We start from the raw sequence: 72,089 nt of genomic DNA on the forward strand, positions 1-72,089 counted from the left end.
GAGAGATCTGGATGGTTCATAGTTTAGCAGGAGGTCAGAAATGTATTTTGGGCCTAAACCATTCAAAGCTTTATAAACCAGCAGCAGTATTTTGAAATCTATTCTTTGACACACAGGAAGCCAGTGTAAAGACTTCAGAGCAGGAGTGATGTGATCCACTTTCTTAGTGTTAGTGAGGACTCGAGCAGCGGCGTTCTGAATCAGCTGCAGCTTTCTAATGGATGTTTTAGTGAGACCTTTGAAGACACCATTGCAGTAGTCGAGTCTACTGAAGATTAAAGCATGGACAAGTGTTTCCAAATCCTGCTGTGACATTAGTCTTTTAATCCTTATGTTCTTTAGGTGATAATAGGCTGATTTAGTAACTGTTTTAATGTGACTGTTGAAACTCAGGTCAGAGTCCATGACTACACCTAGATTTATGGCTTTATCTGTTGTTTTGAACATTGCAGACTGAAGCTCAGCGCTAACTTTTATACGTTCCACCTTGGCTCCAAAGACCATTACCTCAGTTTTATCTTTGTTTAATTGGAGACAGTTCTGACACATCCAGTCATTTATTTGTTCAATGCCCTTACTCAGTGTTTGAATTGGAGCATAGTCTCCTGGTGAAATTGTTATGTACATTTGTGTGTCATCCGCATAGCTATGGTAACTGATTTTGTTGTTTTTCATTATCTGAGCCAGTGGTATGCTGCCAACCCTGCGTATCGCCTTAGTTTGGTCTTTGCACTCCAGGAAGGAATCGGTGCCAACCCTCTGTATCTCCTTCGTGTGTTCAGCGATCTCCAGGAGGGTGGGCGAGGGTGAAAGGGTGAACGGAGAGTAGAGAGAGCTGTGGGGTGAAGGAAGAGTATCCTCAGAGGTGATAGGGGGGTGAAGGGCGGTGGAGACTCCTCCATTTGTCTCCCATAATCAAGACATTCCTCAGGCGGGTGCAGTGATAGATTTTCAAGGTTTTCTGAGCGATGTGTTGTGTCTTTCTCTTGTTTTGATTCCTCTTGCCGCTTGTCCTTGGCAGAGGTAACAGATTGATGACGTAGGCAGTTGAATACGTTAGAGATAAACAATTTCACTCCTGATTTGTTCAGACAAACTCCATTTGCCTTAAAAAGATGTCTGCGGTCCCAGAAGAAGTTAAAGTTGTCAATATAATTGACTGAATGGTCAGTACAGACAGTTGAAAGCCAGGTGTTCAGTGCAAACAATCTGCTGAATCTCTCCACTTCTCTTTTGACTGGCGGTAGAGGGCCACTGATGAACACCTCTGCATTTAGAGAGCTGACAGTTCCAACAGACATTTGGAAACAGACGTTTCTAAAGGAGAAACACTAGACTAGAGGCTATTGAAAGAGCTGCTAATCTGGGTATATCCTTCATGTAAAATAGGATTGTACATACGCACACCTTGATAAAGCGGAAATTGATCAGGAGAGGACTCAATGTCAATTTAGTTTAAAAAGATGACATTTTAAGGGTGGATTATGCATTGTTATGCTAAAATAGTGTGTGAATAGATAATCTCAGCTGATTGCTAACAAGTATCATGCATGCTTTTTGTGAAATGGCTAGACGGACAGGAGGGATAAGGTAGCGTGGGAAAGGGACTCCGTTATCTTTTAAAGAAATATAATAAATATAGGTGGCAGCCAAACAAATGCATTTTAGTAAGTATAAAGGCCTCTTGAATATTATATTTTGTCTCACTCAAGAGGCCCTATTGTTGAGTGTGGTCTATTTGTTCCCAGCATTATTGAACTGGTTTAGCATCGTGCTGCCATGGGACAAAACTTGCATTAGAGACTTCAAAGGCAGGAAAACAACCAAACACTTTTTTAAAATCACCCAATATTTATTTCTATTTATTACGGTTAACAATATGGCATAAACTATATTATTCTATAATTCACATCTTATTGGCACACCAACAAAATGTACATCCAAAATAATTCACACAAAAGGCAAACTAGCTCACCGTTACAGTGCACACGTGCTCGAGAGGAGCTCACGACTCTGCGTTACTCGGGACCTTTTGGATACGTTTGGGGATTCACAGAAAGGCAGTTCATCATCAGACCTTCCCTAACCCTTTTAATATCACATCTTCACTTCCTCTTTTGTGCTTTAAAGTAGAAATACTTGAGAGTGGTGGCAGGGAACTCATGTAGATATTCAAATCACAATAAATAGGCAAATGTAGTGACAAGATAGGCACGTGGTGGAACTTTACTCAGCAAAGGTAGGCTAGTCCTCAAAACATATAAGCACACGGAGTAGTATTGGCTACATAAAAAGGGCACAATAAATAATGTTAACAACAATTGCATAAAATAGCTGTCCATATTTACAGCAGTCACAACATTCCTGTGTCTAAAAAGGCTTCGTGTAGTGCGTCGTGTAAAACTGAGGAATGTCTCAGAGTCGTGCCAAAAGCAGAGCTTGGTTTACAGTACAGGGGAAAAAATCATTTTCACTCAGTGCTGGTGGAGTTGAGGTGTGCAGATTAGGATCCAGCGTATCGTGTTGCATTTTGGCCCGTGGACAACTGGGATGTATTGAATTCTCTCTTTGTGATATTCACTGAACTCCCCCACCAGATTCTTATGGACTAGAGAAATTACATAAAATGAAACTTTGGGGTTTTCCATCTTTATTCAGTTGTCTTAATGATAAAGGGGTCATTGAGGGTGTAGTGGGCTCGCTGGTTGGGTGGGACTCAACTTCTAAATAACCTCCCTGTTGTTCCTGATGGCACAACACAGGACCATGCTGAAGATCATCCCTATGACCTGGAATCAGACACATTGTTGGACATGTTAAAACAATGAGACAATGAGCTTTGTGTAAAGTTGGACAATACAGTATAGCCATCAAATCGTCGTTGAGGGAACATTTATAGAAGTGATTGTAAACTGGGATCATGATTGATGAAGTTTGAATTCAATGATTTGTAAGTCTCACCATTACTCCTGCTATCCCAATCCCTATGTAGCCAATAGTGTGCAGCTTTTCATCGAAGAAGTCTGATATTGCAGTGAGACAATCCTAAAAAATAGAAAAACACATATATGTTGTTAATAACAGTTACTGCACACAACCCCGCTGTGGATAAATGTACATCTGTGATCCGTGACCGCTGATGGTTCGATTATGGTTTGATCTCAAATCAGTGCTACTGTGCCCCCCTGTGGGTCTAAAGTGTCATAGCAGGCAGCCGGGTCACCTGGGTGTTCTCCTCGGCCTCTGCACACAGTGTGGTGGACATGTCTGATGTGGAGCCTCCACAACAGTTCAGCTGTGAATGAAAAGATGAAAGATAAAATGGTGATGCTGGTTCACTGTGACTCAGCCATAAGAAGAGGAGAGGTCTTACTCACAGTTTGGTGGTAAATGACTGCGATGGCTGTGTCATTCGGATTGGAGACGTCAGCAATGGAGCTGCTGTAAAACTTTTGGACTTCCTCAACAATCTAAAGAAATTATCAGTTATTACATTTGAAAAATACATTACAATCTGATTTATAACGTTTCATTTCAGTGTTGTACCTGTTTCTGGTTTATGAATCCAAACACACCAGCGGCAATCTCTGCTCCGAAGATGATCAGAAGGCAAGCGAAGAACTGGAGAGCAGGAGAAAGGCTCATTAATGTCCTATACTAGAGGTATCTTTATACAAGGAGTCTGTATCACTTAATCTGATCATTTTATAGATCAATCGTTTCCCTGTGATTTCCTAGATGCTTTTAAGAAAATACAAATGTTAATAGCAGACACATTTTCTATTGTTTGCCCCTAATGTGCACTAATTTAAAAACTCTTGCTTACCCTCGCAAAAATAATTAGGATTAATTAACACCAATTATCGTGCCAATTAAAGCCTATTTCACCTATAATTGGAATCAAATTACACATAGTTCTTTCCAGGGAACTGCATATAAATAACCAGGACATTTAGTTATTAAACCTGTAGAAGTAAAACATTTGAGGGATTGATTCACATTGATTACATGTTTAAAGTACAAGAATAGGAACACTTTAAAGCACCCAAACTCACCGATGCAAGGAGACACTGCGACTCGCGTACAGCCCCAAAGCAACCGAAGAACCCGACGATCATCATCAGGCCTCCTGCACCGAGAAGGATGTACACGGCTGAGGGGAGAACAAGTAGATGGATGAGTACTTTAAATCGTTTTTATCTGTAGACATAAATCAGGAGTAACAATCCACTAGAATGACAATCAGAATCAGGTTTATTACCAGGTAGGTTGACACGTACGAGGAATTTGACTTGGTGTCGTGGTGCATACATAAAAGTAAAACAAAAATAAAAAACAAAGAGAACTATTTAAAGAAAACTTTAATAGCATAAACAATAATAAAACTTATAGTAAAAATAAAGTAAAAATATATATATAATACAAATAACAATTAAAGAAATTATTTAAAAAAACAATTTTTTAATCCAGTAATGTTCAGGATAGAGGAATATATGTTCTCAATGAATACAATCTTATCCCAGTGTCTGTAGCATGACTGCAATTCACAGTTGAAACTGCAGTTGGCAGCATGAAGCAAGTCTTTGCTGTAACATGAGTAATAAAAGGACTGTTTGACTTGCAGCAGAAAAGTGTAGGTGGAAACTCTTAGAGAAGCCAGAAAGCGCTGAACCACCTCCCACAGTTCAGTGTGATTACGAGCCCACTCCTTCAGTCCAGATACTTGTGAATATTAAAGCCTTGAATCGAGATGCAAAAGGAATCTCTGACACGACCAGAACTAAAATAGTATTTCTTTGTCATGTTTCCTCCTCTGGGGGAATCGTAAATGAGAGATGAGTGCATTTAATCTGTCGGATTAGAGTTGGTGTCCTAATCATTGTTTCTAAAAATGAACTCAAAAAGAAAAATAATTTTGGTTTGAAGATAAGAGCTGTCCAATAACTGAAAGCTCAGTTTGAAAATAAATACCATCTGCCGTCCCTTTGAGTGTGTTGAGCAAGACGCTGGACTCTGTGCTGCTTCAGACGAGCTGCAAATAGCTGAAATCCTCCATCTCTGTCTCAGAGGTGCAGCTACACTCTCTGCAGTATCACCATTAGAGTTAGAATTAAAGCTGATAGAGTCTACTGAGAAACAAGGCTTCTGGTTTCAGACCTTTGATGCTGTTATTTCCAATGATTCAGACATTGTGGGGTACAGCAGCACACAGATGCCATCTGTCTGGTCGAAAATCTAATTTTTAAACTACATCCCCCAGGCGTCCCCGCTCCCCTCGAGCCTGGATGTCATCACCCCCCCCCCCGGTCTGCTCCTCAGCTCCCAGCCCTCACTACGTAGCCCTCACACTGTAACTATACACCGACTCTGTCCCCGGGGTCCACGCTAAGGGTCTTCTCCGTGACATAGACGGCAACCATTGCAGCAATTTAATTAATCCACATGGGGGGGGGATTGCAAGCTGTTGTTTTCCTGTGGTTGAACAAAAGGGGAGGTGAAGATGAGGTGGATAGCTGAAGGGGGCAGGAAACGAGGGAAAGGCTGCTTCAAAGTGGAGGGTTATAATGGGCCAAGCTTCTACTGTATATACAGAGTGTACACAGAGCTGCTGCCTTAAACACTTCTCTGGTAGAGAAACCAGCAGAAAGTGGCCCTCCTTGTTAAGGCTAGTAGCATGTAGCGATACATATTAGTGTAGACATCTCAGTCTCTTTCTGATAAATGCACATAATGGCTGTTTACATGCAGGCGCAGGGAGCAACAAGGTGACAGCATGGAAAAGGATTCAGCCACAGGGAATGCTTCCACTTTCCCTCGTTAGGTCCCTCTGTTCAGTCTCAGTGCTGGAGGTGCATGAAGGCAGCATTCTGCTCATGGTCATATTTATGTTGTTGCTAAGGCTCCTCTGTTAGACGCCCTATGCAGGATGAATTGGAAATGTAGATAAATAGATATCTCTGCTGTCTAACATTAGAACAAGGGCAGTTCAACACAGAAAGGAAGGTATTCCTTTATTTAATATATTATATAAATGCAGTTTGCCCCACTTTTAGTGTGTATTATACTGTACTGGATTAATATTATTGATGTAGTGATGAGCGAGCAGATGAATGTAACTTTAGTTTAGTGAAAATGTAAGTATTTCCTGCTGAAAGTACCGATTATGGGCAACGCACCGATTAAAAATGTGTGCACGCTCTGTGATATTTGCATGTCAAATTAAACCAAACTGAACGAAAATGATCTCGCCGCAGTAGTTTGCATAAACTGATGAACAACTGTGAGAACTCAAGTGAGTATCTCTCAAATAATATCTTGCATGACTGCATCTTTGTCCAGTTTATATTGGGTGTTACATATTTACAGTGATATTTTTAAGGCTGTATTGGACTTCACTTTTTCCCCTTTTACATTCAACAAGAAACTTTGTTTGTGTTTTATTCCTCACAAAGTTGCCCTGAATGGTGCAGCATCATGATCCTAAAGGAGGTATCCTCTTGTCACCTGCCCCACCCAACCTGCTCCTCCTCTCCTGAGGGAGGCAGCCCCATGAGAGCAGAGCGCTGAGGAAGTGAAGTCACCATTTTAGGGCATGATCCAAACGGGTGTTACAAGAATAGGCTTCATTCTAATCGTCCGCTCCTACGCAGAGCGACAGAGAAAGAGAGAAGCCCATTGTGTGCACTACCACACACTGAAGGGTGTTTGTCCACCCTTTATGTTTTAATGTTTTAGTGTTTATTTGTTAGCTCAATCAAAAGTAACCTGAGTGCAAAGCGCTGTTCATGAATCAGTTTGAGGCTCAGGTCCATTTGTCGCTGCCTGAGCATCTCTGATTGATCATGTTGTATTCCCCCAGTGGGAGGAAAATCGAATTATTATTTGTAAAACATGAGCAATTCTCTCCATAACCTATAAAACAGAGCACTACTGCTAATGGTGTATGTCAATAACGGTTTGACATGTGCTCACTTCCTCTCAGCACCGTAATATGTGAGTGAGTACACACTTTGCAGAGCGGTGTGGCACATCCGATGATCTGGGCCTACACCACTCAGAACAGTGCGTTGGGTCGTGGGGAGGAAGTGTTGAAACATCACCATGCATTAAAGGTCTGTTAAGCGCTCATTACCGCTCAACAACCCCTGCGGCCCCTGAAAGGCTCTCCAGTTAAAATGGTGGAGGAGAATCCCAGAGGGATGTTTGTGAAACGATTTTTACAGCGCACCATAAAACTTTATGTCTTCAAGCGTGAAATCTGGCTCTGCCCTTTGTTCTCTGAAGCTTGTTCTTGTTCACCTGAATAGGGTTTATTTTATGCCTGAAAATGTGTCTTAATATGTAAGAAATGCTATCTTTGAGCATCTTTTACCATCTTACATTTGATACTTTTTATATTGAGAAGTCAAACAATGTTCAATAGCTTGAAAAGGAAATTAATCAGCAACATAGCGTTTACATTTTTCAAAATAAATCTCTAAATTCGAGCTACATTGTGGATTTTATTAACCGCAATGTAGCTCGAATTTGAAGATTTATTTTGAAGAATAGATTTCCAATTCCTCATAACATTACTTAGCTTCAGTAGCTGCAGGCCAAACTTGCATTGTTGCATTGTTGACATAAGAACTTGAACTATTAAATGACTTCACTTAAAATCAAGAAAAAATGAAATACACTAAAATAAATAAACAACTTAAATATGTTATTCTGTTATCTTGCCCCATGTTGCAGTAGATGTAGGGTGTGTTTGGAGGACGTACCTATGAAGAAGGTGTCAGGGGCTCCGTCCCCCGTCAGCAGCTTCACTGTGTTGGGGTCAAACCTGAGCCAGAGTCCCACCGCCAGCACCAGCAGGCCCGACAGCTGAGGAGCCACAGTCAGGTCACAATTACTCACTGTGGCAGGACATTAAAGAACACTATTTGAAATGTGGTCTCTGGAGGATTGAAATGATGTCTCTGGTTTGATGTTTCCGAGAAATCCTTTCACAGTTAAATGTTGAGGCCCCTCTAGTTTGTATCTTTGGCTCTTCTGTTGATTAATATTCTGAATGTGCTGCTCTCATCTTTGTCTCCCCAGTTAAGTGGCTACTGGTGCCCACTGTCCCCTTTTTCCTCCTGTTTATCCCGAACAAACTGCTGCCAAAAATGTGAATGCATCAGCTCTTTAGAGACTACAAGTGTAAGACCTGTCTGGACTCTCAAACAGACCATAGGCTGTAAAACCAGGAACAACGTTTCCTCTGCTTAATGGCATGTAGTACAAATTAAGATAGGACATCAGGAGTGATGTTTTTCTCGACACTGAGACGTCATCACTGCTCCCTGGGTGAGTTTGACCAGAAATACACCATGGATTGAAGCAGGTCTCACCCTCAGAAAGTGAATCCTTCTGACCTTAGACACAAAGAACATTTAGGTGTAAACTGCCCATGTTTAACATTGATACATATGAAGGGTTTTAATACTAAATATACTTTTGTGAATACATTTCTTGAATCATATGAATAACATGAGAGCAGCAGATGGGGTGTATTAGTGATTATTTCCTATTATAAGTTTTTATTTAGAGCAAAACAGTTGAGTTTTACAACATTTTACACAATAACTCCTGAACACATACTTTTAATAAATAACAACCCTTAATGTTTCTTGATCTTCATTTTACAGATCAGATATCTGATAATACATGTAAATGTGATCATCGCAACCATTTTACTTTGAACCCTGATTCCTAAAGATAATATTCTAGGAGGAAAACACATGAACTAGGCAAGAGTCAAAATGCTCGAAGAAGGAAGACAGCAGAGGGACAATCATAATATCAGATCTTAACATCATAGCATCAATGGTCCACCTCCCATGGTGCATTGCAGCCGCCGGCTGTGCCAGCCTCACAGGGCCTGGTGGTGATGTAACTCACACTAGCATTGGCTGCTTGTTTGGCTTTGCACCCCAAAATGACAGCGCAGTACTGTACGCCTCTTTTGGCCCGGACCACAACGGCCCTGCTCTCAGTCCCCACACTGCGAGACAAAGAGGCCGCTGTGTGTCCGTGACACAAGAGATTGTCTTACAGAGATTTGTTAATGCAACGGTCAATATCCTATACACTGTATCGTTTAGCAGTCAAACTCAAGCATCTATCTACAACCACTGAGTCTGTCACGCATATTCACTAAGTCATTTTCTAGAACAAATTCCAAACATTGCCTAGTTCCAGCGCGTCACAGTGCTGCTTTTATTTGTTTTATGTGATAGTACATTTCATCTTTGAGTTTTGGACACTTTGTTCATGCAAAACTACCAATTTAAACAAATCACCTTTGGTATTCAAACTGTGATGTCATTTGCTTCAGACATTTTCTTGACCAAAAGAATAACAAAACAATTGTTAGTTGCAGCCGATTCATTTATCGGTTATCTCTATTCTAATCGACATATTTCAACCCATTGCCAACTAATCTCGTGCTGAATTTACACAAAGGATTCTTTGAACATAACACATGTAGGCAGATCATGCAATCTGAGGTGGGATCATATACAAATCATTCGGCATTGATGTTGAGACTGCAAATAACAAATATTTTCTAGATGAATCGTGTGGTCTAGAAAACATGTCCATCGCATTTTCTTGAAATCCAAGGTGATTTGTACAAATGTAATCGTTTTTGTATCAGTCCAAAGCTAAAATGATTCAGTTAAATGTAATATAAAACAGAGAAAAGGAATACATTTCAATATTTGACCGGCTAAAAACTGCATTTTCTGTCATACTAATTTAATTCACTTCAATGTGTCCACTAATGATTGCTGCTCCACTCTATTGGTTTGCAACCTGGGTTTGACGGGATGGACAATTCAGTGGCTGTCTACTTATTAAGAAATACAACAGACAACAAAGTCATAATCTTTTCTTTCAGTGTTTCACTATTTAGTGGAACAGGTTTCATAGCTACACATAGCTACACAACGAACAGTAGCTTTAACTGTGTGAGGGTTTCAAGCTAAAGTTTACCAAGCCTATATTCCCATCAGCTGCACAGTTCAAAAGAAGAACCGACACAATGTCAGAAGATAATTCAAAAGTGACTCCACAGCAGCCGGAGCCACAGGTAACCTTATCTGATCATAATGTTTCATAACAGACATAAACCTCCATGATGTTCCCAAATCAGATTAACCCTGTCTGTTAGAAACTCCCAGCACCAAGCCACTGTGCTGTGTGTGTGTGTGTGTGTGTGTGTGTGTGTGTGTGTGTGTGTTACAGTACAATACATACAACATAAAGCATGGGTATTAAAAGGGTTTGTACAGATTTAACCATTAATTATTATACATTGTAATAGATAGAGAGCACTTTAAGAGGTGTGATGGTTTATGTATGATGGATTTAGATAAGAAGATGATGGATGGCAATAATTAGGGAGCCAGTCAGAGAGGAGTTTGCACGGAGCAGGTGGATGAACTCCCCCAGGGTAAAACGAAACCAAGTTAATTAAAAAGATATATCTAACAAAAGCAATAGACAGACATATCCTGCAGTGTTGAACATGTAAACACGACTCTGAGCTAGCACTAACCGGTTTTCCACATGCAAACAAAGCTTAATAATTGTTTGTAATAAATCAAATAGAAATCGAATAGAAATAGAATAAAAATGGCCACAATGTGCAAAACATTCGGGTGATTTTAAAATAGCAATAACGTTGTTGTCACGCGAAGTGAGTCGGACTTACCCAGAAGATGAAGTTGAAGATGAACAGCAGATATTTCACGCATTTCATCCCTCCCTGTACTTTGCTCATGATGTCTCTTGATTTGTCGATATTCCCGATTTCTGATGGCTGTTATTGTACAGAGCCTCTTCCAGCTGGACATGAACCATGCAATGATGAGGAGCTGCACAGCGACACCATCCTAACAACAAAACATGCGCACAAAGCTGCACACGACGCTCGCGCCGCGCCTCCCTGCGCATGTGTGTGTGTGGTAGCCAAGGTGGGGTTCAGGGACGGGATGGGACCCCCGGGGGAATCTCCGGGTCCGGGAGGTCCCCCAACACATGAGGAACAGCCTCGTTTCAGAGTGTGATATCACTGCTTCACGTTTGACAACATTAGAAATAAAGGGCATTGTCTTTTCAAATGTGAGTTACAGATAAATAACTTTAACAAATAACAAATGCAACATTCTCTTGCACTATTTTATTTGTTTTATTTGTTTGATGTCCTATATATATATATATATTCATGTTGCACTGTTGGAGGAGCCTGTGACTTAAGTTTTTCATTGCCATATCAACACTGTATGTGCACATGCAAATAAAGCCTTGAATCTTGCCCTTCACATCACATATTTGTGTTTGTGTATAAATGAGTAAACATCACATTATAACAATCTATGTGGGCAGGAGATAGCAAACTGGTAAAGCAAACTGCCATCAGTTTGCAGATTTTATTTCTTTCTGCACTTTTTAGTCACAGAAAAATACATGTGAGCATTATGGGTTTCTCAGAACTACTGCAAGTCTGACTTAGTTTAACTAAAAGCAACAGTTTCACTTTGACTATCTCTGTGACCTTTACATTAGATGTTGGATTATAGTTTATCAGTGCTTTTAAACCTGCAGATCTTAGGCCTACTGTATTTTTCAAATGACATCACTGTTTATTATGGAAATATGGGAACATGTGTATATGCACCTTAGGGCCAGTAACCAGAGATAAGTCACTGACTGGCACATTTAACAAAAAATATATACCAGTTTAACAGCTGTATAAATAATTTCATTCTTATTGTTTAAAAAAACAACCAAAAACAGGATACTCTTTAATTATACTGTCGAGTGTCGAGTTTCAAAGTCTTGTAAGCAGGGCCGGACTGGGACAATAAGTCAGGCCGGGAATTATACACCCAGCTAGGCCACTACCAGTTTTTTGTGCCATTTTGCTGGATCTATTTGTCAATTGTTACAGCATTGCTGCCCATAGTGATAGCCCTCGAAATCTACCCAAAAATAAACATATGGACATGGGTTACTATTTTTAAAAATGTGCAAATCTATTTAGGAACCTATGTGAACATATTTTAAGTGGGGGTGTACCTCAAATCCTATAGGGGGGATTCTATATGCTCCCCCGGTAAGATTTTTTTTTTAAATGTTGGACTTAAATGCATCAATCTGGTGCATTTTGAGGGGGAAATAAAGAGACTACACCCATATAAAACATAACTGTATACATTTAAATAATCATAACATCATAAAAACATGGCCATAACCAATAACATATCATATCCAATATGAAAAAACATTGAAACTTGTTTATTTATTTGTTTTTGGTTCATTTATAGTTGTGAGTGTGTCTGTGCTCCTGAACCAGCCTCACCTGTCTCCCTCCTCTCCCTCCTGCTCCTCTTTGAGGCAGAAGCAAAGACTAGTTGAAGCATGCTTACAGAGCGGTCCCACTCCCCCATTTAGGACTATCTGACCACCTCTCACTGCTTCTCATCCCAGCTTACACCCCTCTCAGAAGTAACACCAAGCCGGTGGTCAAATATATCAGAACCTGGCCCGAGGGGGCACTCTCACAACTGCAAGACTGCTTCGAACACACAGCATGGGACATATTTGAACAGACAGACTTGGAGGAACACACAGAGGCTGTCTTATCCTACATCAAGTTCTGCACAGACATTGTAACTGTGGAAAAACGCATTCGGGTCTACCCTAACCAAAAACCATGGATGACAAGAGCGGTGCGGTCTCTCCTGAGTTCCCGTGACACAGCCTTCACGTCGGGGGATGCAGCCCAGTACAGCTTGGCAAGGGCGAATCTGAGGAGAGGCATCAAGGCTGCAAAGGAGGACTACAAGGGAAAAGTGGAGGAGAATCTCGCTCATAACAACACACGGTGTGTTTGGCAGGGCCTTCAACAGCTAACCAACTACAAGGGCAAAACATCTGGCACTACTAGAGCTGACGCCCACCTTGCAGAGGAACTAAACCACTTCTTTGCCCGCTTTGAGGCTAGCAGACCCCCCCACTTTTCTATTCTGCCTCTGTCCCTGCAAACTACCAGCTCCATACCACCTCTCACTCTCAAAGAACATCAGGTGAAGCAGACGCTGAAGTCTGTGAATCCTGGAAAAGCCGCAGGACCCGATGGAGTACTCGGAAAAGTACTCAAAGCTTGTGCTGACCAGCTTTCAGGGGTTCTGACCAGGATATTCAACCTGTCCCTGTCACAAGCTTGCATTCCATCCTGTCTGAAGACGGCTACCATCATTCCTGTCCCCAAAAAGACACCAGTCAGAGAGCTCAACGACTACAGGCCCATTGCCCTAACATCGGCGGTGATGAAATGTTTCGAAAGACTAATAGCCGACTACATCAAAGCCAGCCTCCCACCCTCCCTCGACCCTCATCAGTTCGCCTATAGAGCCAACAGATCCACGGATGATGCCATCGCCACGGTCCTTCACACAGCTGTGAGCCACCTAGAAGGCCCAGGCAACTATATTAGGATGCTGTTTGTCGATTTTAGCTCAGCTTTTAACACCATCATACCTGACATACTAGTGGAAAAACTGTCAAGCCTAGGTTTCCCCCCCATCTTATGCGCTTGGATTTATAATTTCCTTACAGACCGTCCTCAGACAGTGAAAATAGGCCCTTTTTGCTCCTCCACCCGCACCCTCAGCACTGGCTCCCCGCAGGGCTGCGTGCTGAGCCCTCTACTCTACGCTCTCTACACACACGACTGCTCTCCCATTCACCCCTCCAACTCCATTATCAAATTTGCAGATGACACCACTGTGGTCGGCCACATATATAAGGGAGATGACGAGTCGGCATACAGAGACGAGATCCTGAAGCTGTCTGTGTGGTGTTCATGAAATAATCTGTATCTGAACACAAGTAAAACAAAAGAAATCATCATAGACTTCAGAAAGCACCGTCCAGAACACGCCCCCCTTCACCTCAATGGAGAGAGAGTGGAGAGGGTCTCCACCTTTAAGTTCCTGGGGGTTCACATCTCGGAGAGCCTCAGCTGGACAGCACACACCACTGCAGCAGTTAAGAAGGCCCAGCAGCGACTACACTTCCTGAGGGTGCTTCGGAGAAACCGACTTAACAAGAAGCTGCTGGTGTCCTTCTACCGGGCGACTATCGATAGCGTGCTGTCATACTCCATCTCGGGGTGGTATGCAGGATGCTCAGCTGCGGACAAGAAAGCCCTGCAGAGAGTGATCAGGATGGCAGAGAAAACCATCGGCTGCCCCCTGCCCTCTCTGGAACACATCTCCACCTCCCGCTGCCGCAGCAGAGCTAACCAAAGAATAAAGGACAGCTCAGGTCACAGACTGTTCTCTCTCCTGCCTTCTGGGAGGAGATACAGGAGCTTCAAGTCACGGACAAACAGACTCAAAAACAGTTTCTACCCCTGGGCCGTCAGGCTGCTCAACCACCACACATAATAATAACTGTAACCATTCTCACACATACACACACTTTTAATGCACTTTATATACTATTTTTTTATGTCAATATTTTTAACTATTTATTCCCCCGTATGATTGTATGTCCTATTGCTGTTTTTTTTGGTGTTATGTATTTGTTTGTATATTTTTTTCACACCGGGACAGAGTTGCACTCTGCATCTCGTTATACTTTGTGTATAGTGACAATAAAAGGCTTTAACTTAACTTTAGTTTTAGCTCTCAACAAGTTTTAATAGTTTATCTTACCTTTTTTCACCTAGTTAACGTTTTTTTGAAATTATTATTCATGCATATTTTGCTAATCACTCCCCCCTCAAATGGAAATATGTGTTTACATAAATGGTGACCAAACCGTTTGAGACCCACTGAGATAACTTCGACTAAGTTAACTATCTAAACACTCGGAGAGTAATTTACCTCACCTGAGCTGTAGTTATCAGTCTCTCAGTCTGACAGGAGAGGACTCTCCTCCACCTTGTTGTTGAAAAAGCTCCTTATATCCGTTAGCGCAGCTAGCTAGCACCAGATGCTAACAACAACAATACACGTAACCGGCGCGTGCGCTTTATCTCACTCGCTCGCGCCACACACACACACTAACACACACCCTCCCGAGCTTGAATGACACACAGAGACCAATCGAGGGCATTAGTATGATCTGTATGAAATTGGTCATGTCGGCAGGCCACATCATGTAGACACAGACAGTCACCCTCTGTGAGGCAGAGTCAGACGCACATTTGCGCAGCGTTGCGTTCACAATACATACATCCAAAAAAAAATCCTTAGGCCAGCAGGCCACTTAGCAGGCCAGGCCATCGGGAAACCTCCCGGTCCTCCCGATGGCCAGTCCGGGCCTGCTTGTAAGCACGGTCAGGAAAAATGAATATATTTGAGCAGAATACAGGCAAGGAATTGCACAATATGTTTCATGTTGTAATTGTGATGGTGAGAGTGTCGTATACCTGTTTCTGTGTTAATATGCAAATTGTTGTTGTAATGAAGACAACATATGAAGCTGTTCTGTGTTTTCTCTTCCGGCCGGAGGGGGTCAGCTCGGGTTCCCTCGCTCTGACAGAACAGCTTCTCATGCTTGCCTTTGTTTGTTGCACTGATGTGGGAGGGAAACAGCGACCCCCTGTTCCCCTGCCAGAGAATCAGAGAGGATCATGAGACACACCACTGCCTACATCCTCTTTATTTATCAGGAGACAGCCACAATAATATCAAAAGACTGATTTAGTTAGATAGATAGATTAGATTAGATGACTTTATTGTCATTACAAAATGCAAGCACAGTGTAACGAAATTAAAGAGGGTCTAACCAGAGTGCAAAACAGTCAGTTATATAAACAATTATCAGAAGTACAAAATAAATGATACGAAAATAAAGGTAAATAGATGGGAAATGTATCAATAAGAATAAATACACAGATAATAATAAATACAGTGAATACAGTAGGCTACTGTATCTACAACAGTAATGTACAACGATAATTGCGCTTCAGCACAGCACACGACAACAACTAGGCAGTATGGGACAGTGTGGTGTTCATTGTCAGCAGTCAGACTGCTGAAGGGAAGAAGCTGTGCGTAGTCCTGTTGGTTCTACTCGGGAGGCTGCGGTAGCGTGTCCCAGAGAGGGTGCCGTAGGGGGATAAACAGTGTATGGTTGGGGTTGGAAGAGTGTCTGATGATCTTTCGTGCCCTTCGCAGGCACTGCTTTTCATAGACTGAGGCTATGGAGGGGAGTGATAGATAGATTGATAGATAGATAGGTGCAACGGTCATTCGGATGAACCACAAGACATCAGAGGTGACGAAGCAGAAATAAAAGGACAGGTCATGCGACTCAGTTAATACAAATAACAGGTTAAAAATCATGGTGATAGACTAGTATGAAACACAGGGCCTGTAAGTAAAGAATTAATTAAAAATGATTGGCAGTGTGTACCCACAACTGAAAACTAGGAACATAATATTTGCATCAGTAGGCCTACCACTCAAAATAGATCACTTAAAAATGACTAGAAAGACATGCTGAATTATCATGGGTTTACATTTTTAGTAACACCAAGGTCTCCATCTAGTGGTCAGACTGAGAAGCACACAATGTTTACTTTTTATTACGTCATTTATTTCATTTTCTGTTGTTGTGGTTGGAGTGATATATTTATTTACCTTGCAGTACAAAAAGTATTTAAAACGTGCCTTACTTTTACTAGCTGCAACAATAAAGTGATGAACACATGTAGGCACCTATAAGAAGAATCCAATCACATACAAGTACTATGACTTTAGCTACTTTTGGGTATTACAATGTTGGAAGTTTTTAAAGTCTCTTACTTACATTTTGGTGTCTGATCAGAAGTATTACATTTATGATTGTAATAACTGATCCATTGTTGTGAGGTTCATTAGACATATTAGACAAGTTCCACCCTTTGACCTCCAGAGGACAGTGTTGTATTGTTTTTGGAGCAGTTCTTTGAAGTAAACAATTCAGTAGACAAATTGTCTTGGAAGGTACAGTTGGAAGGTAAACATTATAAATTGTGAGACTTCTCTTAAAAGTGTAGTTTCCCATTGTTTCATATCCACTGTAGAATAAAGACCAGGGGAAAAACATAAAGCTAAGCCAAAACAGCAAATTAGTGGCTGTAAAATGAAACCACATGGGTTTTCAACTCATTTTTCTGTCAAGGCTAAAGACTACATTTTCTTTTTCGTTTAAAGGGATTGCTCTGTCCTCAGTCTCTGATGAACAATATATTTTATACATAAACAACAAACTTCAAGAAACACACAGTGCATGTATGTAAGTGTTTAATAAATAACAATAAACAACAACATTTTAACAAAAGTTCTTATAAGTTCTTATATCAGACCTGGGTCAAACTGTATTTCTAAACTGTGTGGGTTGCTTAAGTCCACTTATAGTGAGTGTGGTGTGCTATAGGAATATATAATGGGTGGAGAAAATAAAACACTGTAATCAGCATGATTGTGTTGATGTGCATAAACTGAGCTGCGGTATAAAACAGGTTTAAACCTGTGATGACTTTAAAGTAGTTTTATACAATCTATGGTAGTTTGTTAAACACCAATTCTGTGTCTTCATAAGCTGTAGTTTAAAATGCACCAGGGTCTAGTTCAACCAAATACTTTATATAAATGAAATACAGTGTATGCTTACTGTACGTAAAACCCAGTTTCAATGTCTTGTAGTCGTCACCTGTATGTCCCTAGAGGTCGTCGTATCAGGTTAGAAATAAATCTGCTGCAGAGGTGGAAAGCAGGTTAAAGGTCATGTGGAAGTAGAACATGATAAAGTACACTATAAGGTTACATTGCTATTTTAAATGTAGTTTTTCTGCAGTAGGTCATTATGGACATATCGACAGCTGCAACTCATTAAAAAAATATATTCACAATCTTAAATCATCTGTGGCTTCTTATATTATTAGTTTGGAGAAGTTAAGCTGTCATTCAGCTTAACACGTGTTTATCAAATTGCTAAAAATGAAAGGTAAAGTAAAAATCTATGCAGTGTGAGAAGGACTGTAGCTGGATGTGGTTGTTCTGAAAATAATCATACTATTTAAAAATGCTCTGAATTTAGGACAGGGCACACATTCTGATACTGTTTAATAACTGTACTAAATGTCAAATACAAAAGGAATACAGAATCGATGCAGCAGAACCAGAAATATTGTCTTTTTAATTCCATGCATCAAAAACCTGGTGACTAAATTACCCACAATGCTACATTCACAGCAGCCATTTTGCCATGTGGTTGCAGGGTGTACACAGGTGTAATTGATTAAGGTAATTAAGGTCCAGTTAATTCCAGCGAGCCACAATACCAGAGCCATAATGAGTGGTATTGATAACACCTGTGTTTATCTGCAGTGATGTGTCAAAATGTCTGCTGTGAAGAGGAACTGGCAGATATGAGGAGTGCGCTGTAGAAGTTTGGTAAGCTCACTTCTTTTAAACACACTGTAAAGTGTTTAGACCCAAAAAAGCGTTGTGACAATTAATGTCACAAAGGATTTATACACATTTTAACACATGTGGTGGTGTCTCCAGCAGCAAGGACAGTAGGATGCTAAGTGTCACAGCATCTTTGGTAATGTACCCACTACTAGCAGATACTATTTGACCCAGGGCTGTTGTATATACATGCAGTCCTGATACTTTGACATATACTAATAACTTACTTTGTTTAGAGGATGAGAAGTCTCTGGTGATGAGCATGTCTGTGTTTGTAATTGAGTGTGTTTGTGATGTGAATGGAAAGTCTTTACTGACGCCATGACTTACGGCTCAGCACACACACACAGGCCACGTTGATGCGTATGAGCCTCCAGGCCACCAGGTTCTTAAACGAGGTCAACGCTCGGACAAAAGTGTGTGAGTTGGTGCAGTAGGAGTTCCAGTGTTTGGCATCGATCCCCAAACAACCGGAGTTGCCGGAGCGCTCGCTGTGGCACGTTGTTTCAAAGAAGTACTGCTTCTTGTTCACATTGTTGATGTTCACGTCCGGCAGAACCGTCACCTCGTTGCCTGAGATGTCTGTGGCTTTGGTCTTGTTGCCCACCCAGTTGCTGATGCTATCGCACACTGAGTAGACTCCTCGGTGCTGAGGCTGCCCCGCTCTCCTGGGGGTCCTCCTGCCGCCCCCCTGGGACCCCGCCGGATCTGCATCAGGCGGCTGGTCGCTGAAGAGCACCCTGGGTGAGAGGTAGCGGCGCTTGGTGAAGAGCTTGGGGTCCACTGTGGAGATGGTGTTGGAGTTGTTGCCTGGACCCTGCTGCTGTGCTGCTCCTAAGATGGCGGCCACAGCCTGGGCGCTGAAGAGGAGGAACAGGACCAGCATAGACGACCTCATGAGAACACCACCTGTCAACAAGCACAGAGAACACTGTTACTGCAGAAGTATAGGTACTGGTGTGTTGTGTTTCTTAAACATTCATCAAAGTCAATCTTTCAGTTTGTGTGTACAGACTGAGAATACAATATATATATATATATATATATATACACAATCAACAAACACATTTATACATATGCACACATTAAGACATAAATAAAAGCACACAAATCAATATATACAAAATAACAGTCACTTCAATATCTTTGAGAAATGTACATTAGTGCAAGACTGTCCAGAGCAGCGTAAAAAGTGTCTGGTGCCAGATTTGTGTGTGTGGGGTGTTAAAGTCCATGGATTGATAACTGAACAGGTACAGAAGACCCAATGGCCTTCACCGTTAAAATGTCCCTCAAAGAGACGCACACCAACAATGACCACATAGAGACCACGGAGAGTCACAAAACAACTACGAAGAGTCAAAAACAAGTTAAAAGAAACACACATTTACTGATGATGGCGTCAACAGGAGTACAAAATGACTCAAAAGCAACTACCAAAAGAATCTCATCAACTATATTGTGTGCCTTGCTTATATGACAGGTGGTGGGGCGTCTTGCATGTCTGTGCCCAGGGTCCCAATGTCTGAAAGTCCGCCCATGCAACAGTGATCTGACAAAATACTCTTTCTGAGAAAATCATTTCCTTCTTACTAAGACTAACTTCTTGTTACTGGTTTATGTTTTTGACAAGTAGCTGTCTTGTATGTAGGCCAAGTGCAGAGCAGAAGATTTGAACGCTGGATTAAAGCTCCAAAGACTTGTGAGGCAGAGATGTCTGATGTGTGGATACTCCCCATTTTTCCTTCACAGTGTCAAGGCACAACATGTTGAGCAGTGAGATTGACCTAATAGGAGCAGCTCCTCTTTAAAGTGGAAAACACACCTTGCCTAATACTGGGTTTGACACTTATCGTCTCATAGCAACAGTTTTAACATAGTTTTTGCATGAGATTCACAATCATTTCTCTTCCTCAGGAGATAATCTCATGTTACAGTGGCAGTACACAAGGTTGAATGTTCTATTTCTAGTTTAATGCTCAATAGTGAACAAATCCACCTAATAACATCCACAGAGATCACATTGAACTCTGGTTATGTAGAAATATGGAGGGTGAAAGACATCTGCAACACTTTACAGTATGGTGTTTTTGTGCAGCAGCAGGCTAATGCATCACGTCACACACACTAAAGGGTTTTCTCTTTTTCACAGGAGATATGAAAAATGCTATTTCTCTTAAATCTATGGTTTATTGTATGGATATTTGTTTCTTGTGTTCTGTATTCAGCATATTATCCATGATTTTATGGATGAGTTTGACGCTTTCATATACCTTTTTTCACAATTTGCGCTCATAGACATCTACGATCTGAACAGACAGAGTTTAATGTAATCTTTAAGACTTAACGATTATCTCTGGGCAAGCAGGGAGAATATAGTGCAATTCTCCAGAAACGGTACTGAGTTTCCTTTTTAAGAACATGAAATGGATCTTGTCTATGCAAGTTACCCATGGAAATAGGTGTCACATTACCCACAGGAATCTGAGACAATGTTGTGACATCCCATCAGTTTCTGTTTCCATCACTGCGGCTCCTCAACACAACATCTGTCTGCTCTGGCCCGTCTAAATCCACAGGCTGCGTCGAACACAATGCAGCAGGCGTGTTAACACCTGCGATGCCGCAGCAGCAGGCTCGGTTGGGAAGCTTTATTATACGCTCCGTTTGCCTCAGGTGTCAGAGTGAGTGCTTGTGGATTAAAATGTTGGCACAACACATCAAAAGAAGAATCATAGTGCACCATGTGAGAGATGATTACACCAATAAATTGGGCAACATTTGGACAGACAAAAAATCCTTCGACTGCATTGATGATTAGTATAAAGATGTAAACAGACAACTCGTGCAGGGGAAACCGTTTACTTTTTTTTGACACTATGTACCAATTTTGATTTTTTTTATTTTTTTTTTAAAAGCAGGGAACATTCATCTATTGGAAAAAAAGCTAAAGGCTGATGAAAAGTGAGCACAGCATCTCGCAAGTCTTTGTTTTTTTGTTCATAGACTATTTCTTATATTTAACTATAGAGTTACATAGTTAATTTGATTATTATAAACAATACTCAATACATAAATTAAAATGTGTCATTTTATCATGGAGGCCAACTGGAGTTTTGAGTAAGCAAAAATGACTTTTTGTCAATGGAGCCCATTTTAAAAGCACATGATTGTGCACATGGCCTCAGATAAACCACTCTTATTTGTTTTGCTCTTTGTTTACCTGCCATACCACTAAGTATTAGTTACACCTGTGCCATCAACTACTGTATACCATCTTCCCCTGGTGTTCCTCTTTGTGTATACCATTATCTTTAACAGAGGAATACCCAGTGAAGATGATATAGTTGAACGCCCATATACTGTATATTAACCTGCTTAAAGTTGAGATGTTATACTTAAGACAGAGATATAAGTCAAATAAAACCATACATGTTCACATCAGTCACTTTGAGAGATCTACGGAGGTCTCTAAACTTGTTTTTCTTATTTTTACTCCGTTTCCTGCTTGTTTTAATTGCTGCCAACTTCCTATTTTATCCCTACCTTAATGTATTGTTTTTAATTGCTTCCCTGGAGATAAAAAAGAAATCACACAACCAGTTTGAAAAAAGGGTTAAACGTTCACAAGGATGTGTAAAATGATGATCCTTTTAAAGAATGAAATGTGAGATGAATATCTACTGCATTTACTAAAGAACAGTCTCAGAGTAGGAAACTTTTTTTTTTTGACCCACTTGATGAAGAGACTACGCAAACTGCGTAGTCTCTTCATCAAGTGGGTCAAAAAAAAAAAGTTGGATGTTGTGTTTGTGACACAAGCTGTTGCATCAACTGATATGGGGTTTCTTTTACGTTTTGTGTGCTTTGTGTTGCAGAGTACTATCCTGTACCTTCTCAGTGTCTCCACGTGAACTGTAGCACCTCGGCGGTCTCTAGAGGACGTGATCAGGGCTCGCTGTGTTCTGGGCTCCTGCATCAGGCCCGGCTGTGGCCCCCATCCAGCTCCACACCGCTCCGCACCCTGCTGAGAGACAAGCAGGGAAAGTGTCTCGCCCGGCTCATAAACCCACTGTAAACACATACTTTGTGAGGACCATACTGGAAACAAAGTTAATATGTTGTTCCCGCTCAACAGATCCTCACATACTGAACATACCGACATAAAAAAGACCTGCATAATGTAAAAAGTGGTAACATGCAACGGTGGAATGTACATTTACTCAAGTACTATTTTGACATACTTGTACTTTACTTAAGTTTTTCCATTTTATGCTACTATTTTTGTTTTACTCCACTAAATTATTTTATGTACATACAATACATTTGTATGTTATACATTTTTTTGTACAGTACTTTAACACTAATTTACCCAATGTTTAAAAAATATTTGGATAATGTGAAAAGAGCCATTCTGCATATTGACTTTTGATACTTTTAGATACATTTTGCTAATAATACTCTTTACTTTGACTTCTGTAACATTTACAATTCAGGACATTTACTTGTAATGTATTATTACTTTTACTGAAGCAAGGGATCTGAGTACTTTATTTAGGGTATTTTATATTACTGCTGTAATTTCTATCAGCAATCTCTAACCCATCCGTTTTTGAAAGGTTTGTTTAAACACGAGATGTATTGAGACATTTAATGAGCAAATATTTCTTAGGAAAAAAGAAGAATCCAGAGCATTGAGGAATTTTGTGTATGAAGCCTCATATACAAACCAGATGAGCTGTCAACACGGCATAACATCTTTTAAATATTGATATTGCGGTTTGTAGTCTGTTTTCCATCAAGCATGATTTCCTACATCCAGAGGGCTTTGATGAAGATGTTTGCAGTGATGAAACACAGACACCGTTCACTAAAGATAATCCATCACTGAAAACCAAAAGCATTAATTATGTTTTGTCATTTTGTTTTTATCTTTGTGTCACCGAGCCTAAGTGTGCTTGAGTTAAGTGTCAGCAGGCTGAGTGTGTTATGTTCAAACGTACTTAGTGTCAATCACCTGACACAAACAGAAACAAAAGACAGGAAAACATACTTGTATATTCTTTAAATTGAGGATAGCTTTGCAAGTAGCTACCTTTTAAGCATGGCTGAAGAAGTTAGAAAAACAGTTCGCTTGCAAAATGACAGGAATGTAAGCTATTCCTAAACAGCAGTAAAAGGCCTGTAAATATTGAAGTTTACTCTAACTAAAGAATGTATGCCAGCACAGGAAGTGTTCTCGCTTTACAGCACCACGACAACGGTGCTCTCTGGCTGTCATGGCGTTTTAATCTGTGACTTTTCAGTCCACGAGGGGCTGTTTAATGACTCTGAGTCTGTCTACTCTCTCAAATGGTGTAACTAATTGTCCCTCATAGTGCAAATCAATTAACTGCTGGACTACCCAACTGCTGTAGGTGTTAAATCTGACCTTCACAAGAAGCCTCCTCCCAGGTTCATTATCCACCACTAACCCTAATAAAGTATGTTTAAATGCACAAGACAGACATGGTGGTTAAAACTGAAAAAAAAAAAAAAAAAGAATACAACAGTTTCAGGTAAAAAAAGAAGTATGTTTCTCCAGAGGTTTTCAGTAGTCATGGAGATGCACTGACATGTGAGGTCAGAAGCACTGTAAGGTTGTCTATAACTGAGGTCTTAACAGTGATCTGGGCTGGACCAGTCTCCTGGCTGAGGCTGCAGCGCCAGAGTCCACAATGAAGGGAGAAAGTTAAAGATGTTTACTACATGGAAAAACATAACCACAAGATTAAAATTAACAACAGACGTATTCCTGACTAAATGGTACCCAAATATTACATGTTTTTTCAATTGAAATGATCCAAACACATGTCTGTAGACTTCTTCTCTCTCATTTTAATAGGATATTGTTCTTTGTTTGTTTGTCTCATGTTTGTGGACGACCGTTGCCCTTCACAAATGTTCCTCTCCCATTTTCTTTTCTTTTTTAATTAAATTACTAGCCTCACTTCAAAACACTCTTTTTGGAGTTGTCTCTTTGGCATGAGCTGAACAAAAATCTCTAAACTCTAAGACATCAGTGTCAGTAAGTGTTGCTTAGAATTTAATAAAAATAAAAAGTTTGATTGCTTCCCATGTGAATTTATTGAAGAACTAAGGTTTGTAGAGTGCAAGAGAATTGTTTTTGGGGCAATCTCACCTTATCTTTTGCACGATAAGATTCAAGGTAAATCATGACCTACGAACGCATTGAATGTGTGCACCATAATACAGACCCCAAAATAATATCTATATTTATGTAGTTCAGTGAATTAGAATACTTAACATGCAAAGTAATGCTACAAGCTGAGCCATCAAACTATTTGAGATTTAATATGAAATGCCAGAGAATTCCTCTTAAATTAACTGTAGCAGCAGAGAAAAACTATCTCTTGTCATGTATAATGTGTCATTTGTGCAAAGAATATAATGACTTTTCTGAAAATTACAAGATGTGAATAAAAGCCTCATGTTGTTATTTAAAACCTGCAACACTATTATTTCATGTATCATGCAAAAGAGCAATCATGTTAACAGAAAACAAATGTCCCAGTCATTTGAAGCTCAGATTTTGGCTGTCGACACACAGCTGTTGCTCTGTGGTTAAGGAACATGCAGTCAGCAGTCTGGTCTTGCCATGAAGGAGAATAGCAACATTCATTCAAGCTACTAGGTGGGCTACAGATATGCACATAACGCTGCCGTACAACATTAGTGTGCAGTGGGGCATCTCACATCGCATTGAGCCTTGAAGCAGATGGGCTGCAGCAGAACCACCTGATGACTGCACACAGGAAAAATGTTGCTCTCTCAGATAACGGTGATGCTACAGTGAAGGATGTTGCACACCTTACAGTACAACAGGATAATACTATATTGTTAGATAAAGTCTGGAATTGTTATTGCATCACACAAGATCCATTTGCAACAGCCAGGACAAATATTAAGGAAAGGAAACAGACATTTACATAAATTACATTGACTGAAGACAATATTTTTAAGATCCTTTAACGTACATCTGACCTGGGATTAACTCGGTATTTACAATTAGGATTGACTAGTTCACAAAAGAGTGTTTAAGTCTAACTTTATACATGTGTTGCTACCTATCTCAGATTAGATGGTTACAATTCATATCACTGTTCAGGACACGGTCAGGGTCAGAGACGATGTTATTGGCCAGCCTCAATATGTTATTATGGTAAACTGATTCAAAGAGTTCCTCAAAAGTTTGACCTTCAATATTTGAGCTGATTTTCAATCGGTGGAGCCTGATTGGCTGCTCTGTGTAAAGTTTGTTTAGGTTTGACTTTCGCTTCCTGAAAACGCCTGTCATTCATTCCTAACCCGATAAAACAGCTTTTGGATGATTTTGGACAGGGTTTTTGCACCACAATGTGCCAATGATAACATTGTGGGAAATGTGCTAAAACAACAATGAAACGTTTCCTTATAGAATATTAATAAAACCTCATTAAAACCCGCAGGACTGTTCTGCAGTTGTGCTCTCAACTTTTAATTGGGAAAAAAGTTGAGTAATACTGCAAAAAACTGTGTTTTCTATTGGCTGCTACAAGTGCTTCACACTGCTGCAAAACACATTACACCCAAGACCTAATTCCATTCTTCAAGTGTGGTTTATCTGTTTTATTAGTCATGCTCATATCCTCCCTCTATTTTTGACTGTGTCATAATACACTGCGGTAATTGTTTATTTATTGTGTAGGCTATAATGGACCTTTTTATTTATTTAACATTTTAAAGAATGCACATAATATAAATTATATTTATGGTTTTTAGGTCAACATGTACAGTATGATGTGTGGCATCAATTTAGTTTTATTTATTTATCAAATATGATAAATTATATGTTTTCGATAAATATGAATGCTGCATGAATGTGCATGGTGCATTTTACTGCTGTGGATATTCAAGGTTGTGCAGGATGAGGAGTTACATTTCCAGAGTAATGCATCATCAAATCTCTCTTGTTAGAACCATGTTTCTCTAAAAAGTCAACTATGTTTTTTTTTTTTTAAGAAAATGTCTGTCTAGTTCAATTATAAGAAGATTTTTTTCAAGTTATAAAGGAAAACTTGATCCTTTAATTAGTCAAAGACATTCACATTCAAAATAAACGGGCTGGAAATATGTGACGTTCACTGCACAGAAAGGTTATGCAAATTGTATATTCAAAAGTAACTAAAGCTGTCAAACAAATATAGTCCTAGTGGAGTCGAAAGAAATATATTGCCACTGAGATGTAGTATATAAGAAATACAGGGTTGCATGAAGTATTTCCACTTCAGTTAAGTACAAGTCCCATATATTTGTACTTAGGCACAATACTTAAGTAAATGTAAGCCTTTTAGTTTCAGCCACAGACTGTATACAGTATATCAAAGGTTGACTTTGCTGTGTTACATTAACATCAAATTGTTTCTAGAGCCTACTACAGTCTCATGTGTTTTATCCTTAAACTAAACTATCTGCTAAAGATACTAAACTGTCAAAAGTAAATCAGAAATAAACAAACAAACTGGTAGCCACATACAATGCAGCATTGTGAAGTTATATAAGAGAGTCCTTTGGTGATAGCTAGCTATGGTTTACACACTTTACAACTTTAATTTGAACGCACCACTATCAAGCAAGGGCGGGTTATTTTAACAGTCACTCTCCCAGCTGCTCAATATTTAATCATTTAACATTAAAAATGACAAATTACGTCTTATGAGCATTTCATAACATAAGCTAGTCCATGCCGTTTCACTTTGAGAGGATATACTCGTTTGTGTTGCATTCAGGGACTCAACTCTCATCAACTGTCGTCCTTAAACGCAGTGGCGGTTCTGGACCAATTTGACTGGGGGGGCCATGCTGGGGCCAGTTATTTTCTGAGGGGGGCACAATAAATGCAGGACGAAAAAGACAAAGACAGTATGAAGTAATTGCGCATAAGAAAACAATGCAATACAGTTATTGGTATTTGTTTCAGGACACATATTTATTTCAGATACTTATAGTTACAGTTGTTACGCTCTAATGGGTCCAACTAGAATGACAAATAGCGTTAGTTCCACCTATTCCGTCAGCCAATAAATCGTTTAATCATAAACTTTTTTTTCTTTTCTTTTTCATTTTCAGGGCCACAGGGGGGTCCAAAGTCAGTGTTAGGGGGGCACTGGGCCCCCTGACCCCCCTAGAACCGCCCCTGCTTAAATGTGACTTCAGGTATGGGAAACAAACATTTTGGACCTCATCTCCACTGCCGAGGATCATCGCTTCTTCTTCAAGCTAAGTAACCTGCTGTGACATCTTCCATAATATTCTTCACATAATTTCTCATATTTTGCAGCGTAGTTTAGTGCATTAACTCTGCTGTTATGCATCTGGTCAATGTACCCTTTTAAACAGCACACATTTGAACCATTACAAAAAAAAAACACAGGTGCAAATAATTACATTAATGATGCTCTGTTGCATTTAAGTGGCCCAGTAAGCCATGCCACTCAGCAGCATGCACAATACCTGCAGCCATGGGTGCTATTAGGCTGTCTTTGCTACGGCATATTATACTGTCTGGATTGCAAATGGTCTGGGTTAGTTGGAGGTGTTGCTGTTTTTATGGGCAATGGCTGAGGACTGGCCCTAATGTGGAAGGAGCTCACTAAAAGGTCCAATCCCCTCTTAGTTTGAGTTCCCCGAATTGTCCCATAGAGTTCATATAACTTTCTCATAAAAGCTGCAGTCTGCTTCTGTATCCAACAGGTTCTGGGATAGAGCTGAGCATTAGTTCTGCTCTGTGTTTGCTATGTTGGGTTTGGCATATGTTTGTTGCAAGTGATTACATCAGAACTTAGACACTAAATATCTCCTCCTAACTCTGTCTTCACATACTAAATCCAGTTTTCAATTGCACATGAAAACACTGCAACACACTGACCGATCATAAACACATGTATTAATTCTTAACCTCAAAGTCCACATTTTCCCTGGTCCTGGAATCTTAAATATGAATTTGCTGATTTTTTTGTTTTCTACTTGTAAACTGATTGTATTTGTGTTTAGCACAGTTTAAAAAAAAAGAATAGCTTCTACTCTTGGGAATTTTTATCAGCAATTTTTAAATGAACCATTAGGACCACACATACATATAGAACTATAGTATATTTGTAACTGTACATTGTTTTATTTTACACTCTGTTTGCCTTATTTGATGTGAGATATATGTATTTTATCTTATTCCTGTAACTTATTTCCACCACTATATTTATTGCACCAATGTATGCCTTTTCTTCCGTGTTTGGAATATTACATGTTGCTTTAGACTTGAGATTTTCATTGCAGAAACTATGCTGTAGCTTTTGTGCATACAGTATGGTCTGATATTTGAATCTTAAATAGAATAAATAATTGGGAGATTATCAATGCAATAAAAACACAAGTTGTAGCCCAACTTTGCAATATTGCAGCCTGTCCTCCTACAAAAAACGACCATATAGGCCGATTGTTCATGCCCTTATTACGACCCAGAGAAACGTTTTAAAGTGTATGTTGTTTCTTACACGACCACTAGAGGTGCTCTAGTGGTCGTGTAAGAAACAACATGCTCCCGGCCCGTTCATTGCAAACGCTCCGGAGAGACGTTTATTCACAAATAACCCTCTCTGGAAAATCCTAAATTGTGGAATAGTTTGGCCATTAAAATGCTTTTTGATTCGATTTCTGTCGAGAAGTGTATATTGTACTCTTAGAATACACGTCCCGTCGATGTGTAGGATCTATAGTTTGATAGATATTACGAAGATGATTTGAGGTCTCGCCAGAATAACACGTATGCCGCTTCCATGTAAAGTTAGCATGGGTGAAAACAGTTTTTCCGGTCTCTAAGTTTTCATAATAAAACCGGATATATTCTCCTCACTGTCAAATGATTACACAGTGATATCTGCATTACTCATCCACTAAAAAACATCACTTTATCCTTGTTAATTACACAATATTGATTGGTTTAAATTCTGTACAATACTTTTGTGTTTTTAACCTTCGATTGAGAGAAACAAATAGTTTTTTTGGAGTTTAGATACTACAGTGTCACGATTCTCATGTTATATCACGTTTGTAGTTTTGTCTGTGTTGGTGTTTTTCTTGTCTTTGGGTTTCCTGTTTTATTGTGTAAAGTGTTCACCCCCGTTTCCTGCCTGTCTGTTTCCCTCCCTGATTACCCGATTGTGTTCACCTGTTGTCCTTGTGTTTCTCCTCCCCTGCCCAGCTGTGTCTTGTTCTGTGATTACCCTTCTGTGTATTTAGTCTAGTCTTCCCCTGTGTTCCATGTCGGTTCATTGTTTCCCCTCCATGTTATTCCACGGTCTGTGTTCCTTGTGCTGCTCATTGGTTCTGGATATTTTGGATACTGCCTTTTTTTGCCACAGCTTTATATTATTTAATAAAGCTCGCTTTTTGTTATTCTGCATTTGAGTCCTACCTGCTTCACCCAAGTGTAACAGAATGAACCGACCACATTTGGACTCAGCAGATTTTAATGTTTTGGCCCCACAGGCGGAATGTCTTGGGTACTCTCTGGAGTACATTTTTTACACCTGGAAGAACGCCTCATCTAGACGGGGTAAAGAGGCTGCTTTGAAGGAGGCACGCCGGGAGGTTGCTCGCAAGCCCTGGCTCAGGAGCTTGTTGCCTGAGTGGCTACAAACCTTTACAAGTAGCCCTGAAGAATTGTCACAAGCTTCTAATCCTTTCCTGGGATCCGACTACCGTCCTGTTGAAGGTCCACAGAGTCTCCAAAAAGCCTCTAGGAGACGCAGGGCCAGGATTCCAGCCCGTGCTCCAACAGCCATGATCCCGGCTTCAGTTCCGGTTTCCACAGCCATGGATCCATGCACCAGTACCGGCCCGCAGAGCTATGTTTCCTTGCTCGATTACCTGGCCCATACAGCCATGGTCCAGGCCTCTGTTCCGGTTCCAGCGGCTCCAGTTCCAACCTCAGACCTTTTCTCAGGAACCCGTCTGGCGTTTGGAGGTCCACGGAGCCTCCAAAAGGTCTCTGGAAGATGCAAGGCCAGGATTCCAGCCCGTACTCCAGCGGCTCCGGCTCCAGTGCCGGTCCCAGCAGCCATGGTTCCGGCCCCAGTTCTGGCCATGGTTCCGGCCCTGGTTCCGGCCTCAGCAACCATGGTTACAGCCCCAGTTCTGGCCCCAGCAGCCATGGTTACAGCCCCAGTTCTGGCCCCAGCAGCCATAGTCCCTCCTCTAGTCCCTTCCCTAGTCCCTCCTCAGGTCACTTTCCTAGTCCCTTCTCTAGTCCCTTCTCTAGTCCCTTCTCCAGTCCCACCTCTAGTCACTTCTCTAGTCTCTTCTCAAGTACCAACTCTAGTCCCTTCTCTAGTCCCTACTCAAGTCCCTTCCCAAGTCCCTTCCCGAGTCCCTTCCCTAGTCCCCTCTCGAGTCACCTCTCGAGTCCCTACTCAAGTCCCGCCTCTAGTCAATTCCCTAGTCCCATCTCTTGTTCCTCCTCTAGTCCCCTCTGGAGTTCCCTCTCTAGTTCCCCTCTCGAGTCACGTCTCAAGTCCCTACCCAATGTCCTGGTCCATTGGAGGTTCCGCTGGGGGTCCTGCCAACTCCATGTCCTGTCCCGTTGGAGGCCCTGTCGACTACTCCTCTGCCGGGGGTCCTACCAATCGTATGTCTGTCTCGTTGGAGGTCCCGCCGTCTACTCTCCTGCCGGGGGTCCTGCCAACCCTTTGTCCTGTCCTGTTGGAGGTCCCGCTGTCTGCTCTCCTGCCGGGGGTCCTGCCAGCTCCTTGTCCCGTCTCATTGGAGGTCCCGCCGACTACTCTTCTGCTGGTGGTCCTGCAAACCCTATGTCGTGTCCCGTTGGATGTCCCGCCAACTACTCTTCTGCCGGGGGTCCTGCCAGCCCTGTGTCCTGTGCCGTTGGAGGTCCCGCCGACTACTCTCCTGCCGGGGTCCTGCCAACTACTCTTCTGCCGGGGGTCCTGCCAACCCTATGTCCTGTGCCGTTGGAGGTCCCGCCGACTGCTTTCCTGCCGGGGGTCCTGCCAATCCTATGTCCTGTGCCGTTGGAGGCCCCGCCGACTACTCTCCTGCCGGGGGTCCTGCCAACCCTTTGTTCTGTCCCGTTGGAGGTCCCGCCGACTGCTCTCCTGCCGGGGGTCCTGTCAATCCTATGTCCTGTTCCTCTGGGGTTCCCGCCGACAACTGTTCTGCCAGGGGTCCTGCCAACCCCTTGCCAGCCCCTTTTTGAACTTTGCCTTGCCCCCAGGCCGTCCACCCGAGACCCCCTCTTTGGTCTCTGCCTTGCCCCCGGGCCGTCCGCCCGAGACCCGTCCTCCAGACCCCCTCCACCCACCCTTTCTTGGCCCTAGTTATGTGTCCTCCCTCCGGTCCCCCTGCACCCACCCTGCTGGACTTTTTTTTTTTTGGGACGTCTGGGATCCGTCCCTTGAGGGGGGGGTTCTGTCACGATTCTCATGTTATGTCACGTTTGTAGTTTTGTCTGTGTTGGTGTTTTTCTTGTCTTTGGGTTTCCTGTTTTATTGTGTAAAGTGTTCACCCCCGTTTCCTGCCTGTCTGTTTCCCTCCCTGATTACCCGATTGTGTTCACCTGTTGTCATTGTGTTTCTCCTCCCCTGCCCAGCTGTGTCTTGTTCTGTGATTACCCTTCTGTGTATTTAGTCTAGTGTGTTCCATGTCGGTTCATTGTTTCCCCTCCATGTTATTCCACGGTCTGTGTTCCTTGTGCTGCTCGTTGGTTCTGGATATTTTGGATACTGCCTTTTTTTGCAACAGCTTTATATTATTTAATAAAGCTCGCTTTTCGTTATTCTGCATTTGAGTCCTACCTGCTTCACCCAAGCGTAACACTACAGTTTCCGAAGACACTACATTACCCAGAATCCCCAGCTATCGTTTGGGACTACAACATCCGCCTTGCTTTACAAACTCCGTGATTACTCATCAAGCCCTGTGATTGGATGTTGGAGTGGCAGTGCGACAAGGTTACGCTGAGCGTCAAACAGCTCTATGAAATGGAATGGACTGCAGACTTTCCAAAACTGGACTTGGACGGGTCCAGCCCCCGGGTCCAGCCCCCCCAGAACTGCACATGCTGGCTATTGTGTGTTTCGCAACATGTTCTATGGCACGTCTCTTTATAAGACATTTTCGTATTTCCCACAATTAGAAGTTGCCAGTATTAAACTGTGTACACCCTGGAGGTTTAGGGGATACGAAACACAGTGGTGTTATCAAATTTAAAACATATAATTAATAAATGGGTGAATTAATACCCACATGACAGCTAAGGTCAGAAGAGATTTATTTAACAGCTGGTCTTATGTCTGTGACCCCTCCTGTTGTTCATTGATAAGCCTGAAACATGCACTTGTCAAGGTTCAGAGGCACATTTTGCAAATATGGCAGTAGCCATCGATCATCTTAAGATAAGATACTTTATTGATCCCAAGTTGGGAAATGTTTTTGTTACAGCAGCATACTACTTTGTTCTACTCCACTACAATTCAGAGGTTAACCTGGTATTTTTACTCCAATACATTTATTTGAGTTACTTTGCAGATTCTGATTAATTATGTGTAATATAAACAACCCTTAAATCAGACTTTAGTTACACCTGAGTCAAATTCAGGGAAGGTGATTGTCAAGTGCCAAAATAAACTATGCAATATATTGGACGTTAAGTACTTTGTCAGACTTCATATTTATCTGTGGATAACCCCTACGGTTTTTTTTATTCAAAAGAAGACCTTAATTTAAAGTTTTCTTTAATGTTTAAATAAAGCCTTATCAGTTTGTCTGTTTTGCACATCCTCCTGTTAATATCTTTGGACGTCCTGCACTAAACTGTTTTATTGTAGAGATCACTACAGTATCTTCTTGATATTTTCTATTCTATATTTCTATCATGCCTTCTACTTTCCCCCAATTGTGTATGCAGGCTACTCTTAATATTTAAATGTTTTCATCAAATACAACTTATTCAACAACAAAATTCAATAACGTGCTTTAACCACCAGGCGGTATGGGTTAAAAAACCAGTGGTGTAGTTAATAAAACATAATAATATCAAACATAATATGACTATTAACTTTATTGTGAAAATAAAACAGAACGGTAAAGGAAAATACAGTTTCAGTCTCTCGATTTGAAGCTTATGCATTGTACCATGAACCTGTATAGACCTGTAACAGTCAACTGCATGAGGAGTTGGAAAGGTAGCTCAGTAAATAATATCTTTAAAAACTACAAAAAAAATCCCTTTCTATCAGCTGTGCACCGTTATGGTGTAAATATATCTACCAATTGGATCAAATATAAAAGTCAGCCGAATTAGTGTTGATATTGCAAGGAGACGTATTGTGTGAAGGGAAATGGAAGATGTTGTTTAATTGCTAATATATTTATGATCCACGTCACATATTCAGTTTTGGCGGCATTTCTTACAGTTTGTCAAAAGGTCTTCTGATCAGGGCTCTATAAATACATATCTACAGCAGATCTGTAATATGTAATGCAGCCGAACCGTGTATTACAATGCCGTTATGTGATGACTTCCAAAGAGAAAAGCAAGAACACTCGGAATAAAGTATTATTTTATGTAAACAATTTTTTTTTCCGATTTCATATCGCATAAACACCATATCCCGACATGCATTGCGGCTAAAACAATCGATGTTTTAGCCGAGGCTGAGCCTCGAAAAAAGAAAGGTGTCTCTCAGAATCGAAAGAGAAACACCTATGGGAAAAACACAAAAGCATTGTACACAATTTAAACCAATAAATGTTGTATAATTAACTAGGATAAACTGATGTTTTTTAGTGGATGAGTACTGCAGATATCACTGTTAAATCATTTGATCATTGGTTTTATTATGAAAACTTTGAGACCGGAAATACTGTTTTCAACCCGTAGGTTTACATGGAAGCTGCCGCATACCTCAAATCATCTTCGTAATATCTATCAAACTATAGATCCTACATATCGACTGGACGTGGATTCTAAAAGTACAATATACACTTCTCGCTAGAAATCTAATCAAAAAGCGTTTTAATGACCAAACTATCCTACAATTTAGGATTTTACAGAGAGGGTTATTTGTGAATAAACGACCATCTGTAACGTTAGCATTCAACGGGAGCACGAGAGGGCGAAAACTTTAAAACGTAATTATAGGACGTATTAAGCTCTTAAACAAATGACATATTTGGTCATAATAAGGGCCTGAACAATCGGCCCATGTGGTCGTATGAGTTGGAGGACTTGTTGCAATATTGTGGTCTTTATATGCCATCCCTTCCTGCTCTTCTACTCTCTTTTTCTGTGATGGCAGCTTTAGTGTGCTGCTGCTCATGTGCAAACTCTGCTGTGACTCTTTTGCTGTTGCTTCAGTTGCTGTTGTTCACCCCAGCATCCACCTCTACAATCCTGCAGGAGGCAGTTTGTTGTTTTCATCTCCCTCCCGATCCTGCTGAGCCTGTTGTTCTAAAGTCGTGTTTTCTCATGGAGTGTGATTATTATGTTAACATTTCTTGTTTTAGAATAGTTTCAGGCTTCTTAAGGTTTGTTGTGAATTAACCAAATCAGTTATGTGATCTGTTAGCCCTGAATAAAGAGGCCACCCACAGCCGCTGTCCTACATCTCATTAACTCTAATGGAGTCGTTTTAATGAGCCCGTCTGGGATGACTGACAAGCAGCCACACAATCCAGTCTGCAGACTAGAACAATCCACCTCCTTCTGAAAAAAAACATGGCAGTGGCTGTTCATTCTCATGGTAAAAGTCACACAGCCCTGCAGGTAACCCGACCCCCCGGTGCTGGCTCCCGTTCAGAGAGGAAGGGAGGTGCAGGTGACTTTATCTGAAAGCCACCAATGGGCTTTGAGTGACAGGCTGCTCATTACACTGCTGCGGTCATTCATGCAAAACTGCAAAGCTTTGTGCTGAATTCAAGCCCAACTCAGGGGTTCCTGGAATGACATCCACAGTAAAATATACAAATACTAACGTTTTTACAACAATAATGAATAATAGAAAATACGTGTTTTTTTCTTTGCTTCCAAAACAGTCTTGCATGTTAGTCTGATAACAAATGTGGTGAAGTTTTCAGGCTTTAACCAAAAATGTACGTCCAAATGAGTATCATTTTAAAAACTGCAATTTAGTGGAAATAAAAAATCCATAACTTTGATTGCAAACAATAATCCAACTTTTGACAATTATTTAATCTGTTCAAATGAAACCAAAACTGCGCACAACATCGTGATTATGAATTTATCATTTTTGATTTCAAGGAATATAATGTACGAGTCCGTCATGCAAACATGTTTAACTGTAATTGCTACTGTAAACATTTTCCATTATTTAAGATCTAATCTATGTGAAATACATTTATTAAATTGCTATTGAGAAATGCAGTTTAAATTAGCTTGGAAAAAAGGTAATTGGGTTCCAATTTCTTTGATGAACATATTTAGAAAACATTTTTTATACATAACAGAACTGTTATTTTCAATAATGTCAACAATATCGAATATCATGTGAATTTTCCCCTGCAATCCTAAATTAAACTTGGCATCATTTTATGTGTGTGTGCCTTTTTTAGTCTTCATCTGAATTTCAACAACGTTTTGGAAATCCTCTTGACATGAGGATAAGTCATTTCAAATGTTTGCACTCCCTGCCAATCATATGTGAAAAGAAGCTTGAAACTTTTAAATATTTTTCCTCTTTATGACTTAATTGCTATCTGTCACCGTTTTGCTGCGTGCGTGCCACTGTAATTATACTTTAGTTGCTTTAACTTTCAACCTCTGCTATGTCTAGTGTGTACTTCTTCAAATCTTAATTGACGCATTTGAATCCATCAATTAACCATGCACGCAGCTCTGTGGTGATTTCATAGAAACACAGGGACAGGCAGCAAGTGTTGTTACTTGAATTGCTTTTTTAAGGTAAATAGACCATAATGTTGCTGCAATGGCAACCATGGAGTATATTTCTTCCTGAGGCTAATTTCTGCATGAGTCGAAAACGGGCAACGTAAAGAGGCATGGAAAGAGAAGAGGGCAGTGTTATTAGAAAGATAGACAAAGCTACGTTCTGCTTTCAGTAGAGGAAGGAGTGAATACAATCCACATTTGCTGAAAGACTGTTCATCCGTGGTTTAGCACAAAAAGGTGAATGAGTTTCCGTCCTTGTTCTCTTAAATAATATTCCCCTTGGCTGTATGGTGAACCGTTTTTCTTTCTGAATGCAGATCTTGCATCAGTCGGCCCTCAATGGATTCAAAGTCTCTTTGAGAAAGACTCAAGCACGTCAACACAGCGGCAGGAAGTGATAGCTGTCAGTGTGTTCAACACAGTAACACATTCATTTGAGTTAAAGATAATGGCAATGGGTCAATGAAACACAACTGTTGGTTAAGTTTTATCTGTAAAAAGGGATATTTGACTGAGAAAATACTGGGAAACGTATAGGCGAAAGAAGATCAAATGAATCATTGAGGGAATTTATAAAGAGACTGCAGTTTTAGTTTCAGGGTGAGGTCAATAAATGTCAGTCAACATCCATTTTGGTGGTCCCCAGTGAACATTAGATCCTCCTTTATATTAAGATGAGTTATTTGCTGTTTTCAAATAAGAGCTTCAGACTTAGAGTGTTTATTTCCTTTGGATGAAATGAATAAAAACACACTTTTAAAGCCCAATGTTTTATCTATAGACTATTTCATTGCGTTGCATCACAACAACTTTCTTACCTCACACTATACGTGTGCTTAAACACAAATGTGAACATTGCAACACATTTACGTTTTTAAAGCCGACTTGCCTCAGCTTGTCCTTTAGTTTTAGGGAAGTGAAATGTCTTATTCTGTCCTTTGGCAACTAGTCAAAGGAAACATGTTAAGCGGTATAATAGCATGCAATTGAAGCCCATAATTTCATTTTTTCCCCCAGAATGCAGTCCTGTTGCATCTCGTTGAGGCAATGTTCTGTTTCACTGTTATCAGACAAGTATGTGGGAAACTGTTTCAAACGAAGTATGACCCTCGGTTGAGAAATGGGGCCTCTGCTGGCAGTCGGTTGTGATTTAAGGCAGATGTGTGAAAGTTTGGCTGGCGCTGACACCTGAAGATCACATCAGGTCCGGACTGAGACCGATCGGAGTGAAGCCAAGGAGCCGGATCAGGAAGGGCCAGCAAACACTTTTCATCTAAAGCTTTAAGTGATGCACCAGAGAGAACAACATCTGGATGACAATAATGGCCTACTGTTTATATTTCTGCCATAGGATACACAATCTGCAGGAATAATAATTTTGCTTTCATTTAGTATTTCTAAGCTTTTCCCACAAGAGGACCTGCTTCTTGTTAACTATTCAGTGTATACATCACTTTGCATGCACACAATCTATTCATCTTAATGACGTCAAATATAAGTGAAAACAGAATGCGTCGTGAAGTGGTTTTCTTTACGGTGCCCAAACCCAACAACGTGAGTAACAATCGCTGCCGATGACTGAAAAACCAACATGAAAACGGCAGATTTAATGAGAACAGTTTTGTTACTCAGTGATGGCTGTGTTTGGTCTCGCTGTGCTGACGAAACACAGCTGACCCCAGTCTCTATACACAGCGTCAGTAAACAGGCTCAGCTCCACACACTCCACATGAGTTCAATAAAATCAACGACAAAAACGTTGCGAGGGGTCACCGTGAGTGTTGTTGAACAATGCAGCGGAAGTTTATGATGAAACTTTGGCAGAGCTCCGTCTCTTGAGATGATCTTAATAATATGATCTACTTGTGAATTTGGCTCGGTTACGGGTTGAACAGCCTCAGTGACCTGGTGCTCAAGTTCTCCTAGCATTGATTTTAGTTTTTGTTACAGGATTATGGCCAAGGAGGATATAATGACGCCAGATCAAATACGGCAATCAACGCTTGGACACGATAGCTGCTTTGATTAGGAAATGATTTGGCTAGACCTTTAAATCCTCCTGTAAACACTTGGCTAATATTAAATGTCATTGCTGTCAAATAAAAAAAATCATGCAGATCCTTTAAAAATGTGGTGCTTGACACATCTTTTGACACTTTGGGGTTTTTGCTGAAAAACATTTATTTTTCACACAGTTCTATTTTGCTGTGGAACTGCAGGAGAGGACTCATGTTGACACCTTCTTGTTTGTTGCCGTTTGTGTCTGTCAGCAGTTCTTCTGAAGAGCAACAGTTCAAACTAGCAAAGCATGTTGGTTTGAAAACATATCCAGCTGTCTTTTGTACATTTTTTGGCTTTGGACCTTCTCCTTCGAGTAGAAATTCTGAAGCTGGTCAAAAGATCTTTCCCATTTCCCTCTCTGGCATTTGTTTCCATCCTTGCTTTGACATTTTGTGGAAAACTCTTTCCAAATTGATTGTTTAAAGTCTGGGTTCACTGAGCGTGTGATCCATCTGCACCTTTTATGACCAATTAAATGGCTTCTCACATAAACGCTGACACCTATGTGGCTCCTTTTTACTGAATATTTTGTTTCCCTTACTGTAATTTTCCGTAACCCCATATTATGGTTACACCTTCTTCAAATAAATTCCCCTCTGCTGTTATGGAAGGTAAATAAGGGGAAGCCACAGAAGCAGCTGTAGAAATGCATATGTGGTGCTGTGAATGACGTTTTCTCTTTCAAGTATATTTGACTGTTTGTATCCTGTCACTCTCATTGGTCTGTGCTTTAACCTTATTTGTTCTTAGAGGCTCAAATCAAAAAGAAGCTTCCTTTTACAAAATTGTTATTATAATCTAGTCTTATGAGGAAATTACATCCTTGAAAAAGTGGAGTTAAAATAAATATGTGGATATTGGAAAACCCATTGATGTGTCATAGTAGTCTGAAGATGGTGAAATAGGACTGGGCACCGTTTCTGGGATTTTGGGAACACTGTCTTATTTAACAATCAAATAAACATTAGCTATTTTTACTGTAAGTTTCCCATCTCATAATAACCGGGGGTTACAGGGTCAAGTTGTAGTTGGCATGCTGGATGACGGTTGTGATTCACGGTGTGTATGTGTATGGCCTAATTGTAACACACACTCTCACATGATGAGCGACTCCCACTCTCAAGGCACTTCATGGGAGAGTAAATGCAACTCAACCACAGGCACAGGCTTGTTGTATTTCATTTTTATCCCCACAGATACTCACATTTACACAGTTTATGTTATTTTTAATCAGCTCTCTTGAGTTACGCCAGGAAACATTTTAAACGTGGACGGATATTCTAACTGTCATCTGTGGTATCAGAGAGATGATCCTCCCGAGTTACTAAGAGTTGTTTTTCAGCTGTAGATTTTTGTACAGTAGCTTTCTTTTCATGCGTTGTAAATGGGTACCATAGTCCTTGAACCTTGCCCGAGGCCGCAGGAGATGATGGGACATGTCTGCACAGAAGGATAGATGCTGATGGAATTATATATGACGGCTGGCTAATCGGGTTTGATGCTGGTGAAGGGAGGAATAACACAAGCCCTCTGTAATTATGGCAATTACAGCCCTGCTCTATTGGGAGACAGGAGAGGAGAACAATTATCACATCATTCATCGTTTGTATTAAACATTGATTGATTTGAATGGGGTTCAATGTAGAATTCTCATTATTGGTTGCACAATGAAATGCAGTTGAGTTTAACCTGAAATGGTTTATTTTTTCACTCATTCTTAACATAAATATTTATGCCGCTGTACTCTGCTCACCAACAACTCTGTCAGGAAAAGGAGTGTTTGCCAACATCAATATTTATTAGCTGCCGTGTAACCTCAGGAGTGACAGGGAGTGGGATTTTTTTACGCTAACAAAGTTGTACATTCCTGATATAGGAGCCTTACGGCCATACTGGCCAGCAGCTGAATTTCAGCCATGGTTTTGCTGCCAACATTGAAATATGAACTTAATTGAACTTTGACACCCTATATTCACTCGTCCACACGTCCAATATAATTCTCGCGTTGACTGGAAAAGGAAAAGTTAACTCCATTACAAAACACATCAGAGTAAAATTGAGGTTGTCATAACTTCCCAATTTGCACTATCTCTTCATCTTGTGTGTTTAGTTTGAAGCCGGTGATATAAAAGCTTTTATTGCTCAGCACCACTATAGTGGCGCTGAGCAAATGTTGAGTATGGTCACCAGGTTAGGAATGGAAAAGAAATACAACTAACAGGTGCGAGATGTAGATAAAAACGATTTTCTTAGAAAACAAAATACTGTACTGGTAAAAACCCATTTGTATTGAGGTCTGTATTAAAAAAAAGAAAGAAAGTGAAACAGTAAATATATCGCTTTAAAAAAGTAGTTAGATCTCTAATAAAAGAGAAACCTCGCAAGAAAGGGCTAATTACCGTACATTACATCTTTAAGAAAGCAAATTCACAGATCAATGGAAAGAAAAGCAGTCGGATGTGTCTCTGCAGGAACAGGTTTGTGTTTAGGCAGAAAGCTGTTACACCATGGTTCTGCTCAGATGGCCCGTACAGCATCTGTAACCAGAGTCCTGCCTGCCCTGTGCATCCACCTGTGGAACAGATTGTTCAGCGATGAGGAATGCTTGTCTGCTGAAAATCTCCACTGTAGTAAATTGTTGCTTTGCATACCAGAGGGTAAAAATGTGGCGTTCTGTTCCTTCAGAGTGAGTCCACTACTGAATACATAAAATGCATCACATTGTCTTCATGAAAATTGGAAAACACTTATAAATAAGAACATTTATGTGTCTGATATGTGGTCTGTAATTCAATTATATTGCAGCCAAAAAGAGAAGCTCATTTTGTGTTGGACCAGAACTAGCAGTCGATTCCCATTGGAAAACTTCCTGTATCTCTATATACACATTTCTCTTGTATCCAAAATATTGGAAGGACACGAAGAAGGATAAGTTGAATATTTTATAACTAGGAAATGGGCATAAACTATAGGAAAGAACTTTTAAAAAAAGGTTTTATTTGTTATATTAATTATTTGTTAGACATTCTCTAGTTTCAGCTTGTTACATTTGACATTGCACTTTTCTTTTTTCATTGTAAATTAATAATCTTTGGATAAAGACCCGTTGGTTAGACAAAGAAGCATTTTGACCACTTTCACTCTAAAGATAAATACGCCGGCTCTACTTAAATAAATTGAGGTAACAATTTGCGTTGATCTTTTTAAGTATTTCCAATTTAATCGATTATCAAGTTAATCCGAGTACCCATTTATAATCTGATTAACTTAATTAGTTCAGTACTACAAACATAATTGCTTTCACCTTTAAAAACTAAATTAAGTTGAACCAACTTAATTTTAATCGTAAAGATGGAGTGATATTAAGTTGCATTTTGTTTAATTTAAGCTATTGTCATTTATTTATTTAAGTCCATACTACTCAAAAATGTCCATGCAAATTGTTACCTTAATTTGGTTGAGTATTAGAAACTAATTTCTTTGAGTCAAAAATAACATACACATTGAAGTTCCACTTGTTAACAGTTTATTTTAAAATGTTTGTTACACAATGATCTTTTCATAACAAATGTTCTCAAATATGAAATAAAAGTAAACACAAAAATGTAAATAAAGGCATGAACCTGCTTCCAACGTTTTTAACATCTCTTTTGGGTCGTTAAGGTTAAGTGCATAATAGCCCCATTAGTATCGCGCAGGCTCTTGTCACATCCGAGATCTGAAGGACTTCTGTTCCTTCAATCACTGTTCTTGCATCCGCAGCCCTGGTCAAGACAGTCTTCAGGATCTCATTGCTAACTTCCACTTCACCATCCTGGAATAAGTAGATTAGATAATACATTTCAGTGTTTTTGGTGCAATCAGATTTGAAAACATTGCATTGTGTTTCAGGTTAACACAAGTTACAGTATGATTTAAGCATTGTCGTTACTTACTTAAGTTTTCCTTGAAGAGATCCTCTTTTTCACGAAGACACACCACCAAGCACCGGATAGCAACCTCTTTTATTCTTTCCACCGAATCATCCTTAAAAGGAGAACATTTTAATGTTGAGAAAGAAAAACAAAGGCTTGTTTGCAAAAACTGAACATGCTGGGCATTGTCAGTTGCTGTTCATATTTATTTTAAATGAGTTTTTATAAAATGTATTACTGTATTACAAATAATGAACTTTGACTGCAACTGTGAAACAAAGGATACAGGAGGATGCAAACAGCTAGCTAATCAGTATGCTATGCATGCTACAGTAGCTTAAAACAAGTAGCTGATGATACCTTACAGCAGCGATACTCAACCCGCGGCTCGCGAGCCGCATGCGGTTCCTTTAAGACTAGTTGCGGCTCTTTTAAGTCCCACTTAAAAAAAAAAAACCATTGTCAGCAGAATTCATCAACATTTCATTATCACTCACAAGTCACACATCAGTCTATTAGGCCGCCCCCCCCATCCCTCTGAACAACCAATCACACATTATTTCAGGTTTCACGCTCTGATTGCAGGTGCGCGAGATAATTGCTCCGTCACACTGGGAAAACTAGCTTACAGCACTATGCAAAAATGGTAAAGGGATATAGGAAACGAAAATGTGAAGAGGAATATCGAACATTTAAAGAGGACTGGGAACTCGAGTTTTTCTTCGTCTCCACCGGTTCGGGAAAATGCATCTGCCTGCTTTGTGATAACGTTATTTCACAATTTAAAAGGTCCAATTTGCAGCGCCATCACGACACAAAATACCCGAAGTGCAGTACCGACTTTCCGAAAGGTGGAGAGTTGAGGGCGGAAAAGCTGGCGAGACTCAAACAGAACCGAACTGCTCAAAAAAACGTATTCCACATAAATACGAGTGAAAGAGCAACAGAGGCATCCTGTGATGATCAGTAAACATGCTGTCTGTTATCTGTTGTTATGGGCAGTCAGCAATGTGTGTTTTGTGGTTGCAGTGAAAATAATAAATCACAGTTATTGCACTGTACATTATGCTTTTCATTCCTTAGTAACATATTACTATTAGCCATATTCTCAAATGCATAATGGTTTCAGGGAGGAAAGGAGCGTTTTTGTCAATGTGGCTCCTGATTAGGACAAGGTTGAGTACCACTGCCTTACAGTTTGTGTTGGACTGTATATGCAGTAAACAGCTGTTGTAAATTAAACTGAACAAAAATGGCTACTTACCAGGTAATTTGATAGATTATTAGGTGAAAATCCTTTTGTTCCACTGCTACCAAGTGTTCCGCTTCCAAGATGAATGCTGATTGCTCCAAGTCAACATGCGGTAACTCAATAGATATGAGTTACTCTAACTTAATATATCCCTACAGTTGAGTGAGCGCAGACATATTTTTGAAAATCACTAAAAACATTAAAACATTCTTTTTTTCTTTTTCAGTTTGACCGATTTATTAAAATGAGTTGTAAGCTCATTTTACAAGTTGAGGTAAAAAACTAAATGTTCTATGTTGAAAAAGTATTTTTTGTGTTTGATAGTCTCCCTCTTTTTATATTTTAAGGACTAAACAATTTATCATGTCATTTAAAGACAAAGGAGATTTGTACCTATAATACGAAGAATCAATGAAATTCCTCAACAGAGTATATTTGTCTTTAAGATTTAGTAGATATGTCAGATAAGGATGCATGACGGGAACACCTTCCAAAGTCCTATCAACTTAATAACCACCTTAGTTTTTCAGAGGTATTTTATTACTCAATGTTCAGTAATCATCATAAATCATAGTCATGACACTCAGAAGCATGCATGTACATGTGCTCCAGGGGAGATCCATGAATCAAACATGTAGTGAAATATACAACAGATAAAAAATATATATTTTCAAATTCACATACTTGGCATAGTGTTGTGGATATCATCTGGCATCACCTGGCATCTCGTACACACTGGCTAAATGCATTTATGATTTATTTATTTAAATAAAGTGGAGCAAGGGAGCAACATTCGAAGTAAGCTTTTGTGTATACTTTTCCCTTTTATTAGAAAGCAGAAAAAACAGCAAGTTCACTTTGAACTTGCGCGAGCACCAACCACAGAAAAAGTAACCGCAAGTTCAAAAATTCCTCAAAAGTCTAGATGACAATTGGTCTTGAAATGAATCCAATGAGGACGGATTTAAAAATGAACTCAAAATAACCCATTCAGACCTTTTATTAATTAAGCTCTGAGCCCATCATCCTACCTTCAGCTCCCCCCTCTGACTTCATCACTCTGACTTCATCACTCTCTTTGTCACTGTAAACTGACCACTGCCTCTTTTGTTGGAGCCAGAGAAGCCTCCCTATTGATCGTCCAGTTTGTTATTCCTGCCTGTTGATAACAGCCATATGCTTTAGTTTATAAATGAGTTGCTCTGTTCCCATATTTACTATGCAGCGCAAATGCTTCCTTTGTACTTGGAAACTGTTAAACATTGCAAACATCTAGTGATTTTCCTCCAGTATGCAAATGAGTTCATGAAAACATAATCATAATCTTACCTATCCAAATTAAGGCGTGTTAAAATTCTCCATAATGACAAATGTACAGTATAAAAAAAGTACTCCTCAAAATAGCATAGCAAGTCTTCTCGAGTATAATCACCAGCTATTATGTCAAGAATGCAATAATTTGTTTTAAGTCTGCTGCACACAAAACTACCCTGCAGCTATAGTTCCTTGTTTCCAACCCAACATGCCATACAAATACAAAAACTGTGCAGGAATGCTTTGAGAATATCACGTAGCCCAAGGAGACGAGTGCAGGTTTGATCGCTGCCATTGTAACCTGATGAGCCAGAGGCCAAGCTTCAACAGTTTCTGAGGGGATGGAGGAGATGATCAGCTCCCTGTTGGGTCTGATCTCCAACCTTAAACCCTCTTTAGATGTAAAAGAACACAGTATTTCAGATAGTTCCTCAGCAGGTTTACTATCCTAAAACATAACAGAACAAGTGTCCAAGTGGTGCATGTAGAGTTTACTACCTTCACAAGGGTTTTACTTTAACATGAACAATTCACATCCAAAACTGTTGTATAAATACAATTCCTTTCAATTGTCTGTATAATAGTCTATTTTGTAATCTAATGCAAATCATGCTAAAATATGTTATTGCTTTGTAGTATAGGGTAGTACGTTTCTGTAGATGCATGCATTGAAGGTAAATGAGTCCTCTACCTCTGCAGAAGCTCTCTCTTCTCTCCACTGATGTTAGACTCCTGAGGATCACTGAAATATATCCCAGTTTGTGTCCAATTTCACAAGATGCCAGGGAGCGGAAGGACAGATTCTTCGTCAATTATCTCCAACAGTCCTTTCTGAGTCTTGCACTTGTTTGAAAATTGTTCTAAAAGTAAGTGAGAAGCGTCCCAGAGACAGCAGGCTCCGACTGCCTGCAGAGAGCCCCAGGTCCTAGAGCCCGCCCTCTAGGGTCCACCAACAAGGGACTTAAATCACTCCCGAGTCAAATAACTCAAACAATATTCACATGAAATCTGGAATTCAGTGGTGCCCAGAAAATAAATCCAAATGCTTAATTATTCCCAGAATTCTCTAACGCTAGCTCTTCCTCTACAAGTTGTATTGGCACACTTTTTGTACACACATTTATTGTTCCCAGAAGATGAAACCTACGTTGGTGATCTTAGACTTTCCTTCAGACTTTTGTTTTAAATGCAATACCTTGATTGTTCCTATACTAGCAGTAGCCCTTTCCAAACAGTTTGCTCATATATTAAATTGTAAAAAAAGCTTTATCCACAGTTCTATTTCATTAATGGTAACGTAACTAGAATACACATTACGTGCATGTTTGGCACAATGAATATGGTTCTATCTAATCATTGTGAAAAAATGTTACACTATCAATCCTCTTTGGCAGAGAATTTCTTTAAATTAGGCATAAACGTCTACTTTGAAGCTCCACAAGGGATCTATAGCGGACCAATTTTCTGATTATGTAACACAAAGTAGAAATCCCAGAAAAGCTTACATTTTTCCTGAAAGTATTGTTATCTCCGGTGTTTAGCCATTTTGATTTGGATATCCTCTTGTCAAAAGCAGCAGCAGATGTTTCACAGAGACAGATGTTTATGAGATCAGCTTCTATGCACTATTACACAGATCAGAAACTCTCCAAGGTTTTCCATGAGTGTACTCATTTGGCTGATATTGTAGTCAGTGATGCTGAACTGGAATATAATGTTTTTCCTATCACCCCGAAATAATTAAAAAGTATTTCATTCATTGACAATTCTCCTCAGAGTTATTGCAGGTGCTTGTCTTCCCCCCAGATGGTAAATTGGTGAAAGTGTTCAACTTTTTCAAAGCTGACGTAATTGACGACACCGACTCCAACACAGGATATAGTTACTGAGTGTTGGTATATGAAACACTGAGAGGTTGTGTGAGTGTATGGTGCTAATGTTTCAAAAGGAGATTTGATCTTAGAGGCGAGACAGCATAAACTAATCCAGGTGTGGAAAAAGTATTTGGCTGTTAGAGGGTCCGATGGATCCTTGTCCCTCTCATCCTGTTGAGTCCCTCCTTTCCTCATAAATGAAATAATGGTTGAGTTTTATTTCAAATAAGGGCTTCAGTGTGTTCGTATTTATGTCACTAGCAGCCTCACCCATCTGGAACCTTAGAAGACGATGTGGAAGCAAAAATCTTCTTACCATATTACACAAGGTTACACCCTGGCGTTGATTATTGCTCTGACCCTTAATGGCATGTATAGGTAATTTTAAGGGTAGCCATGTTTAAAAAGGTGCTCTCTGATTTTGCTGATCATTTTCCAGCTAGTTGTAGCTCAATGCTACATGCTAAATGCTACAAAGGATTAGACTAAATAATTTTTCTAACATTACAGTTAGACCCCTCTTTAGTGAATCTGAAAGACCAGACATGACAGACAAGTAACATTAGTGGCTTCTTCCTGCTTTGGCACTGAAGGGCTTTGGGGATTGGCGCCTGGCCCTCCCGCTGATCTCCTGTAAAACTCATTTGCAGGAGCCCATTTAGTCACTCAGGCCAGACCAGACCTCATCTGCTGTTTATCACAGATTTCGGACATCTTTAGATATGTCCTGGAAAAAACGTAATGAAGGAGGATGGATTGCCGGGAAAAAGCTCAACTGAGGAGAAAACAAAAGTCTCAAATGGGTTTTTTCGGTGACATTTGATCAATGTTTCCAGAGTTCAGATGTGAACAGACTTTATGTGATGTATCAGTACCACACAGGTTGCCTGAAGGAAACAGGGAAATATTGTATTGTTTGGTTTTGGTGTTGTAGCAGCTTGAACTTTTAATTTGGCAGCAGCCTGCTCTTGACCATGGGAAACTATGTGTTTGTGTTTTATTGGGGTTTAGGAGACTTACTTATTCCAGTACATTTGCTGTTGGCTCAATGCCAGAAGGGGATATTCTGTACATCATGGCTTTATCTACTTATCAATGTAATTTGGTCATCCAGATATGTTCTTATATAATGGAATACAGGCTTGAAACGCTGTCATATTGAGGGGGTAAGCTTTTCAATGTGTGCAAGTTGATGACAGGAAGAGCGTTATGGTTCATGTTTACGGTAGCTCCATTGGGGAGAGGATGGACGATGTCTGGCAAAAAGGAAGTGATCCTTCTCTTATTTCAACCTCGGTTCGGAGAGTAAATTGTAAATTGAGTGAAATACAACATGCACATAGTGAGAAAACCAAGATTTACTTTGGGCAACATTTAAACCCTGTGCACTTATTGTTCTAGTACAATATGTTGGATTTGAGTGGAAAAGCTTTAACAAATGTGCTCCCTTTATTCCTTTACAACAAGCCTTTGTGATGGACAAATTCTATAAAAAAGAAATATTTTTGGTATGAAATACATCTCTTTCAACAAATGTGTTGCCTAATACATTGTGACCTACCAGTGACATGCTGGTTTTTCATGGAGGACCACAGGTGGCTCTGTCTGTTTGTAAAGCAACACTGTAGCTCTAAATTACTCTGAAGAAAGAAAATGTGCGCGCTGTGGCGATCCACATCTGGCCTTCATCAGCCACATCAACTCAGACCCAGCGTTTGAAAAGACAGCTGACTTTATGGAACTGAGCAGGAAGTAAGGGCTTAATCTTCGTTCTATGAAACATTCAGATTTGATTACCAGGAAGACGGGCAGAGCGAGATGCAGCACAGGTCGTCTTCCGTTTCCCTGGTCAACAAGGGTTGTGTTACACAGTAGTTATGATGATCATTTGCAAACACCCAGAATGAGGTCATATTAAGTGAAACTGAATGTATGAATCTTTTCTTTTTTTTTACTTTTTGAAATGAGGGATCAAGTTTTACATTTTAAATCAATCTTCCAGTCTTTTATTTTTCTCCCTCCTTGTGCATCCAAAGAAAATAAAAAGATTCACAGCAACATAGACGACACATCACACTACTTTTAGATGTGCTGCATTCATGTGTGTGACTGAAGCCCTATTCCAATCTTATTGTGCTTGTAAAGCGACTCTGTTTGCCTTAGGTTGTTTGATCCTAAACTCACAGTGCTCTTCTCAATCAAAATGACTGAAAAAAGAAAGGTATGTAAGCTCTGTTGTGAGCTTATCTTGAGCAAATTGAGCACCTGACCTAAACAGTGATCTAAAGGATCTGTGCTAAGCCCACCAGCCAAAACCAGGCTAAGCATGTGCCCTGTGACCTCCAGTCCACACAGCCCAGATTAGCCCGGGGCCACCAGGCAGATAGCCTTTCAGGAAAAGGCTCCCCAACTCTGGAGGACAATGGCTGTGTTGTCTTGACAGAAAGGACCATTTCTGCATTGTATTAAATGTCTTCTAGAACAGAAGAATTCTAAAAATCTCACCACCATTCTGTGATTTCACGTCAGCGAGTTTGACTCTTTATCATCCTGAGAGCGTATTGTTCTCAACCAACTGTGTTCATCCAAATCCAAATCTGCACTGAGTACATAGGTTATCCTCAGTTTTTTAGAACATGCTTGTTGGTATAGGCTTCTACAGTTTATGAAGTGTTCAGACCCGACTGTCCTGTTCAGCCTCATCTGTGTTTGTTGCATGACAGGATTCTATACTGTGTACTCCTTGACCTGGTTGCTACACCTCCTTGGACGCAGAAACCGCTGTAAGTAATAATCTTGTTTAATTAGACTTCTCTATTTCAGTTATTCAGTTATTCTACTCTGTATAATTGTTCTGTAGTTGTTGTAGCTAAAAGGGCACTTTTGAGAGAATTTAAATCTCAGATCTGACCACGTGAAACTGTCACTGCGTCCAGTTTCTGTCTGGGCTGCATTTAAATCCGCACCCCTCTGCGTTGATTGTGCGTGACGTGTAGAAACAGCTGGAGAAACCAGTTCTCAGCTGACAAAGCAGTTAAATAGCGGTCTCAAAAACTGGTTAATTCAGTGTACTCCTTGACCTGGTTGCTACACCTCCTTGGACGCAGAAACCGCTGTAAGTAATAATCTTGTTTAATTAGACTTCTCTATTTCAGTTATTCTACTCTGTATAATTGTTCTGTAGTTGTTGTAGCTAAAAGGGCACTTTTGAGAGAATTTAAATCTCAGATCTGACCACGTGAAACTGTCACTGCGTCCAGTTTCTGTCTGGGCTGCATTTAAATCCGCACCCCTCTGCGTTGATTGTGCGTGACGTGTAGAAACAGCTGGAGAAACCAGTTCTCAGCTGACAAAGCAGTTAAATAGCGGTCTCAAAAACTGGTTAATTCAGTGTACTCCTTGACCTGGTTGCTACACCTCCTTGGACGCAGAAACCGCTGTAAGTAATAATCTTGTTTAATTAGACTTCTCTATTTCAGTTATTCTACTCTGTATAATTGTTCTGTAGTTGTTGTAGCTAAAAGGGCACTTTTGAGAGAATTTAAATCTCAGATCTGACCACGTGAAACTGTCACTGCGTCCAGTTTCTGTCTGGGCTGCATTTAAATCCGCACCCCTCTGCGTTGTCGCCCATCAGCTGTAGAGAGTTAACTAACTAGAGGGGCGTGGCACCTTAGCTGTGAGAACTCAGCAATCAGGCGTCCATTTAGGCAGCTGTTTCTTGAGCGTCAGCGGCAGCGTCAGACAGCCGAAGACATTGGAGTCACGAGGGTGGCAAATAGGAGGCAAATCCTACTCTAATTTGAGCTAAGTATCACTGGTGTCTTATTCTTATTTTTCTTTTGTTTAGCTTTCTAGCCCCTCATGCTATAATCATGTGTATTTTCTCCATTCCTGTTCATGTGTCTTCTCGCAATTATCACTGGCCCCGTGTATCTCCTAATCGCTATAACCGGCCCGCTCTCGTCTATCCCACATGCTCCACTGAGATCCAGCACCTAGTTTCAGGCGGCCTGTGGAACTGCCAGTCAGCTGTTCCTAAGGCTGACTTCATCTCTGGCTACGCCTCCCTGCAGTCTCTGGATTTCCTTGCTCTCACTGAGACGTGGATTACTCCATCCAACACATCCACCCCAGCAGCTCTCTCCACAGCATATTCCTTCTCCCATACACCCAGGCCCACTGGTAGAGGAGGTGGCACTGGTCTCCTGCTCTCTCCCAAATGGAGCTTTTCCCTCTTCAAGCTACCTAACTTCACTCCTTCCACCTTTGAATTCCATGCCGTCACTGTGACCCATCCTATACAACTGACCATTGTTGTTCTCTACCGTCCACCAGGAGCCTTGGGGGACTTCTTGGATGAATTAGATCATCTCCTCTCACACATCCCTGAAACTGGCCCTCCCGCTGTACTTCTCGGAGACTTCAACCTCCAGACGGGGAAGATAGACGAACTAACATCTCTGTTAACCACCTTTGCTTTCTCACTGTCTCCGTCCCCACCGACTCATAAAGCTGGCAATGTCCTTGATCTCATATTCTCAAGGAACTGCACTACTTCTAACCTCTCTGTAAACCCGCTCCACACCTCCGATCACTTCTTCATTTAATTCTCTTTACCCCTTTCCAAACATAACAAACTAATCTCTTCTCATCCTGCACTTGTCCGCCGTAACCTCCGTTCCCTCTCCCCCTCTACCTTTGCCTCCTCGGTGCTCTCAGCCCTCCCTTCCTCTGACTCGTTCCAACTCCTGCCTCCAAACTCTGCTGCAGAAACTCTCCTCTCTACTCTCTCATCCTCTCTGGACTCTCTCTGTCCTCTCACATCTCGGCAGGCTCGTCAGTCCCCTCCTGCTCCCTGGCTAAATGACGCACTGCGTGCTAATAGAACCGTCCTTAGGGCAGCAGAGCGGAAATGGTGGAAATCCAAACACCGTGACGACCTCCTAACCTATCAGGCTCTCCTCTCCTCTTTCTCTGCTTCCATCTCTCAGACAAAAAGCACTTTCTTTCAAGATAAGATCCAATCTTCCTATTCCAATCCTAAAAAACTATTTTCCATCTTCTCCACCCTCTTGGACCCCCCCAAAGCCCCTTCCCCCTCCTCCCTTCTGTCAAGCGACTTTGTTAACCACTTTGAAAAAAAAGGTTTACGACATTCGCTCTTCTTTTTCTGACTCACCCCTACTCACCGCCGGATCACCTGAGCCACCTTCAACCGGCACACTAACCTCCTTTTCCCCTCTCTCTCCAAGTGAGGTTCTTACCCTCATTACCTCTGCCCGCCCCACCACCTGTCCTCTGGACCCTATCCCTTCAAACCTCCTTCAGACTATCGCTCCTGATATTCTACCGTTTCTCACCCATTTCATCAACACTTCTCTAACTTCTGGTCACTTTCCAAACAGTCTCAAGGAGGCGAGAGTAAACCCTCTCCTGAAGAAACCCACTCTCAACCCGTCTGATGTTATAAACTACAGGCCTGTCTCTCTCCTCCCGTTCCTGTCTAAAACACTTGAACGCGCTGTCTTTAAACAACTCTCCTGTTATCTCCATCAGAACAACCTTCTGGATCCGCACCAGTCTGGTTTCAAGGCAGGTCACTCCACAGAAACTGCTCTCATTGCTGTCACTGAGGAACTGCACACTGCTAAAGCAGCCTCCCTCTACTCTGTCCTCATCCTGTAGGACCTGTCTGCTGCATTCGACACGGTGAACCATCAGATCCTCCTCCGCACCCTCCAAGAACTTGGAGTTTCAGGCTCTGCACTTTCCCTCCTCACCTCATACCTCAAAGACCGCACCTACAGGGTTACTTGGAGAGGGTCTGAGTCCGACCCTTGTCAATTAACTACAGGGGTCCCTCAGGGCTCTGTTCTTGGTCCTCTCCTCTTCTCCCTGTACACAAACTCGCTCGGATCTGTCATTAGCCCGCATGGTTTTTCATACCACTGCTACGCTGACGACACCCAATTAATTCTGTCCTTTCCCCGCTCAGAGACCCAGGTCGTCGCACGCATCTCTGCTTGTTTAGCTGACATCTCTCAGTGGATGTCCGCTCATCATCTCAAGCTCAACCTTGACAAAACTGAAGTGCTTTTCCTTCCGGGAAAAGATTGTCCCTCTCTTGACCTAACTATCAACATCGGCCCCTCTGTTGTTTCCCCGACTCAGACTGCAAGGAATCTGGGTGTTATCCTAGATAACAACCTGTCGTTTACTGCAAACATCGCTGCTACAACCCGCTGCTGCAGATACACGCTTTTCAACATCAGGAAGATACGCCCACAGCTGACCCAGAAATCGACGCAGGTTCTGGTCCAGGCTCTCGTCACCTCACGCCTAGACTACTGCAACTCCCTCCTGGCTGGTCTACCTGCATGTGCCATCCGACCTCTGCAGCTCATCCAGAATGCAGCGGCTCGTCTGGTCTTCAACCTTCCAAAATGTTCCCACACCACGCCGCTCCTCCGCTCCCTCCACTGGCTTCCGGTAACTGCTAGAATCCACTTCAAGACACTGGTACTTGCGTACCATGCTGCGAATGGATCTGGCCCTTCCTACATCCAGGACATGGTTAAACCGTACACCCCAGCACGTGCTCTACGTTCTGCATCAGCCAAACGGCTCGCTGCACCCTCGCTGCGAGGGGGACCCAAGTTCCCATCAGCAAAAACACGTGGGTTTGCTATCCTGGCTCCAAAATGGTGGAATGAGCTCCCCATTGAAATCAGGACCGCAGAAAGCTTACACACCTTCCGGCGCAGACTGAAAACTCATCTCTTTCGACTCCACTTCGAGCGATAGAATGACTAACAAAGAACTGCTAACAGAGCACTTATATACTAATAAAGGACTGGCTTAGCCAGTTGAGCAGCACTTGAAACGATTGGCTCTTTGAAACCTGATGTTCTTATATGATTCTGTTTTCCTCAAGGTTGTGTCTTCCTGGTCGAATGTACTTATTGTAAGTCGCTTTGGATAAAAGCGTCAGCTAAATGCAATGTAATGTAATGTAATGTAATGTAATGTAATATACACATCTGTGTTTACAGCTGTGTGATGATGATCGGGGCATCCATTCTCTCTAGTTAGTGTTTGTTTACAAAGGCTTCAGTGTGTTTGGTGGGTGGAAGTGTCACTCTGTGAGGACTGATGAGTTGATTTGCCGATGGTTCCAACTATTGCAGGATTCCACTTCCTTCCCACCGGTTTCTTCAATGAAGGTGGATTGACCAACCTTTGATGAGTGAAACTCCTGATGATTGTAGTGGCCGTCCACCATCTGTATCATTAACACAATTAGTACTTTATTATATTATATGTGTGGGCACTAATACACATAAATTACCAATTTGGTTTTATTTGGATACAAAAAAAAAGCTAAAACAATGCTGGTGGAGTTGGCAAAAAATATAATCTATGAATGCCTGTCCACCATGCAACAATGACTACAGCAGCAAGCCAAATTATTGTTGTAATTTGACGACATTACTTGGTACTGACTTATTCTTTCCGTCTTTGGTTTAAATCAATTTTCTACACATTTTTATTGAGTCCTTGATAAGCGGAAGAGTCCAATTACGATTTAGGCATCTCTTTCGAGGTTAACCTGGCTAAATAAGACATGCAACATAAATACAAAAATCAAAGTTACCAATAGGGAAAAATGCATAGCGGTAGCTCTAATCCAAAAGGTGACACATTTTTAAAGGAGGCTAAATTAAAGCATATAGGCAATGTCAGTTTGGGACCAAATGGGCAAATAGGGTTATTTATATTTTGATGAAAATAAATAAATAAAGGCCAACACAATTTGTAGTTATGAACTTTCCCAGTTCATAAAGAAAATGCTCTGGAAAAATCGTTAATGTTACACAATTTTGTTCAATTTGTAGATAAGACAAAAAACCCTCAATCAGGGTCCTTTAAACTTCTGCCAGCTGTATTTTGTGTGCATGTGTTTCCACTGTTTTCAGTATTGTTTTCTTTGATTATGATTGAGATCTCAATGCGAGAGGATGTACGTCAGTAAAAGTGGCATTCTGGCCACAGTAATGGTTTATGTTATAGTCTACCATTGTCTATGAGGCACTATATCTCCGGGTTGGCTCGCTGCCCACCGCTGATGCCCCGCGGCATTGATTCAGCGGCACTGCTGAGCACTATATACTGACTGAGAGGAAAACACAGTTTGACAGAGAAGTCTGCTGTCACTTCCATGAATGTTTGTCTGTCATGTGGTTGGAATGTTTCCCGTTATCAAACTTACTTGTTGTAAATTGCATGTTTCATTCAGTGACATTTCCTCTCATGGGTACAGACATCTTTGTTTGTCAGAACTCAAGCACACATTCTCCATAGAGAAATTGGTTGAGAAAAAGGCTTTCCATAGTTCCTTGGACACACAATTATTTTCTATTTAGGTCTGACAGGACCTTTCAAGTGGTGAACAAATGCATGAGACAGAAAGGAACTTTGCAAGGACGTCTCATGTGGCTTTTGTTTTAACTTTTACAAATTCCTTTCTTAAAATTGATTCCCTCCACATTAACTTGTGAGAACTTGCATTAGTCTGACAGTAAAAAGGTGTGCAAAAGAAATCAAAAGAGCACAATCCTCTCCCTCTGTGTCCTTCGTTACCTGTCCAGAACCCATCAAACCACAAATTGGCCCTTGAAATCAAATATGTCTGAAGGCGGGACACTTTGTCCAAGGGCTGGAGAGCTTTGGCCCCACGGTTGGGTGGGTGACTATTATACCATTCCCCCAAGGCATTTAGGACCACACACACACACACACACACACACACACACACACACACACACACACACACACACACACACACACACACACACACACACACACACACACACACACACACACACACACACACACACACACACACACACACACACACACACACACACACACACACACACACACACACACACACACACACACACACACACACACACACACACACACACACACACACACACACACACACACACACACACACACACACACACACACACACACACACACACACACACACACACACACACACACACACACACACACACACACACACACGGGATCAGGTGACCCTCCAACCTTTGAAACTATGTATGTGATCAAACCTTCCGACTCTGCTAAGGATACATTGAGGGAAACGCAGGCCTGTGTCTCCTTACAGGGAATGTTTCTCTCCAGTTGTGTTGTGGATACAGATACTTGGATGGGTTGAACACAGTGAAAGTTTAGTGCCAACACAGTGTCCTTGGGGTTTCTTTCTTTGTTTAAATACGCAGGAAACAAAAATTAAGACAGATGATGGACAGAACTACATATTTTGAAGAATTTACTTCTATCTTTTCCTGTGTTCCTCCACTACCTTTCTCTTGGTGGTCATTGTTCTGTTCGATTGGGCAATTCTGTGTCATTGTCTTTCTCTCTCAGTTCTAGGGACACGTCTTGGATTAGTTGTCTGTTTGTGAATGATTTCTCGAGGATTATTTGTTTGTTTTCGGCAGTTCTTATTGGTTCACTTCCTTCCTTACACAGCGTTGTATCATCAGGAATTCACATGGGATGTCACGACTTGAGAACAATGACAACATGCAGTGCCAATGCAGGTAGCCGTGTGCCCCTATGTAGCAAGGCTGAAAGTTAAGGAATGGAGTGGTGAGATCTATTCTTTGCCTTAACCAATTGTTTTGGTAGCCTTAACCTTACACTCTAACTTGAGTTAATTTTGAACACAATTGTTTGGTGCATGTGCAGTTATTGAAAAAAAGTGAGAATGTGAGAATCATTGGACAAAAAAAGGACAGAACCTAACCCTAGTCCCCATATTTAAATTCTATCCCATAGTCTCTGGAACTTATTGGGACCATTTGAATGTAAGGTAACCAAAAATAAGGGCTTGTTTTATATCATAAGGGGCTCCCAGGGCATGATACAAATAGGAAAAATAACACTCGTCACCGACTTGGTCTTCAAAATCAGGATACATGTATTTATTATCCTTGCAAGAATGGAAGTAGCCATCACACACAGAGCTGCATGGGACAAAATAGTTCCCAGAACAGTGTCCTTCACATGCCTTAAATACAAGAGTGTTACAGTCACACGATGCAGAATACCAGTTCAAAGAAGTATTCAATGTTTAGTTCAGATTAGCTAAGGCCTCTGTGAGCAATAAACATGACAGTCATATGTCTATCTCAGTGGCTAGCCGTGACTTTTACGGAGCCTACACACGGCGGCGTGCGTTGCCGCTTGGCGGTGGGCGTGTCTTGAGCTTGGGGAGTCAACGCGAGCAACGCTACCAACAACCAATCACATGAATGTCCCGCCCCGGACATACAAAGCAAAGCATTCATGCTACATCCATGCTGGCTAAATATACTGTCTATGCTTGCTAGCTGTCCATTCAAACGAAGTACACTGGATATAAACTCCCCAAACAGGCGAAAACCTACCAGTTTCACTCACTGTCTCTGCCACCTCCCCCCATGCCTGGCTCCTCCGGTTTGTATCCCTGTAGGTAAAGAGGGACTGGTCATATAGTACCGGGTGATTCCCTACCGCCACGATCATTTTCTCCTCCATTTTTTGACATATGGGAAATAACTGCGGTCTGGCTCTCCCAACATACACACGGTTTGATTGGCTAGCGCTTGTGCTGTCAGATTTGCATACGCGGGATTTGATTGGCTGACGCCACACTGTTGTCATCCTAACTTGTTTGCCAACTGCTATTGCGTTGTCTGTCTGGCTGTTTGTTGATAAAAAAATAAAATAAAAAGTTTAAAAATAAATAAATATACCATTACTCATTTACACATGCTGACCTTTTGCATTAAAAGGTGGGAATGGAAATAATATATAAAATTAAATACCTTTTTTAAATGAAAGTGTTGTACATTAAAAATGGTTTTATTGCAACACAAAACTAAATTGTTACCTTCCCTAATGACTTTATATTTTCGGTTCAGTTTATTTGTTTGTCAGCAAGATTATGGAAACATTTTAATAAAACTTGGTGAAAATGTGAAAAAAAAAAAATATATATAATACATTAACCGTGCTTTACCTGAACCTCATCATGACACTAGAGAGGACGGCAGGATTGTAATTTCCCGTGTTCAGTGAATGCAACAGAGGCAAGACACCAGAGATGGCGCCGGTGCCAGCAGGGATCGTGTTGTTAGCATCTGGTTAGCTATAGCTGCGAGTGTTTAGATAGTTAACTTTGGTCCAAGTTATCTCAGTGGGTCTAAAACGGTTTGGTCACGAATTATAGTTAATCGTTTTTTTTTCTTTTTTCGAGCGTGTAAAACCAAAGAAAATACAAATGGAACAAAAGGTGATACAGACATGATACAGTACTATACAAATGAATGCAATAACAAAACGAAAAATGTAATTAATAATTGAATATTGTGTAATATCATTATCTGATATCAATAAACAACAAAGCTTTACCTAATTACACGTCCGAAAAGGGGTCGGAAGAAGTTTACACTTATTTAATCCGACCCCTTCTCCCAAAATCTAAATTATTAACTATTGAGACATATTTTTTTTTTACATCTTAAAGGTGGGGTAGGTAAGTTTCAGAAACCGGCTCGAGATACACTTTTTGTTATATTCCATGGAATGCTCTTAACATCACGGTAGCAATGAATATCTTAAGTACTTTGACAACAAAATCCATAAAAAAATGTCATCTGTAGAAGCCGTAATACTGTAAAAAGTACAACCAATCCGTTTAGCCGATGGCCTACCTGCCTGTCAGCCTTCCATCGGGGCACAAACTTATCTCGTGCCCTCATTGGTCATGTGCGCGTTTGTGTGTGTTGGAGGAGGGGCTCTAAGGAAGTGGCAGATTTTCTCCGGTTGTGTATTTTCAAATTCTAGCGATCTCGAGCCGGTTTCTCAAACTTACCTACCCCACCTTTAATATATGTTAACATACAATATAAATGTATACTATAATCTTGAATAATTTATATAATCGTTCATATAATATATATCTATACAAGCAAGTTAGGATAATGGATTCTCCTGGATTCTTTCCCCCCATTCTGTCTCTCATAGTTGAAGTGTACCTAGGATGAAAATTACAGGCCTCTCTCATCTTTTTAAGTGGGAGAACTTGCACAATTGGTGGCTGACTAAATACTTTTTTGCCCCACTGTACATATGTACACATACAAATACATACATACACAAATTCATAAATAGAATACAAAACAAGAATATAAACAGTTATGGTTTAGCAATTTCAACCCTGTACCTTGTGAGAATTGTGTCTTTATACCTCTTTTTGAATAGTTTTATGTTTGGACATCCCTTTAGCTCCTCACTCAAATGTTTCCAGATCTTCACCCCACAAACAGAAACACAAAAACTTCTCTTTGTTGTGCACACCCTAACATTAGTGAATATAAATGAACCCCGTAAATAATAATTCCCTTGTCTTTCATTGAACATTATCTGAATATTCCCAGGTAATTGAACATTTTTTGCCTTAAACATAATTTGTGCGATTTGGAATTCAACAAGATCTGGCTAATAATGGGTTTGTATGATCCCTAAGCCGACATTTTTAATAAGTCTTATTACTCTTTTTTGTAGAATAAATAGGGATTGCGTTGTAGCTTTATAATTACTGCCCCAAACCCCGCACAGTAACTTAAATAAGGTAAAACCAATGAACAGTAAAGAATGTAGAGGGAATTATGATCAATAATCTGTTTTGCCTTGTTTAATATTGCAATATTTCTTGAAACTTTGGAATTAATATGTTTTATGTGAGGTTTCCAGCTCAGTTTCTCATCAATTGTGATTCCAAGGCATTTATTTTCTTTAACTCTCTCAATATAAATCCCATCTATCTTAATGGATGCTTGTGTATTGCTATTTCCAAATATGATTAATGTTGTTTTATTCAAGTTTAAAGTGGACCTATTATGCTATATTGGAAAAATATATTGTAGGGCCATACCTATACAAAACATGTCTGTCAAGTTTTTTGCTTAAAATACCAAACCGTTCACCCATTGTAGCCATGCCTCATACTGCTCAGACCCCTCTTTTGCAGCCCTGTTAGAGAAACGCGGATTTTGGGTCCTTAGCTTGAAAAAAAAAAAAAGAGGAGGCGGAGCTAATGCCTGATCAGAATTCTACCGGAGATAAAGTTAAATTCTGCTGTGATAAAACCAAGCGGCAAACTCTGGGGAAGAGCTGGGACGCCAATACGGAAGTGCCACACACTGCAATTCATACACTGAACAAAAATATAAATGCAACACTTTTTGCTTCCATTTTTCATGAGATGAACTCAAAGATCTAAAACATTTTCTATATACACAAAATAACCAATTATCTCAAATATTGTTCACAAATCTGAAAAAATCTGTGATAGTGAGCACTTCTTCTTTGCCGAGATAATCCATCCCACCTCACAGTTGTGGCATATCAAGATGCTGATTAGACAGCATGATTATTGCACAGGTGTGCCTTAGGCTGGCCACAATAAAAGGCGAACAATATTTGAGAGAAATGGTTATTTTGTGTATATAGAAAATGTTTTAGATCTTTGAGTTCATCTCATGAAAAATGTTAGCAAAAACAAAAGTGTTGCATTTATATTTTTGTTCAGTGTATATTCGCCGATAGGTGATGACTGCAGAAAGGAGCAATTTCCATAGACCCCCATGTTAAAATGCCCAACTTTACAGCAGAAAAAAACATGTTTCTACCCCTGGCTGCAATAAATATTATTATGGATAAAGGTACCTAAAGCGACCCTTTTATTTATATTGGGTCTTAAAGTTTTTGCATATATAGGGCGTGGTCACATTGAGTGACAGCTCTGTCAAGTGACTGCTGCTGCTAGCTTCTTGTCTCTCTGCTAGCAGCTCCGTGAAGCTAGCTACAGGCACTCTGTGTGGTGTCTAGACAGTTGTGTTAAGTTAATTTATTTAGTTCAGTCCTTTTGTCTTTTGCCTTGTCTTGTGATTTCCTGTTTTATTTTGTAGTAACCTTTCCCTCTCGTTTCAGAGCATTCCTGTCCTGGTGTGTTTTTCCCACCAGTGTGATTGTCAGCCCCTCCCTTAATTGTTGCCACCTGTGTCCCCTTACCTAGTGTGTATATATAGTCTGCGTCTCCCTTTGTCTTGTGTCAGTTCGTCTTGTCTCGTCAAGCCTGCCAGTCATCCCTTGATCGTGTGAAGTATATTTTTTGATAGTCATGTAGATGTTTTTTGGTTTAGAGTTTTTGATCCTCCAAGTGAGCGTTTTGTGTTTGACCTTAATTAAAAGACCTTGTTAATTCTGATCTGTTTCTGGTGTTGTGCATTTGGGTCCTGAGCCTCGTGACATTCTTAACACTCTGCCTTCTCAGTTCATCCAGGGAACACAACTTGAAGCCGGCCGTGGTTGTTTGTTCTCATGCTTATATATCGGACTATTGTGACTCGCTCTGCGGTTGAAACAGACGGTGCATGAATGCGGTTTTGCGGTAAGTGAAATTCGAGTACTTTATTTATGTGTTAATGATTTTAATCAGCTACGTAATGAATGTTAAGGCTTGGGTTAGCGTGCAAGCGAGTGGTAGCTACATCGGTGCTAACGATGCTAATCGTAGCCTCCAAGTTAAAATCATAGACTGTATATATATAAAGGTTAAAACTAAATAGACAAGTGTTAAGCGTTAAGTGGAATAATACTGTAGAACAAACGGCTTCTGTTTGAGGTGGATAAAATAAGGTAATCCTTGTAACTTAGAGATATTTTATTATGTAGGTAGGAATTGTATGCATCGCTAAGGTTAATTTAAATCCACTATGCTCTAGTATGTAGACAAGCTAATGTCGAGGTAGTGTATGTTAAATCAACCTCACAATAAGATGTGTGTATATTACAATTATTAATGTTATATACATATTTCAAGATGATTACTTGGATATTACAATATGGTTGGTTGAGCTGGAGTTCATTATTGAGCTTACACGTTAACGTCACAGTCATCTGAAAAACGAACCCAAATCTTGTTGTTTTTTATTAATTGCATTACCAAATTGATATCAAATAAACAGTAAGCATTAGTAACACAACTTCCAAAGTTACAGTAAAATAAAAAGGACCCTGACTCGGACAATACACAATCCAACATGTTCAACAGAAGAGAATCAGTTATATTGTTTGTACACATGGTACTTTACATATATATCTGTTTGTTTAAGGTGTCCAGGTGATGCAGACAGGCTGGACCAGAGAGTGAGAGACAGAACTGGACTCCTCACAGCAGTGAACTTCAGCTTAGGTACAAAGACTCTTTTTTCATACTGTACAAAGAATAAAGAAAGATATTGGTTTAAATAAATGAAGTATTGACTTTAATACACTGATATACATTCCTTTAAACAATACTAAATACTAGATCACCTACACTAGGGTGACCATATTTTGATTTCCAAAAAAGAGGACATGCTGCCCCCAGCCTCGAGATACTTAATGATACTCAACGTTTACTCAAAGATGCCTTATTGTTTTAAAGTATGCCTCCTCTGTATGGATATATAATTATTATTTATATTATATTACTCTATATAACACAATAATATCTCTCTATAACCAAAGACACACCAAACCAAGGTTACTCAACAATCAACATGCTTTATTATGCCTAGAAATATCTCTGACAAATCTCAAATGCACAAGAATAACTTAAACATCAACCTGTAACAAAATAATAGCTCTCTTTTCAAGTCTTACTGAACAAAAATAAATAACAAAATATATGAAATAGTAGAAAATATAAAATCCAGCTTTAACAAATAATCTCTTTGTATCTTGTCAATGTAAACAATAAAACAGTAACCTCACAAAGATACTAATCTAATTATTTTAAAAGTGCACTATGCAGTTTTGGATTTCACATTTGCATAATTGCCATTAGTTAACATAACATTTGATTATCTAAATCAAACCAAACACATTTTGAGGCACCATGAACCAAATATAAGCCTACTTTAAATGTTTGTAAACACAATTCCAGGCCCTGTCATTGTAAACAACCACAGTGAAACGACAACTTTTCACATATTTCTAGCTTCAAACAGTTTTCTAGGGTCCCAATTTAAAATTAAAAGTTTAAAGTTTCTCTCCCACAGCTACATAGCTTTCTCTCTCTGCATAGCTGCATACTTCAATCTTCTTCATCCTGCTTTTCTTCTTCATCCTCCTTGTCTGCCCGATATTTAGCTGTGGAGCTGATCTTTCCCAGCAGTATTCGGTTGCTCAACAAATAAGCATGAAAGTCTTTGCAAGACATGTCTTTCAAATTGTATTGCACATATAGAATCCCCTTCAGTGACTCAACAGGCAGCTGGTTCCTCTCCTTGGTCCACTGGCTCTGCATCAGTGAGAAAACCCTCTCAACATTTGCATTGTGAGAGGAAAGTGCAAAGACAAACTGTGCAATCTTCAGTAGTTCTGAGTAACATGCAATGCTTTTGGCCTTCTCAAAATATTTGGTGCACCTGCAGGCCACTGAACTCCTCATCACGGTTGCACCTTTCTGTGAATCTCTTCAGATTGGTGAACTGGTCAAAACACTTGACATAATCAATTACCACCCCCTTCTCTCCTAAGAACTTGATGCAGGCCTCCACATCATTCCACTCTGGTGGCTCACTCAGATCCATCCACGTGAATGTGGAGAACTCTTCCATGGGAGTCATCCACTTCTCCAGATACTCCAGACATGTACTGTACAGGCCTTGCACATCAGCACAGAACTGGTCATATTCCTTACCAAGTCCATCACTACGCTTTTGTGCCAGTAGTCCCTTAACTTTAAGGGACATGAAGTTGTTGCTCTTGCGTTCAAGAAGAATGGTGTGGATGCTGTTCATTATTTTCTTTACCTCCATAATGGAGTTCTTCTCCTTTTCCATGTCTTGAATGAGGGTGTGGAACGTGAGTGAGTGCATGTGCCAGAGGTAGATCTCACTGAATTCGTTTTCAAAAAACTTCTTGATCACTATGGGTGGTTTTTGCTGAGACAGAAAGAATGCCTTTATGGCTGGAAACATCTGTATCATCCTCTCAATGCCTGGGAACAATGACAGCCACCTTGTCTTGCTGTGAGAAAGCATCCTTCTGTATTCAATGTCAACAAAATAACAGTACTCCTTCAGGCTCTCAGTGTGCACAGTGTAAATGTGGAAGTACTGGTAGATTTTGAACATGATATTATCAAGGTCTATTGCTATTATGTCTGCATGCCCCATGATGAACACAATTATTCAATATGTGTGCTGGGCAACGCACACCGATCAGAGTGTTCTTCTGCAGCAACCTCTTCAAATTTGAAAACACATTCTTTCCCCCTTCATTACGTCGGTACATTTGGAATTTCTTCTGCAATTCATCTGTAAAAGTACATTTGCGCATTGGCATTGTGAATGTGAGCTGCGGTCCGCTCTGTCCCCTTCCTCTGTTTGTGTGTCAGCGTAGTTGTAGAGCCGCCCACAAAGCTTCAGACACAGGGATTACGTCACACACGCAACAGAGTACCGTAGTATTCTGTGCAATGCGCCAGTCAATTTAAGTACATGCAAACGGTCCGCGAAACCCGGACATTCTCATGAATTTATAAACCCCCCCAGCGGACGACCCGGACAGGGCGTGAAAAGAGGACATGTCCGGGCAAAAGAGGACGTTTGGTCACCCTAACCTACACATCAGTTAAGTTGAGGGTTTTTTTCATGCAAAAGGTTACATTTAGATGTTAACAAGCAATATGACTTTGTCAGCTTTCTAATTTAATGTATTGAAGGCTAATATATTTAACACATAGTGAGAACTGCTACTATTTATCTCTCAATATTGTCTGTAAAAAATGTGGTAAAAGTTATTCTTTCAGTGAGACAACAGAGCAAGCTTCTACAGTTGCACTACGTTTTGATAACAGTTATAATATTATTTTGATAATAACATATATTTCAATGTTGATGAACTTCATACTGTTCATTCATAATCCGATTGCTCACTGTTGAAATAAAAAAAAACATTACATTTACAAAATAATTATATCTACAGCCCGTAAACACACAAACACACCGCTTTCATAAATAACACACTTGTTCTGCAATATGTTTTATGTTTCCTGTAATTTTTGTTAGGAAAGGACATGCCTGAAAGACACGACTCAGCTTTTTCTCCTTCTCTGAGGGTCAAGAAGAACATCCAAGAGGAACATTAAAAGCTGATGTTATGAGATTTTAAGAACAGTACAGGACTTTCACTAAGAAACTACTTATATTGTGAAAACACAGTCAGCTGATCGAATGCACCTATTTCCACATCTACACTCCATCAGCTGATTATTTCTATTTGCCTCTCTTTAGGAGCTTCACATCACTTGTGCCTTGTACCGCAGAGTTTGCAACGTCACAAACAAATGGGGCTAATCTTCAGTCAGATGTGAATGTGTAATCTAACATTTTCAACCAGAATAATGGACGAAAGGAATGCAAATACAAATACAATTTATTGAAATGTGAACCAAAAGTTAATCAAACATGTTTGAAATAAAAAGCACATATGGACAGAAGGTGTAAACCTATTAAATGTATAAGTAAACACATTTAGTCAAATAAAGTGACAGACTAGGCCTGTGCAGTTGGTATCAGCTATGCCCAGCATGGGCTCCTCCATCAGGCCTGGTCCTCCTCACTGAGGAAAGACCCTCAGTCCTCTCCAAACCAACAGACAGGATGTCCATCACACGGAGGTTTCTACCTGAAGTCTCTGCAGCACTCTGGATACCACGCTGTCTCAATCCGTCCGCACTGAATATGAGAGGGGAAAAATGAAAATAATAAATGCTTTAGACAATAAGAAATATAAAGTTGACTGTTGAGTTGCTCAGTTTTTTTAGATTGTCAATACTATTACTGTATAACTAATATCTCAGGTTAAGAGGCACATTCAAATAAAGATTGGTCTTTAAATACATTTTGTCTTTTGAATTGTTTGTCTAAAGTCAAGGATCTAGAACTGGTACTTAGTTTTAATGATACAGTCTGGTTATTATGCTGTTTGGAGGAGGCGTCACAGGTAAGAGCACTAACTAGCTACCATCACATGTACCTTAGCTTGACTTAAATGCATTAAACATATTAAGTGATATCAAAATATAAATAACTAATGTCATGCAAACATATTAATATTTGCTTGATTCCAGTGTTGAATTTAGCACAATTGCATACAAACGTTAAGGGATTTTAAGATTCTGAAGTATTATGCTAAACACTCAATAACTTAGATTATTATTTATAGTTTTGCTGAATAGTTTAATGTCCGCTTACCTTAGAAACGTAAAATGCGACTGCAGTGTGCAGATGGGGAGCATGTTAGCTTAGCTTGGTAGCTTCAGCTAGCTCTGGAACTTCCAGCTCGGTGGCAGGAGGTCCCGCCTCTTTGCCCTTATTTGGAGCAGGCTGGAGAAGGTGGGAGTTGAACTCTGACGTCACTGTCGAGCCGTTAGTGGCCGACTCCGCCTACTAAGGGCTTCTCGGCAACTCTGCAGAATCCTATGGGTGACATCACGGACCCTACGTCCATTTATATATCGAGTGGCGAAGTCACGCCCATCTACTTCCGGTCCATGGGACCTTATTTCGGAAGAATTATGCATTGGAGTCAATGAAGAGAGAAAACTTATATTTCGATCCCGTTTGAATTGTGCCATGAATTACACATATGATGTTTATCAATATTAAAAAATAATTTCCATGTCAAAAAAGTCACAGTTTGTCGTAAAACTGTTGAAATATAAGACTATGAAAAATACGCAACTAGAAAGACTACAAATCCCAGTGTCGCGTAAGTGATGTCACAATTGTTTTCCTCTGCTAAATATAAGAGATGGCTAAGATAACTTGAACAAGATGCCTGTGTGCTTAGTAACAGGTTGTTATCATACCAGCAATGGGTCTTGCTCGTTCTTTCGCTTCCCGTCTGATTAAAGGACCAGGAGTGGCTGGATCAAGTTAGCTACCTAGCTGGTAGCTAGCACGTTAGTTAGCATTACCGCCTTGTCATTTGTATTAGCCTTAACATGAAGTAACATTAAGTAACCCAACATGTTAAACAGTAAGAGTAGTAGTCATATTTTGTGAACCCTGAAGAGTACTGTCACACCGGTGTGATCATTCTATAATACACAATTTAAGCCCGGGGGAGAAATGCTAACGCTACATTAGCATCTGCGATCTTTTCTACTTCACGCTATCTGCACAAATGGTTGACATTAAACATTAAAAAGACCATGGAGTTCAGAGAGAATCAAAGGAAGGTAGGCAGGCAGGCAGCTTTGCATGACATTCTTCTGGACGTGTTTCATTGTGGTGATAGTGAGGGTAGTCAATCCTTTTGTTGACAAGACAGTAGTGATAGCCATCTTGGTGACGTGTGTTGTTCTGCTAGACCGGAGATGTAGTTCATTCAGCGTTTCACACAAACAAATGTGTTACTTCACAGTTTTATGACAAATTATTATATTTTTGACTTGCAAAATTATCTTTTAAATTGACACACATCATATGTGTAATTCGTGGCACAATTCAAACGGGATTGAAAGACAATCTTTCACTCTCCATTGACTTCAATACATAATTTTTCCGAAATAAGGTCCCATGGAGGTCCACCGGAAGGGGAGAGACTTCGCCACTCTATACAGATGTAGCGCTTCATTTCAGACAGTTTGAAACGCGAGGGCCGTGATTGGTACGTGATCCGCCCTCGCTCAAGGGAAAACCTCCAGCTTGACTTGAGACCGCCCCCGGGATAAATAAATGTAATTATAATGAAGCCAGCTGCAATGGATCATTGATCCACCAGGGGGTGCAGTGGGGTTCCACACTGGAGCTCATGTGAAATAAAGTCAGATACAGTACGCTGGATGTACAGCGGAACTTTGTTAAGATCCATATGTCACGGATATCATACTCTGTGCTAAATAAGAGACATGTAATCATTTACAAAACATCACCATGTTGTTATTTAACAAAATAATGTTGTTTAGTCGAAAAAAACGAACGGGAGGAAATGCAGCCCGGCTCTCGATTTTTAATCCTAATTTAATCATCATCTTCACCACAATCATTTATGTTTATGTTCGCCGAATTGACATGAAATCACTGACACATGAATATACTGTATTCAACTTCAGTAAAACGTTATTAACGTGCCTAAACTCAGTAATTCACTACAAATATTTATATTTTCATGGAGCCTTGTCGGCAGATCTTGATCTGCCGACGAAGGGTGTTATTTTCCCCATAAGGAACAAGTCGCTGCAAATTATCCCGCTTATTACATGGCCACATATTTACACAACTAATGGCCCATCAACCACAGCTCTCTCCCCCCCTCCCCCCTGATCTTTCTTCTCCAGCAGCTAAATTAACTGTAGGTTACTCCGAGGCTGCGGCCACACAAGGACAAAAACGGTCGTTTGCGTTACTGTTTAGTGTCATATAGACCACACGAGGACGACCGAATACGGCACTAAACGACTGAGGAAACGATAACGGGTCCCAAGGTGGATAGAACGGCATACGCAACACTCTGGGGGGTCCAACGGCTCCGTGTGTACGCCCTATACGATCATTTTCTGATAATGATGAGGCAATAGCCCCGCCTCTCCCCACCTCTGCTGCTCACCCCGCGTCAAAGTAAACTGCACACTGAATTCAGATTATTTATCTTTCTCTCGATATGGACCTAAACGCGAGTGAAGTCTAATCTGACAGGACGGAGACACGCAGCTCTGCTCACCTGCAGCTCCTCCCGCTGCAGCAAAACACACACTTCAAGTCAGATCATCACCCTTAGCTATTTTAATTGCCTCTCAAACTACCTAAACTAGTTATAAATATGTTTATTTTTACTGTCGGCCGGCCGGGTAACTCCTGGATCAGCTGCTGCATGAGACAGACACTGGCGCTGTCCGAAGAGAGGGAGGAAAAAGAGAGGCTCCGTGTATTTTATTATTATATTATATAGAGTCGTTATTCATTTGTTTTAAAGCTCAATAAATAACAAAGAAGACCTTTGACCGGCACTTTTATAATTTTGTCGGGAAGATTTAAACTTTAATACACGTTGACTGGCAAAAAACTCTGCCCGGTTCCCTCAGCCCCCACCGCGGAGAATAAACAGAAGGGCAACCATGACAACCATGCTTCTTCGCTGCTTTTGTGGAGGAAGTTACAGCGCCAAGTACAGGCTCCTGCATATGTACTGCAGCTTCTCCAGCGGTTGGAGCTAAACGGAGCTGTCTCGTGTGGACAGACACTATCCGGATGACTATTGCGTGTAGACGGAAGCTTTTTTGCGATTGCGTTTGCGTTAATCCTATGCGTTTAGCCGTTTTCGTCCTCGTGTGGCCGCAGCCTGAGTGACAAGCTTACAGTTATTGCAAGTGACCCTCAGTTAGTTGACTTTTATGTTCAACTGCTAAATTCGTTACTGATAAAAAAGGGCTTCTACTGTACCTAATTACCTTAACACTAGAACCGCCAGAGGTTTTTGTATAGGTCTACCTAAAACTGTCAAATCCCGCTATTAGAATGCAATTTTTAACAACATAGGGTGCTACATAACACACTTTCAGGAAAAGTCACGGACTGGGAGACTTTAATATTTTATTGAAAACAAATTACATTGCACACACACAACACACATCACACATCACACAAATTGACCCGATTGGCAGTTCTAGTGTTAAATAAACTCACTAATTAATGAAACCAGTTCAATACGCATTATTCTTATTCTTATCATCCTTTATGAGCGCAGAAATAGTCTTAAAATCAGACCTGTTTTTTAAATGAAATCTGACTGCAGGCAGTTAGCTCTGATCACCTATGATAAGGCGCATTCACACCGCAGTACTTTTCCCACAAAGGTTCATGAGAACTTAGTTCATGAGAACTCTTTAGTTCTCATGAAGCCTTCCGAGTAAATCGTCAGAACGCCGACACCTCCCCATCTCCACCGCTCCCATGTTTTATTTTGTGTTGCCATAAGTTAGTCTCTCTGCGTTTCTGCGCTGGGCTAATGCTAATGCTAATAATGCTAATGCAAGGATAATAAAATGGCGGCTTCACAAAACTTTTTGGGAGTTTTACGGGGCGTGGTTTGCAATCCGCCCAGCCAACAGTGTTGGGAAAGTTCACTTTATACATGAACTAGTTCAGTTCACAGTTCACAAATTTTAAAATGAACTAGTTCAGTTCATAGTTCATAATTCAAAATGTTGAACTAAAGTTCATGGTTTCAAAAATGAACTAATTTATAGTTTATAGTTCTTTTTTCAATACGTTGCTGCGAGCTATTATTTGTCTCCTGTACGATGTTAATGGGATTTGGGTGGTAGTGGATCTGTTTTGGCGCTCTTTTTTAATCGCCACTCGCACATACCGTGAAAGGCTAGTCGTGTGCTTATTCTCAATGTGCCGTTTAAGGTTTGTTGTCGACGTCGTCGATGTACGGACTTGCTTTTTCAAACCGGGCGGACACAGTTTACAGGCAAACGTTAGATTTTTCCGTCCGAGTCAGTACTGACTTTAATGTAAAACTATTTAAAATGATCATACGCCGACGTCGTAGAGCAGGGGTCTTCAACTAAAATTCAACGAGGTCCAGTTAGAGAAAATGTCCCCATGCAAAGGTCCGGAACATCAAAATGTCTAACTTGCTTCATGAATTAGTGTGATATATATTGAAGTAGCCTGTAGCTTTATCAACATCTGTATGTAATCAACAGCTGACTGCCAATCAAATAAAGAAAGTACAATTCAAAAACAACAATATATATTGTCAATTAACATTAAATACTGTGGATATGTGTAATGTTCCTCTCGGGCTGCATTTACAAATAAACTAGAGAAAATAAATAAAATAGCTTTTGAAAATATATGCATCTTAAAAGTGCTTAATTTGAGATAAATACAATAAAGTGTAGCAGCAGCTTGAGTGTCCCTTTTTCTTTGTTAACCGTTTCACATCATGACTTAACAGTTTCAGCCGATTATAGAACAATATCAGTCTTTACACATCATAACAATTGAACAGTTTCAAAGTTTCTCTTTCTGTCCCTCTTATATTGCAGTCCCCCACTCACTTTTGTTAAATTCAGTGTGAGAATTGAGCTTGAGCTTGTCCTGCCAGGAGTTTGTAAATCTGGGCTGACATGGAGTCAAGTTGTACTTTTTACAGTATTACGGCTTCTACAGATGACGTTTTTTTATGGATTTTTTGTCAAAGCACTTAAGCTATTCATTGCTATCGGGATGTTAAGGGCATTCCATGGAATATAACAAAAAGTGTATCTCGAGCCGGTTTCTGAAACTTACCTACCCCACCTTTAAGTTAAAAATCAAGGGTTTTTATTATTATTCACAGCAGGGGTGGGGAACCTTTTTCCTTTCAATTTTTACAACATCCTCCGAGGGTCGTACAAATTATTGAACTCAACCTTTGCTTAAAATATTGAAGTTAAATGCATCAATCTGGTACACTTTGAGAGCAACATTAAGAGATCTATGGATACATCTCTCAACACCCATATGAAACAGAACTGTAAGCATATTTTTCTTTTTGGATATTTTACAAATCACTCCCCTTTTAAACTCTATTCTTGTTATTTTTAACAACTTTTTTGTTACTGTCATATAGTATTTTATACCTGTTTTTCATTTAGTCTCATTAATAACTATAATGATCATATCAAGGTGTGCCTTAACCTCACTGAGCTGAGGATATTTGAGCCTCTCCGGAGAGCTCTCTTCCACCTGGCTGTAGAAAAGCTCTTTAAATCCGTTAGCATAGCTAGCTAACCAGATGCTAACAACAACAGATCGCCACTGTGTTTACAACTAAAGACACAGCCACGCAAACACTGCGGCATGTGTACGGCTCCTTGTGGATTATTATCCTTATATGCAATATTTTAAGGGCTGGAGCTGCGTTCCGGTGCTCAGCACTCCTTTCAGACGAGACATATACCACGTGAAGACAGGTTACGCTCGTGTTGTGTTCAATGAACCTGTCCTTGGC

General features: G+C 40.4%; 2 protein-coding genes across 2 annotated transcripts; both read right to left on the reverse strand.

Moving 5' to 3' along the window:
• Window positions 1–1,831: 1,831 nt before the first annotated feature.
• tspan2a (tetraspanin 2a) lies at window positions 1,832–10,960 on the reverse strand. Its single transcript, XM_034082151.1, has 8 exons — window positions 10,742–10,960; window positions 7,764–7,866; window positions 4,056–4,153; window positions 3,547–3,621; window positions 3,378–3,470; window positions 3,224–3,295; window positions 2,962–3,045; window positions 1,832–2,789 (listed from the first exon to the last, which is right to left on the reverse strand). Exons 1-8 carry the CDS (start codon window positions 10,808–10,810, stop codon window positions 2,724–2,726), a joined length of 660 nt encoding a protein of 219 aa, XP_033938042.1. The 5' UTR covers window positions 10,811–10,960; the 3' UTR covers window positions 1,832–2,723.
• Window positions 10,961–18,493: 7,533 nt separating this feature from the next.
• Window positions 18,494–45,865, reverse strand: ngfb (nerve growth factor b (beta polypeptide)). Its single transcript, XM_034082351.1, has 3 exons — window positions 45,755–45,865; window positions 22,397–22,527; window positions 18,494–19,412 (listed from the first exon to the last, which is right to left on the reverse strand). Exon 3 carries the CDS (start codon window positions 19,399–19,401, stop codon window positions 18,814–18,816), a length of 588 nt encoding a protein of 195 aa, XP_033938242.1. The 5' UTR covers window positions 19,402–19,412; window positions 22,397–22,527; window positions 45,755–45,865; the 3' UTR covers window positions 18,494–18,813.
• Window positions 45,866–72,089: the final 26,224 nt, after the last annotated feature.

Source organism: Pseudochaenichthys georgianus, chromosome 5 (genome assembly GCF_902827115.2).
Source record: "Pseudochaenichthys georgianus chromosome 5, fPseGeo1.2, whole genome shotgun sequence".
Lineage (NCBI taxonomy): Eukaryota > Metazoa > Chordata > Actinopteri > Perciformes > Channichthyidae > Pseudochaenichthys > Pseudochaenichthys georgianus.

Coding starts and splice junctions, on each gene's coding strand:
- tspan2a (XM_034082151.1), bottom strand. CDS start 10,810: ATGAGCAAAGTACAGGGAGGGATGAAATGCGTGAAATATCTGCTGTTC. Junction 4,154..7,763: donor CCCTGACACCTTCTTCATAG/GTACGTCCTCCA, acceptor TTCTCCCCTCAG/CCGTGTACATCCTTCTCGGT. Junction 2,790..2,961: donor TTGGGATAGCAGGAGTAATG/GTGAGACTTACA, acceptor GTCTGATTCCAG/GTCATAGGGATGATCTTCAG.
- ngfb (XM_034082351.1), bottom strand. CDS start 19,401: ATGAGGTCGTCTATGCTGGTCCTGTTCCTCCTCTTCAGCGCCCAGGCT.